Source organism: Nyctereutes procyonoides, unplaced genomic scaffold (genome assembly GCF_905146905.1).
Source record: "Nyctereutes procyonoides isolate TBG_1078 unplaced genomic scaffold, NYPRO_anot_genome, whole genome shotgun sequence".
In the NCBI taxonomy this organism is placed as follows: Eukaryota; Metazoa; Chordata; class Mammalia; order Carnivora; family Canidae; genus Nyctereutes; species Nyctereutes procyonoides.
In genome coordinates, this window is record NW_026575048.1 from 19,930,369 (window position 1) to 20,001,782 (window position 71,414).

The following is a 71,414-nucleotide window of genomic DNA, read 5'->3' on the forward strand; positions in this document are numbered from 1 at the left end:
TCTTCTTCTTCTTTTTTTTTTAAGATTTCAAGATTGATATAAAGCAGAAAGACTGAGGGGAGAGAAAGCCACTTTGTCAATCAGCAGTCTGTTCTGGGATGAATGCAGGAAGAGCTCTACAGAATTGAGAAAAAAAAGATCTTATCCTTCCCTTCTTACTGAATGCCATCTACAAATCTACAGACCTTCTGGTTATCTGAGAAGGACCTTGGAACACACTTGCAGTTTCCAAACTATAATTAATAACATTTTTGAATCAGTTTTCAAGTGTTTCTTTGATCTCAGAACCCCTTTTTGGGTTTTTCTAGCCTGTAAAATCAATATGCTATGCAGAGAAAAGCTCTAGTGGAAAGGGGGCCAGTAGATCCCTGGGGTGCTGCTCTATTGGGCTCTCTGCTAAGTCTCTCCCATGTGGCTCCCTGAGACAGAACTCAAGGTACCAGATCCATCATTCATTCCATCTGTCACCATTCAACAATTTATTTTATTGAGTGTGCTTTGTGTTTGGTGCTTGTAGCACAGTGCAGAACAAGAGAGATGGACTTCCATTTTCTTGGAGTCTACAAACTAGGCAGGGCACAAGGAAGGGGAGCAGCAATCGTTGTAAGCCAGTGGTTCTCAAACTTTACTTTTCATCAGAATCACCTGGGTGATTTCTTAAAATACAGATTTCTGGGCTTGACCTGCAAAAGGTTTGGAGTAGGGTCTGAGAACATGCAATTCTAATAAATTCCCATTTGATCCTAAAACTGCTCATCCCAGAGCCACACTTTGAGAACTGATGTCAATGATCATATGCTAAAATACCTTCAGGTAACAGTAAGTGGAATGCTTTTCAAAAATAAAAAAAGGGGAATAGAGTAGAACATTTTCAGAATCGGTGGCCACCATAGGGGGTGGCCTGGGCTCACCTTTCTGAGGTGATATTTGATTGAGAGCCAAATGATGAAAAGGAACTGACCATCTAAAAATCAGGAGTATGGGCATTTCCAAGGGGAAAAAAAAAGCAAGTGCAAAGGGCTGAGCAGGGAACGAGCATAGCATATTTGAGGGAAAAAAGAGGGCTTTAGGGCAGCCCGGGTGGCTCAGTGATTTAGCACTGCCTTTAGCTCAGGGCCTGATCCTGGAGACCCGCGTCGGGCTCCCTGCATGGAGCCTGCTTCTCCCTCTGCCTGTGTCTCTGCCTCTCCCTCTCTGTGTGTGTGTGTGTCTCTCATAAATAAATAAATAAAATCCTTAAAAATTAAAAAAAAAAAATAAGACTTTAAAAGTGCCAATGTTGCTTCAGAGTATTTCGAAGGAGGTAGAGAGATACAAGATTGTGATAAAAGCAGACAGGAGTTTTTGAAGTGCAACATAAAGCCATTGGGGACTTTTAAGCAGAGGACTGGTATGACCTCCCTTTGCATTTTAAATATAACTTGTTTGCTATGAAATACCTCTTTAGCTACTGTGTGGATAATGTACCGTGGGGCGGGGGCTGGAGGGGAGGTGACAGCAATGGCAGAGCAGACACAGGTTAGGAGGCCTAAGGTTGGGGGAGGGCAGTTGCCAGGGAAATGGTGAGAGATTGTGAGCTCTAGAGTGGTGAGGACTTGCTGATGGAGCAGCCCGTCACTCTGCTTTGTTCCTTGTAGGGATCAGCAGATTGTCACCGAATGAACGAGAGGAAGAATGAAGCTCTCTTCCTTTCTGAAATGACAGGATGATCATCCCTCACTGATGAAGAATTCTGCAACTCGTCTTCCCCAAGCTGGATTCTACTGCCTACTTGGTAACAGGGATTTTTGTAGAGGTGGGTGTGGGTGTGGGTATGTGAATTAGTTGAATCTTTTCAGCTATCCTATGCCCCCTTCACTCTCTAGTTCTCTTTTTAAATATTTCCTTGCTACCCTCCCCGCCTTTTTGCCTGATAGAATGCAAGTTTCCAACAGCTCGCTGAGAATCACTTTCCTTTGTAAAGCAAATTGAGTGGGGGCGGCCTGGGAGCTCTGCGATTCCCCTGGGAGGTGTGAGGCGTTGGTTGGGCTCTGGGGACTCTGGTTGCTGGGAGAGGCTGGGAGTGATGAGCGAATCTTCCCTGCTGCACTGAGGGCAAAATCAATTTATTCCTCTAAGTCATTTTCACTGAGCTGTTTTTATTACCACTTCCACTGCATCTCATTCTGCTAGAACAAAATGCAATCAAAATATGGGTTTAATTTGACAAGGGGAAAGGGCCATGAACAACTGTAAATTGTCAGTACTGTGGCAGACAACAGCCCTGATCTCTGCAAGAACAAAGATGAGTCAAGCAGCTTTTGCAGATTAAAGAGAGCTGTCAAAGTGCTCCACAGAGGAAGCTTAGGTGTGGGGGAAAGCATCTGAAACACAAGTCACTTCTTCAAATGCTAGCAAAACTTTTAGAATTCCCTATTTAAACAATCCCATCGTTTTAATTTTTTATCATTATTTTTTAATCCCATCGTTTTAGCATTAAGCTGTTGCTTTAGCATTAAGTTTCAAAAGTTAAATGATAATAATGAAAAGAGAAAGCCGATTTTTCATTGCAGAGGTGATACTGAAATTCTTGCACCAGTCAAAAGGACTCAAAGGTCAGCTTTAACTTCCTTTAGCTTACAAGACCCTGGAGGGCTCGAGTGGAGTGTGAGCACACAGCACTTCCTGCTGAGCTCCCTCGCCTCTCCCGCCCAGTCCTTGCCGGCCAGGTGTCTTTTCCAGATTCTGGGCCTTCTGCTTGAGGCTCCTGAATAGCTCTCACACACCTTTCTTATTTTCTCTTTCCCACAAACCTATGTTTCTCTTTCTAATAATGTCTCTTAACCAGGCAAATGCAAATGCAGCCAAATTGCAGAACTTCAGTAGGTTTTATTTTTTCAAAGATTTTATTTATTTATTCATGAGAGACACAGAAGCAGAGACAGAGGCAGAGGGAGAAGCAGGCTCCATGCAGGGAGCCCGATATGGGAACCGACCCTGGGATCATGCCCTGAGCCGAAGGCAGACACTCGACTGCTGAGCCACCCAGGCATCCCCTTTAGTAGGTTTTTTAAAAAATATGTAACTATTAGTTCTATGTTCTTAGTTGCTCATTAAAAATGTGCAAAAGTAAAATGTATTAGCATTCTTTCTCAAAATAAAGGAAAAAATCTGCTTTCTTTTTAAAATTTATTTAAAGATTTTATTTATTCATGAGAGACACAGAGAGAAAGGCCAGAGGGAGAAGCAGGCTCCATGCAAGGAGCCCAATGTGGGACTCGATCCCGGGACAGTGGGATTACGCCCTGACCTGAGCCAAAGGCAGATGCTCAACCGCTGAGCCACCCAGGCATCCCTTGTTTTGTTTTTAAATCATGATTTTATCCCCTGTGGGCCACTGACTCCCAGGAAGGGGCAGGGGGAGGAAAAAGAAAGACAGGTGGGGTGGGAAGAAGGAAGGAAGGAAAGAAGGGAAGGAGGGTGGGAGGAAGGGAGGAAGCTCTATGCACTTAGATTCCTTTCCTTGGGAGCCGCCTAATTGTGTCATCAGACTTTATGTCTATTTTTAAATAAAGACATTATTTAATCATCTACATTCCAGGGTTGGCACTAGCTCAGGAAAGGGAGGTCACACAGACTGGGAGTCAAAAATGAACGTTTGTATGAGGATGTGGCTCTAGAAATGTTCATCCTCTCCTTTGGAGAGAGACCAAACAGATGGCTGGATGAGGAAGCATGTGTTCAAAGGGCATCATGGAAAGAAGAGTGCTAGCCAAATAGAACACACACTCCACCCAGTGCCAGATGCATAGCCCAGGTGCCTATACCTGTGTGTGCACACAAGGATGAGCGCCTGGGCATGCACACCCCTCCCCACCGCCAGCCACCTGCTCAGCCTAAACACTCTGGATAAGGTCCGCCTTCCCTGAATGCTGCCTGTGAACTAGGCACAGTCCCGCAGTGGGTTGGGCAGCTCTTAGCTACCCATTCTCAATAGTCCTCCAAATTCATAGATCAAAATATTAAAATTATTTATCAATTGTTTAATTTTTTGTGTATATGTATGTGTGTGTGTGTGTATATATATATGTATTTCAAATTCTCTGACTTGGCATGTACTGGTCTTTTTTTAAAGATTTTATTTATTTATTTATTTATTTATTTATTTATTAGTTAGTTAGTTATTTATGAGAGACACAGAGCGAGGCAGACATAGGCAAAGAGAGAAGCAGGCTCCGCACAGGGTGCCTTATATGGGACTGGACCCCAGGACTCCGGAACCTGGGGATCATGACCTGAGCCAAAGGCAGATCCTCAACCACTGAGCTACCCAGGCATCCAGCATGTACTGACCTTATAATTTAAAAAGTCATTGTGCACCTGGCTGGCTTAGTTGGAAGAGCAGGTGACTCTTGGTCTTGAGGTCATAAGTTTGAGCCCCATATAAGGTATGGAGGTTACTAAAAAAAGAAAGAAACTTAAAAAAAAAAAAAGTTTCACATTAAGAAATTTTTCCATGGGATGGGGATCCCTGGGTAGCTCAGCGGTTTAGCGCCTGCCTTCAGCCCAGGGCGTGATCCTGGGGACCCGGGATCGAGTCCCACATTGGGCTCCCCACATGGAGCCTGCTTCTCCCTCTGCATGTGTCTCTGCCTTTCTCCTTCTTTCTATGCCTCTCATGAATAAATAAATAAAAATCTTAAAAAAAAAAAAAAAAAAAACCTTTAGGGGATCCCTGGGTGGCTCAGTAGTTTAGCGCCTGCCTTTGGCCCAGGGAGTGATCCTGGGGACCCGGGATCAGGTCAGACATCGGGCTCCCTGAGCCTCTCTCTCCCTCTGCCTGTCTCTGCCTCTCTCTCTCTCTCTCTCTCTATGTGTCTCATGAGACACATAGAGAGAGAGAGAGAGAGAGAGGCAGAGACAGGCAGAGGGAGGAGCAGGCTCCATGCAGGGAGCCTGATGTGGGACTTGATCCTGGGACCTCCCAGGATCATGCCATGGGCCAAAGGCAGGCACTAAACTACTGAGCCACCCAGGCATCCCAAATAAATAAAATCTTAAAAAAAAATTTTTTTTAAAAAATAGACATTTTTCTATAAGAATACTTGCCTATTTAAATTTTCTTTATCAGAAGGAGAGCAGGGTTTGGAATGGAGGTTGGGGGTGAAGTGCTATGGAGAGGAGGGCAGCAAAGCAAGGGCTAAGGTAATAAGGGGGAATGCAAGGTTGCTTTCTAACTTGTATCACTTTGCCCTTAAACACTCTGCCCTAGGGCAGCAGGGACCGAGATCAATTTACTCAGAAGCTACTGAAGCTTAAACCCTAGAACACCCCCTGCTTGCAGGGCCCAGTGAGGAGCCTTAACAATGTATTTATACGGTCATATGTTTCTTAAAAACTTCTAAAAGATATTTTAAGGGTGCCTGAATGGCTCAGTTGGTTTAAGTGCCCGAACTTCAGCTCGGATTATGATCTTGGAGTCCTGGGATGGAGCCCAGAGTCCGGTCCTTGCTCAGTGGGGAGTCTGCTTCTCCCTGTCCCACTGCCCCTCCCCTGCTTGTGCTCTCTCTCTCTCAGTAAATAAAATCTCTTTCTAAAAAAAGACATTTTAGGGGCAGCCCAGGTGGCTCAGTGATTTAGCGCTGCCTTCAGCCCAGGGCCTGATCCTGGAGATCTAGGATCGAGTCCTGCGTCGGGCTCCCTGCATGAGCCTGCTTCTCCCTCTGCCTGTTTCTCTGCCTCTCTCTCTCTCTCTCTCTCTCTCTCTCTGTCTCTCATGAATAAATAAATAAAATCTTTAAAAATTTTAATTTAATTTAATTAAAAAAATTTTTAGGGACACCTGGGTGGCTCAGGGTTTTGGTGCCTGCCTTTGGCCCAGGACATGATCCTGGAGACCTGGGATTGAGTCCCACGTTGGGCTCCCTGCGTGAAGCCTGCTTCTCCTTCTGCCTATGTCTCTGCCTCTCTCTCTGTCTGTGTCTGTCATGAATAAATAAATACAATCTTAAAAAAAAAAAAAGAAAAAGATATTTTAACTGCAGTCACTTAAAACCATTGTCTCTTTCCATTCCCACTTCCGTCAGACCCTCATGGCATGGCTGCAGGCATTTTTGAGCTCTAACTAAAGAGAAGTTGAGTTGGGAGACAAATTTAGAGTGGTTTAGTGGGATGTATTTATGTGGCTCACAGTCCTGCCTGTATAGACACATTACTGCTAGCTGACCGAGTGCAGGAATATGCCTGTCATCCACTCTGTCAACTCACCTGGTGGCAAAATGTGAAGGTGCAAGGCCAGACATTATAAATGGATAATGAAGAGTCCCGCAGTGCCTGGCACCAGACATCGGTGGGTAGTGAAGGAGAGACAAGGTCTGACATTTGCAGAGCCAAAAGCCAAGTCTGCAGAAATTTCTTCCAGCTATCAGATGTGCAAAACAGTATAAGTAGACTGGTTCTCCGCAATGCCTGATTAAACTGGAAGTTCCCTCCTGTCAGGAATGTACATGACACAGTGTATATAACCATAAGCATAAAATTCATTATTTTTCCTCTTTTTGATAATAATTGTGCACAATTATCAGAATTTACCAGGTTTCTTGTGTTTATGAGTACAATCTTGGAGCCATACTAAAAGAACTAGTACATCTGTGTATATGTTGTGTGTTTTCTGCATCCCCACATTTGAAAATAATACAAAAAACTCATATGAAGCCATCACAATTAGAACATTGTCAACAAGCTGGTTAATAAGCATTATTTCATTTTTTAAGCATTATTATTTCAAATAGTGTTTAAGATTAGTTATTGCACTCACAAAACCTCAAATGCTCTGAAATCTTACAGCTCATAGACAAAAAAGAACTTGACAGAGATTTCCCCAAATTTAACCAGAATTCTAAACATGGCATTACCAATAAAGTGTTGAAGCAGAAAGAAATTTTTAAACTCTTTTTTTTAATTTTTTTTATTAATTTTTATTTATTTATGATAGTCACAGAGAGAGAGAGAGAGAGGGGCAGAGACACAAGCAGGCTCCATGCACCCGGAGCCCGAAGTGGGATTCGATCCCGGGTCTCCAGGATCACGCCCTGGGCCAAAGGCAGGCGCCAAACCGCTGCGCCACCCAGGGATCCCAAATTTTTAAACTCTTAATAAGAGAAATACTAAATTCTTTTTCTATTTTCTGGCTGGAAAACATTACAAAGTTCCTATCAAACACAGAGGCCTCAAAAAAAAAAAAAAAAAAAAAAAAAAGGGCAGCCCTGGTGGTGCAGTGGTTTGGCGCTACATGCAGCCCAGGGTGTGATCCTGGGGACCCAGGATCAAGTCCCACGTCGGGCTCCTTGCATGGAGCCTGCTTCTCCCTCTCCCTGTGTCTCTGCCTCTCTCTCTGTGTCTCTCATGAATAAATAAATAAAATCTTAAAAAAAAAAAAAAAGACAGAGGCCTCCAAAAATGCACAGTAGAAAAATACAGGGCAAAAGTTTTAGAGAGGTTTGTCATACATACAAGGATATGACGTCATTGTACGACGAACAAAAACAAAACAAAACACAAAAACAATGTGTCAGCTTTTCAACTGTGTAATATGCTGTGGTTTATTTTCTCATTCTAAACAAATATTCACCTTGATATCTAATTTTGTTTCATAATATTTGTTTTTTTCTTTTAGATTTTATTTATTCATTCATGAGACACCCACACACACACACACACACAGGCAGAGACACAGGCAGAGGGAGAAGCAGGCTCCATGCAGGGAGCCCGATGTGGGACCCGATCCCAGGTCTCCAGGATCACACCCTGGGCTGAAGGCAAGCGCTAAACCACTGAGCCACCCAGGCTGCCCTGGTTCTTTGTCTTAATAAAGGCTCTCCTCCTTTCCCCAAAATTGTATAAAGTCCAAATCCTGCAAACCTAGTCCCTGCTGTTCTGGCAGAGACACATCTGGACCTTACAGAGGCCATTATGAAAAGGGCAGAGTACAGGGCAGGGGCTCCTGGCTGGCTCAGTCGGTGGGGGATGCAACTCTTGATCTCAGGATTATGAGTTTGAGCCCCATGTTGGGTGTAGAGATTATTTAAAAATAAAAATAAAAAATAAAAAAAGAATACAAGGCATACCCTGTGAACAGAAACAGGGCCAATACATATAATAGTACCATAATAAAATCCCTGATAATTAGTCACTCAGAGGGACACCTGCCCAGTCGGTTAAACAACTGCCTTTGGCTCAGGTCATGATCCGAGGATCCTGGGATTGAGCCCCGGGTCGGGCTCCCTGCTCAGCGGGGAATCTGCTTCTCCTTCTCACTCTGTCTCTCTCCCCTGCTCATGCTCTCTCTCTCTCTCTCATAAATAAATAAAATCGTTTAAAAAAATTAGTTACTCAGGGATGCCTGGGTGGCTCAATTGTTGAGCATCTGCCTTTGGCTCAGGGCATGATCCCAGGTTCTGGGATCAAGTTCCACATCGGGTTCCCTTCATGGAGCCCACTTCTCCCTCTGCCTGTGTCTCTGCCTCTCTCTCTGGGTCTCTCATGAATGAATAAATAAAATCTTAAAAAAAAAATTTAGTCACTCAGAATAAAGACACAAATTTCCACCTTGAAGGTAGGTGTGACAAAGCTGTAGCCAATAGAATTATGTAAATTATGGATTCCCATAAAGGAACAGGTCATGCCTTCTACTTCTTTTCTCCCTTTCCAGGGACTGGAATGCAGATGTGATGGTGAACATCTTGTTTCTGTGGACAAGGACAACACTCTAAAGATGTTGAGCCAACAATATGCAAGGAGTATAGGTCTCTAACCCCACAGAACAGCCCCATCAATCCCCAAACTAGCCTTGGTCCACTTATACCCATAATACTCTGTGAAAGAGTAATAGAAGTTTCTTTTTTTTTTTTTTAAGATTTTATTAATTCATGAGAGACACACAGAGAGAGAGAGAGAGAGAGAGAGAGAGAGAGACAGAGAGAGGCAGAGACATAAGCAGAGGAAGAAGCAGGCTCCATGCAGGGAGCCTGACATAGGACTTGATCCTGGGTTTCCAGGATCATGCCCTGGGTAGAAGGCAGTGCTAAACTGTGAGCTACCTGGGCTGCCCAGTTTCTATTTTTTTAAATTAAATTTAATTTATTTTTTTAAAGTTTTTATTTATTCATTCATGAGAGACACACAGAGAGGCAGAGACATATGCAGAGGGAGAAGCAAGCACCCAGGTGCCCCCAAAAGTTTTTATGTTAAGCCCCAGTTATTGTGGATTGCCATTAGGAAGCTGATCTTAGGGCAGCCCCGGTGGCACAGCGGTTTAACGCCGCCTGCAGCCCAGGGCGTGATCCTGGAGACCCTGGATTGAGTCCCACCTCAGGCTCTCTGTGTGGAGCCTGCTTCTCCCTCTGCCTGTATCTCTGCCTCTCTCTCTCTCTGTGGCTCTATGAATAAATAAATAAAATCTTTTTTTAAAAAAGGAAGCTGATCTTATATCCCGATACAACCATAATAATAATCCTTTGTATTTATAGAGTTCTTTTGTCTTTATAAAACACAGTAGTGTCTCTTAGGATCAGTAACTGCTGGTGAGGGGGTGGGGTGGGGAAAGGTCATCACTTTGACCTTTTCTGTGAGGATCCTGAGGTCCAGGATGTTGATGGACTTGCCTAGGAGCATACAGGGGAGGCTCCCTGATATAGGGATCTCTCCAATGAGGATGAGCGCCAGGTGGAAGCCTGGTGACAGCACATGAAGCAGCCCCATGGGTGATGAGCTGGTGAGCATGCTGGCTTTTTGCTCTTAACATTCACACCTATTTGTAACCCCCTAGAGTAGGGGCAGTGCACATTCTTTCTTTTCTTGTCTTCCTGTACTTTTTTCAATTTACTGCTGCACGTGGAAAGGAATGGAAAATAGGGAAGGGTTCCTGCTTTGCATATCACATATGTCTTGCCTCTTCCCTCTTCATTCCCTCCTTTCCTTAGGGATTCAGCCAAAAACCCATCAGGCATGGCTGTGCAGAGCAGGGGCCTGGCAAATGTCGGCACCCATGGGAGGAGGGCAACCTAGCACAGTGGCAGCCTTGCGGGGGTCAAGAAATTGGCCATGTACAAGGGAGGTGGGCAAATAAGTAAATACACTGAGGTTAAGGGGAGCCAGGTTAAAAAAAAGGTGGGGGGGGAAGCCAGGTGTCTCAACCATCAGGGAAAGGAGTTATAAATATGAAAAACAGGAATACCAAAAGGAGCTCTGAGATGTTGGGTCAAAATGGGAGGAATTGGTGTGGACTCAGGTAGGGTGCAAAGGTCAAGAATGGACTAAGTGGGGGCATCTGGTTGGCTCAGCCAGTGGAGCACACGCCTCTTGATCTCAGGATTATGAGTTTGAGCCCCACATTGGGTGTAGAGATCATGTAAATACATTTTAGAAACTTTAAAAAAAAAGAATGGACTAAGGAATTTTTCTAGATAGTATACCAAAAAGACATAACAACTAAGTGCAACACATGGTCCTGGATTAATCCTTTTGTTATAAAATAATTCTTGGGACAGTTGACAAAACTTGAATGGACTCACTGGGTGAAGAGTATATGGGTGTTCTTGGGGTGCCTGGCTGTCTCAGTCGATGGAGCATGTGACTCCTGATCTCAGGGTTGTGAATTCGAGCTCTACATTGGGTGTAGAGATTATTTAAAAATAAAATCTTGGAGCACCTGGGTGGCTCAGTCGGTTAAGTGTGAACCTTTGGCTCAGGTCACAATCCCAGGGATGGAGTCCCACATAGGTCTCCCTGCTTGGCGAGGAGCCTGCTCCTCCCTCTCCCTATGCCCTCCCCTCTGCTCCTGCTTTCTCTCTCTCCCAAATAAATAAATAACATCTTTATTTTTTTAAATTTTTTTAAAAATTTATTTATGATAGGCACACAGTGAGAGAGAGAGGCAGAGACACAGGCAGAGGGAGAAGCAGGCTCCATGCACCGGGAGCCCGACATGGGATTTGATCCCGGGTCTCCAGGATTGCGCCCTGGGCCAAAGGCAGGCGCCAAACCGCTGCGCCACCCAGGGATCCCTAAATAACATCTTTAAATAAAATAAAATCTTAGAGGAAAAAAAAAAATCTTAGAGGGGCACCTGGGTGGCTCAGTTGGTTGAGTGGCAGACTCTTGGTTTCTGCTCAGGTCTTGATCTCATAGTCATAAATTCAAGCTCTGCATTGGGCTCCCACGCTTGGCATGGAGCTAACTTAAAAAAAATCTTAAAAAAAAAAAAACAAAACAAGACTATATGAGTACTCTTTTTTTTTCTATATGGGTATTCTTAGTGCAATTGTTGCAACTGTTCTGAGTTTCAAATTTTTTTAAAACAATCAACACACAACAGAAAATATAAACAGCATCAGACTAGTAAATCCATATGCTTTCCAGGTCCAATTCACATGCTAATAGTTTGTGTGACTTTGGGGAAATCACTGTCCTTTTCTGGGTCTGCTTTTCTTTATTGCCAAGCGGGAGCTTTGGATGTGAGCAAATAATCACCTCGGTTAGTGATTATTTGACGTGGAGGTAGCTCCACCCTCTCCACCCAGTTGTGGAAGAAAAAATGATGCATGACTAAGTCCAGGGGCTCCAAGAAACTTTGTGCCCTCCTCCTCTGCCATCCTTGAGCGCAGGCCCAAGGCCCCCTGCGCGGGCAGGTGCCGAAAGCCAGGCCCACAGGGACTTGGAATTGCAAATAGTTGACCCAGAGATTCTCACACTTTAGTGAGTATTCACTGCAGTCACCTGGAGGTGCTCATTTCAAATGCAAATTCCTGGCAAATCCCCCTAATACTGGCTTAAACCTGTAGGGGTTTGTCTGCTACCATTATTATTCCTTTTTTAAAAAATATTTTATTTTTAAGTAATCTCTGTACCCAATGTGAGACCCAGCTTTACAACCCGAGATCCCGAGTTGCACTTTCCACCCACTGAGCCCGCCGAGCGCCCTTGTCCGTGTCATTCTAACCGGGAAGTGGGAGACCCAGGCTGGTGCAGCAGCTGCGCAGACTTCAGCAGGAATTTGCTCTCCAGTCTTCCACCCCATCAACCTTTAAGTGTTGTGCTTGTTGCCTCAGGGCTGCAATACGATTGCTGCTCTTTGAACAAGCCTGACAGCTCCCACCCACGAAGTTTGCATTTGTTTTTCCCCTCCTGGAGGCCACTTCCTACCTCCAGAAATCTGCTCAGATGTCACCTTCTTAGTTAAGGCTTTAAAAAGGGCAACTCCTCCCACCCTGCCCCAACCATCTGGGAGCTCCCCATCTCTCCCTTCTCTGCTTTTTCTCCTTCAGTGTCTCCTCCCCAACCTGGAGTGGAAGCACCGGGAGGGCAGGGGCTTCTGTTTATTCGAGTTTATTCTGTTGAAGGCTGTATTCCCAGCAGAAGAATGCCTGGACCAAACACACGGGTAACAGGTGCTCAGTAAATAGTTGTTCAATGAGAGAATGCACTCCCAGGAGGGACATCTGAGTTTCAGAAAGGAAGAAGAAAGGGGAAGAGGAAAAACGGGTGATGTCTCTATCAGGAAAGCAAAAACATTTCTAGAAATTCCCTTTTTTTTAATTTTTACTTATTTATTCATGAGAGACCCAGAGAGAGAGGGAGAGGGAGAGACACAGGCAAAGGGAGAAGCAAAGGGAGAAGCAGGCTCCTCAAGGGGAGCCCAATGTGGGATTCAATCCCAAGACCCCAGGATCACACCCTGAGCCAAAGGCAGATACACAACCACTGAGCCACCCAGGCGTGCCATTTCTAGAAATTCCTAACCGACTTCCATTTACGTTTGCTTGGCCAAAACCACATCACATGGCCACCTGTTGCTACAGGGGAGTCTAGGAAGATGAGTGTTTTCAGTTGGGTACACTGATCTCCTTGAACCCTTTCTGTAAATAAGGAAGAAAGGAAGAATGAATAACGGAAAGGCAACCTATAGTGTGTGTCCCGTGGATCTATCCTCAACCTAATGAAGTAGAATGTCTGAGGGTGTTAATTTTGGTGCCGGTGAGCCTTGGATCACGCTGTAAGAAAACTTTCTGAAGCCATCCTGGATGATGGGTGTCCTGGTCATGGACATCTGTTTTATCAGCTGTGCAGAGCACACTCCATTCCCCACTGCTACCCCCACCATCTTTCTGGAAAAAACTCTTTATTTCCACCCCCCCTCCATACACATGGTTACAGCAGTAGAACTTTTGGAGGTCTTGTTCATATATCATGTTTCCACCCACCTGACCCAAACCACTGAATTGGAATCACATTCCCATGAATTTGGCACTAGGACTGAGATTCTAAGTCTCTCCGGATGACTGCATCGTGTAAACAGAGAGCTGCTGGCAGACGTAATTTCTGCATCAAGAACTGCAGCAGCTGAGGCAAGAGCACGGACCCCACACAGAAAGAAATTTGGTGAAAGAGAGAGGGTCTTTGCAGTGTTTGAATCCCCAATGCTAGATGATTCCTGAGGACCAGTTCTATACTTGCCCTTGGGGCCCAAGGCCTGCTTTTCTTCTTTTTATTTCATTTTATTATTTTATTTTATTATTTATTCATGAGAGGCACAGAGAGGCAGAGACAGACAGGGAGAAGCAGGCTTCTTGTGGGAAGCCCAATGTGGGACTCGATCCCAGGACCTCAGGATCATGACCTGAACCAAAGGCAGATGCTCAACCACTGAGCCACCCAGGCATCCCCATGGCATGATTTTCTGGGTCCTTATTTCATTCAGGCCAGCTTAAATGAATCTCTAGTAGTGGCCAAGAGTTCTAATGAACACACAGCCCACCCTCTGGAGATCAGGTGCCCAGCCTTGGAGGAAGAAGTGGAACATGGCAGCTTATTTATCAACAAGAGACCTGGGCAAAGGGAGAGAGTTCCTACCATCTGGCTGTTTTGTGAAGCTCTAGAAAACCACCTATGTCAGCCATACAGGTGATCCTGCTGCTAAAAGGAGAAATGAGTGGTTTTAAATTTTTTTTTAATTTTTATTTATTTATGATAGTCACAGAGGGAGAGAGAGAAAGAGGCGCAGAGACATAGGCAGAGGGAGAAGCAGGCTCCATGCACCGGGAGCCCGATGTGGGATTCGATCCTGGGTCTCCAGGATCGCGCCCTGGGCCAAAGGCAGGCGCCAAACCGCTGCGCCACTCAGGGATCCCGAAATGAGTGGTTTTAAAAATAGGACCTCTATGTTCAGGTTTAGAAGATTTGGTTTTATTTCCAACCACTGTCCTCCTGTCCCTGGCTCCCACTACTTATAAAACCATACAGGGTGCTCATCAGTTTTCCTGAGGTACAGATGGGCTTCAGGTGTGGCACAGAAGGGAAAAAAATACAGGCTTTTGAATGTGGAAATCCAGCCACATTGCTAACCAACACGTCTTTAGCCACGTTAGCTAATTTTCCTAAATCTTGTCTGTAAACCAGTGACAATAACTTCCACACGGGAGGATTAGGGGAGTGTGCGCATGTAAAGTACCTAACCCGACACCTGGCAAATCTCAAACAGCAGAGCCATGCCAGCCCTGGCACTCTGGGCTGGCGCAGGGCACAAAGGCACGGAGCCCCACCAGGAGAATTGCCAGTGCCAAATCAACCAGCTCATTGCTGAGTTGTGAGCACCAGGCCAACCACAGTGCAGCCCTGGGAGTCAGGGGCTTTGTGTTTGTTTGTTAGCAGCAACTACTTTTCATTTCCCCTAAGAACTCCATCCTGCAGGGAACCAATAGCCAGGATCAGGAGGGGAGGGAAAGAAGCTCTGGGAAGAGAGATGGCACATTAGTCTTTAAACTATTTTAATTCAGTGCTCACCATATGCCAGGCACATCTAGGTGCTTTGGACACATTACTACCCGCTTTCATCTCTCCTGGCTGATCAATGGGGGAGCAGAGCTGTCAAATGATATTGACAGCTAATCTGGACATCTAGGCTGTTCTGACATCTGCTAATAGCTCAGAATTAACCAAGTGGGGACTCTTCACCCAGAACATGAACAGCTGTTGCCATGGCTCTGGCACAGACTTCAGGCTAGAGCCTGGGACCTGCCTCAACCCTGCTGGACAGATGAGTCCCTTTTAAGCAACCCGTTCTTCCCCAAGATGCTGGTAACTGCAGCTGAGCTCCAAATACTCTCAAACCCCTCTTGGAAAAACAAGGAAGAAAGAAGGGAGAAAATGCAAAAGCGAGTATAAGGAAGAACAAAGGGAAGAGAAGGCAGGCAATCAATTCTGCGACGATACTCATTCCTTTATTATCGACTGTTAATTTGAACAGGGCTGGGCTGCAGGCTGCCGGCAGCACCAAGCTGCAGGTGCATTTCAGCTCAACAAAGAGGCCTCATCTGAAGCCAAGGAGACAGAGGGTAATGTTTTTTATATATATTTATATATTACATATGTCCTGTATAGTCATATGTATAGAGTGACAAGAATGGGCCACTGCATTAACTGTTGTCCTAAATAAAGACCATAGCAACAGACATGGAAATTTGGTCCTCATCAAGGCCCTTAACTTTGTCAATCAAATGTTTGATACATCAAAAGGGAAAGAAGAGAGACTGAGAGATCCAACCACCCCAGTGGCCCTGTTCCCAGCATATGTTACACCGAGTGTAGAGTGTCCTCTGTGGAAGTAAACACACACACAAACACACACACACATACACACGTACACAAAACCGCAGGCAGGAGCTCCTCCTCCGACACACCTCGGGCCCAGCCCTCAGACTGGGGATGGTGAAATTGGGTATTTTGTGCTCTAAGACTGTGAGGGTCAAGCGACCAGATGATGCAGAGTTGATGTGTCCAAGTGATGAATGGGAGTGACGCGTGCTGTTCATCCACAAACAAGAAAGGTCAGTGGGAAAGGCTGCTCAATGTAGGCAGGGAGTCGCCCTGTGTCCCGGCCACCTGGGGGATTTCTACACATGATTCCTGTCCCGGACACAGCCAAACCTTTGATCTGAATTCTAAGTCTCAAATAATCTCTTGGGCTCTGATGAAAAATGCTACTTCCTTGAAGGACAGGAGCAAATGGCAATTGAGTTGTCCAACCATCCAATCCAGTAACTATGGCAGAATGACAGCAACACTGAATTAAACCAAACCATAGCTCGGTCCTCAGAGTGCAACTTGAACCGTGCAGGAAGCGTTCACTTCCAGATGGAAAGAGAAGAACCAGGTAATCAGCCCCTACCCCCACTCCCACCTCCCACTCATCCAATTCAAGCAGCTCAGTCAGTTTCATGCTTTTCTCCCAATGACTAGAATCCTTATATTCTGGGAACAAGAGACTCCCACTCTTAGGACATTTTGAAATCCTAAACCACTTGTTTCTTTCATGATTACTTCTTCACTCCTCTACCAAAATACACACTTAAAAAGGTAAATCAATAAAAATCTCTCTCTCTCTCGTCTTTTTCTTTTGGTAGAAATTGACTTATTACTTGAGATACCTGGAGAAATCTTCGGAAGTCACAGAGGGAGGTGCGGAGTACTTCCCTTGGGACCAGAGTTTGCACAATGCTGAAGAAAGGATCAATTTTCAACAAAATAGAGCTCAACAAATGCGATGTGGAACAGGAGTAATAGGCAAAGCTGGCAGATTGTGCCTAGGTCTCTGACTCCTGTGCTAAATGAAGGGGAAACAGCAGATTCCGATACCTTTGTGTAGCCACAGGGAGAATGACATTGATTACTCCCACCATGACCTGGGTGGGATCCAAGCAGCTGCCAAGGAAAATGACCAAAGCAGGAAGGAGCAGTGTCTCCGAAATGGGGAGTTGGCTTGATCGCTTGTTAACCCAAGTTACTTCTCCGAGGGGACAGAAACGAAGGGACTCAGAGAAGGGACTTCCTTAGATGACTAACCGTGTTGTCTCCATTGCTGTTTCGTTTTCTGCAGGTCCGAAGCAGGCAGCAACTGGTCGGTTCACAGTTCCCATCCAAAGGTTGGGAAGGTGGCCAGGAGCAGAGTTTGGGTAAGCCATGAGTTCTTGCCAAAGCTGAAGAGCATGGGCTGTGTCGGTGAGGTCATGTAAGTCCTTGAAAAGGAGCCCAAGAGGCCAAAAGAGGTTGTCTGAGGTCCAGAAAGCAGAGTGCGGGGCTCTTTTTGCTGGGAGCATAGGCCCAACACTGCCAGGACATCTCCTGTCCTTTGTGGACAGCTAGCATTTTATCTAGTCCCAGAAAGTGCTTTGGCACTGCTCACCGTCAGCATAGGAGATGGATTACAGAGTGAGACAGGTAGAAAAAGTACTCTGTTCTCAGGCACTGGCCACCTTCCCTTCTGGGAGCAGCTGACGGGGAGGAGCTGGAAGCCTGACATGGGGGTGTCTAAGTCAGAAGGAAAGGAAGGAGGCTATGCAGTGACCACGGCAGGCTCAGGCGAGGGCATCTCCCCCCCCCCCCCCACGGCTGAGCTCCACAAATAAATAACATTAATTAAATAAAGGAGGCTAAGAAAAGCAGGCAGATGCATGGTCTGCCAGATTCTCACCCCCTCACACATACGCACACGCACATGCACACACACGCACACACACTGAGCGTCAGGTGAGATGATCCAGGGTTGGCTCCCCATCCCAGGAGGCTCTTGGGTAGGCAGCCTGACTGAAGGTGGTCACTCATGGTCTAGCACTGTTGTAGGGCGCAGAGCAGCGGAGGCCAGTGAGGCATGTGTGGTAGAGGGTGGAGGCCGCTGAGGACTCTGACACCTGCAGAGGGTAGGGATGAGGTGGGTGAGTGGGGAGGTTGGTAGACAGCAGGAAACAGAAAAGCAAGGACTTGCCTTTCCCTCATCCTGTGGCTGTAGGAACCCCTCCCTGATGATCCCAGTTATTACCCTCCCTAAGGCCTCACAGGTACAACCAAAACCTCAACCAGCCCATAGGGTTTCCATGCCTCAAGCACCCCATAGAGTCTCTGTGCCTCAACTCCCTGCCTCCTAAGTCCCTTGCCCACTCTGACCACAGTGGCACTGACCAGGACCTGGACTTTCGAACTTTAGATGTAGAAGGTCTTTCCAGAAAGCTGTCCAACCGCATGAGCCTCTCCATGTGTAGTGCACGGGGGTTTTGTTCTTGGTCCTGAGAGAATTCCATCTCAAAGACAGCTGGAGGGGACACATCCAACTCCAGAAACATTATGTTTTCAGCCTGTGGTGGGAACATCAGATAGACATGAGCAGGGGCTCTGATGATTCTTATCTCTTAGGCACTCAGTAAATATTGGGCATAGCAAAGGTGATGAGATAGGTAGAGCAAGCAGAGATTATGAGCATCACCTCCCTTGGGCTCTCGCTCCTTCCCCTCCTTCTACTTCCCAGCTTCTTACCCTGTACCTGGGGTGGGACCCCATTGCCATAGCAACCCGAGCATACTGGCTGATAGGCCTCTTGTAGCCCACGGCAGATGTTGGCCGCTTCTTCATTTGGCTGTTATTGCTGTGGGGAAGAGACTATATTAGAGCGGATTTCTTTTGAAGATGGAGAAAATGATATGAAGAATTACGTATCATTCAAAGTAGGCAGGAGGTTCTGCAGACCCTGGTTCACAGGAATTTCCTTCTCATTGTTCTGATAGAGCTGGAGAACTAAAAACTATCATAACACAAGGGAACATGTATTCCTTTACTTTTGTTTTTCCACTGTTTCCCCCCACAGTAAAAAGGTTTGATTAAGGCTGAAATAAAGAAAGGAAATCCAATCTTCTTTTAGCTTTCAGATTCATATGCTGATTCCACACACTATGCAAAATCATTGATAATTAGTGGTTCTGCTTTTTGCATTCTTCTTATTTTGTTAGCACATGCACAAAAAATGATTAAAAATCAGGCTTGAAATGCAAGGGTCCCAAAATAGCCTAAACAATCCTGAAAAAGAACAAAGTTGGAGGGCTCGCATGTCCCAGTTTCAGAACTTAATACAAAGCCTACAGTAATCAAGACTGTGTGGTACTAGCATAAGGACAGAAATATAGATCAATGGAGTGGAATTGAGAGTCTAGAAATAAATCTTTATATTTACAATCAGTTGATCTTCTTCTTTTTTTTTTTAATTTTTATTTATTTATGATAGTCACAGAGAGAGAGAGAGGCAGAGACACAGGCAGAGGGAGAAGCAGGCTCCTTGCACCGAGAGCCTGACATGGGACTCGATCCCGGGTCTCCAGGATCGCGCCCTGGGCCAAAGGCAAGCGCCAAACCACTGCGCCACCCAGGGATCCCCAATCAGTTGATTTTCTATATGGACACCATGAACACTTAATGGGGAATGAACAGTCTCTTCAACAAATGGTACTGAGACAATTAATTGGATATCCACAGGCAAAAAAAATGAAGTTGGATCCTTACCTTGTATCATATATAAAAATTAACTCAAAATAGATCACAGGCTTACATGTAAGAGCTAAAACTATAAAACTCTTAGAATGACAGAAGTAAATCTTCATGACCCTAGATCAGGTCTCTTGGATATGATATCAAAAGCTAAAGCAACCAAAGAAAAAATAGATAAACAGGATTTCACTGAAACTAAAAACTTTTGGGGCCCCTGATTACTTAGTTGGTTAAGTATCCATCTCTTGATTTTGGCTGAAGTCATGATCTTCAGGTCTCAAGATTGAGCCCTTCATTGGGCTCCACACTCAGTGTGGAGTCTGCTTAAGATTCTCTTTCCCTCACCCTCTGCCCCTCCCCCTACTTGCACTCTCTCCCTTTTCTCTCTAAATAAATAAATATTTTTTAAAAGTTTGTGCTTCAAAGGACATCAGAAAGAAAGTGCAAAGATGGGATCCTTGGGTGGCTCAGTGGTTTAGTGCCTGCCTTTGGCCCAGGGTGTGATCCTGGAGTCCCGGGATTTGAGTCCCACATCGGGGTCCTTGCATGGAGCCTGCTTCTCCCTCTGCCTGTGTCTCTGCCTCTCTCTGTGTGTGTGTCTCTTGTGAATAAATATAAAATCTTAAAAAAAAAAGTGCAAAGATAATCTAGAAAGTGGAAGAGTTTATTTGCAAGTCACATATGTGATAAGGGACTTGTATCTCAAATATATAAAGAACTCTCACAGGGGATGCCTGGGTGGCTCAGCAGTTGAGCATCTGCCTTCAGCTCAGGGCATGATCTTGGAGACCTGGGATGGAGTCCCACATTGGGCTCCCTGCATGGAACCTGCTTCTCTGCCTCTCTCTCTCTGTCTCTCATGAATAAATAAATAAAAAATCTTAAAAAAAATAAATAACTTTCACAAATCAACAATCAAAAGACAAACAACCCAATTTAAAAATGGATGAAGGATCTGAATAGACATTTCCCCAAAGAATATATTATACAAATGGGCAATAAGCACTTGAAAGATGTTCAACATCTTTACCAAAATGTATCTCAAAACCACAATGAGATACCACTTCACATCTACTAGGATGACTATAATCAAAGAAGACAGATGTTGGTGAGGATATAGAGAAATTGGAACTTTCATACATTTCATACATTGTTGGAGGGAATGGTTTGGCCAAGTTGGAAAGAGTTTATCAGTTCTTCAAAAAGTTAATAAATAATAGAGTTTTCATATTATCCAGCATCTCCACTACTCAATATATAGTCAAGAGAATCAAAAACATATGCCAAGGTAAAAGTTGTACATGAACGTTCATAGTAGCATTATTCCTAATAGCCGAAAAGTAGAAACAATGCCCATCAACTAATAAATGAATAACTATGTCATATTCAAAAAATGGAATATTATTCAGCAATAAAAAGGTAAAAAGGAATTTAGTACTGATAAATGCTACAACATGGATGGGCCCTGAAAATATTTTGCTAAGTGAAAGAGAGACATAAAAGACTCATAAAAGACTTATTGTATGATTCCATTTATATGAAGCATCTAGAAGAGGCAAATCCACAGAGACAAAAGGTAGAGTGGTGATTGCCCTAAGCTAGAGGCATTGGGGAGAGTGAGGAGGGACTGCTAATGGGTTGGGGCTTTCTTTTTGGAGTGATAAAAATGTTCTGGAATTAGACAGTGGTGTCTATACAACTTTGTGAACATACTAACATCCACTGAACTATACACTTTTACTGTTGAATTTTATAATGTGAACATGTCAATTAATTAAAAAAAAAAACAACTCAGGTGTGGCTCTAAAAAAGTGCATATGCTTTTTTTTTTCTTTTCTTTTTTTTTTTTAAGTGCATATGCTTTGACCCAAACTCCCACTTCTAGAAATTTCCCTAAGGAAATAATCAGAGATGGGGACATTTACATGCAAGGATGTTTGCTGCAAAATCACTTACAATTGTAAAGCACTATAAGCAACCCAGATGTGCAAGGATAGGAACCAAAGTATTAGTCAGCTATGTGAATATGATGCAGTTGTTAAAATCATGTAGTTCCATGTCACATGAAAAGATTACCACGATGCAATAAAAAAAAAAGCAAACAAAAGGATGAAGATTCTCTTCGTTTTTAAAGAGAGGGAGAGAGGAGGGTGGGGAGGGGCAGAGAAAGAGGGAGAGAGATAAACTCAAGCGGGCTCTACACCCAGAGTGGAGCCCCAAGTGGGGCTTGATCTCATAATCCTGAGATCATGACCTGAGCAAAAATCAAGAGTTGGATGCTTAGCTACCCAGGCGCCCCACTTTTTTTTAAAAAAGGATTTTATTTATTTATTCATGAGACACACAGAGAGAGAGGCAGAGACACAGGCAGAGGGAGAAGCAGGCTCCATGCAGGGAGCCTGACGTCCCGTGTCTCCAGGATCACGCCATGGGCTGAAGGCAGTGCTAAACCACTGAGCCACCCAGGCTGCCCTGTTTTGTTTTTAAAGAAATGTGTATGGATGTGTGTATATGCTTAGAAAAAAGTCTGGGTATTCAACAAAATGTAAATAGTTATGGTCTTTGGATGGTGTGATTACAGGTGACTTTTGTCATCTTTATGCCCTTCTGCAAAATCTTAACTTTTTAATAAAAAAAATGTATTACTTTATATCTAATTATCTCGGACATTTAGTGAAGTACAGAAAATAATATAGATATGTACACCTACCATTTGGCCTTGTCAAATCATCTGTGTAACATTTTGTTATGCTTACTCTAAATCTTTTTTTAAGAAATAAACTGTAGGGGCACCTGGGTGGCTCAGATGGTTAAGCATCTGCCCCTGGCTCAGGTCATGATCCCAGGGTCCTGGGATGGAGCCGCACATTGGGCTACCTGCTCAGCAGGGAGCCTGCTTCTCCCTTTCCCTCTGTCTGCCCCCCCTGCTTGTGCTCTCTTGCACTCTCTCTCAAATAAATAAATAAAATCTTAAAAAAAAAAAAAGAGATCTAAAATGTAAAAAAGCTGACTAGCTTTTAAGACTCCTATCTCTTCCTCCCCAGAGTTACTCTCTTGAATCTGGTGCTAAGCAATGCAGTGCATGTTTTTATCATTATTTATGTATGTGGATATACATAAACAATATACATGGGTATCTGTATGCCTGTTTCTAAAATCTGAACAGTGGGTGTACATGCTGCATTTTTGTGTGTTCAACAAACCTTTTTTTTTTTTTACAAAAAAGATTTTATGTATTCATGAGAGACAGAGAGAGAGAGAGAGAGAGAGAGGCAAAGACACAGGCAGAGGGAGAAGTATGCTCCATGCAGGGAGCCCAATGTGGGACTCAATCCCAGGACCCCAGGATCCCAGGATCACACCCTGGGCTGAAGGCAGGCACTAAACCACTGAGCCACCCAGGGATCCCCAACGAACATTTTTTTAAATTTTAGATTTATCCATGCATGTCTAGATCAGATTTATTAAAGTTTACTTATACTATCTTAAAGGTTGCGATATAACATCATATATATGTGTATAAATATATATATAATATTCTCTTGTTGATGGACATCTAGGTTGATTCCTTTTTTGTTTGTTTTTTACAATATTTAATTTATTTATTTGAAACAGTGAGTGAGAGAGAGAGAGCGCACAAGCTTTAGGAGAGGGAGAAGGAGGAGCAGACTCCCCGAGGAGTAGGGAGCCTAATGCGGGGCTCGATCCCAGGACCTGGGGATCATGAGTTGAGCTGAAGGCAGATGCTTAACTGACTGAACCACCCAGGTGCCCCGACTGTGAACATTTCTGTACAGGTATTTTCAAGTACATATTCAACAGTTCCCCTGGAGTATATACCCAGGAATGGAATGGTTCCATGGCAGCGTATATGATTTTCCACTTTACTAGATATTGCCAAATTGCTTTTCAAAATGGTCACACCTATGAAAGCTTCCAATGAGGGACCCCTGGGTGGTTCAGCGGTTTGGTGCCTGCCTTCGGCCTAGGCTGTGATCCTGGAGTCCTGATATTGAGTCCCGCATCGGGCTCCCTGCATGGAGCCTGCTCTTCTCCCTCTGCCTGTGCCTCTGTTTCTCTCTCTGTGTCTCTCATGAATAAATAAATAAAATCTTAAAAAAAAAAAAAAGACAGAAAGCTTCCAATGCTCTCTATCCTAGCCACCTCACAATATGACAGACTTCTTATTTCTAGCAGTTTGGTGGGTGTGGGGTATTAACTTTTATTATTCAAAACAAAGACAAAAGAAATCAAGAAAGTATTTCCATTAAAACAAAATAATACAAGTTTTGGAGTAAGACATAGCTGAGTTTGAATGTGGGCTCTGCCCCTGAAAGCTTCGTTACCTTGGGAGGTGGCTTAATACCTGAGACTCAGCTATCTCCTCCCTGCTACCCACAACTGCTGAGATTAAGCAAGATAAGCCCTTAGCACAGCTCACAGCAGAGGCTCAACACATGGCAGCTGTGATGATTATTTAGTCTCAATCCATTTTGCTAATTTCAAGCAGGGATACAAAGGAGCAATGAAAAAAATAAAAAAGCCAAAAGGCAGACAGAAGACAGAAGAAACAGGCCGAGTAATTCATAGACAGGACATCCTGTCCTTGTCCAGTAGAACAAGCAGTGTAGGAGCTGACTGCAACAAGGCCTGCCTTCTGCGGCAGAGTAAGGAGAAGGGACATTCTTGTGGTTCATTTTATCAAGCGTATAAAAGAGGGCCAGAGCCTACCTAGGGGTCCCTTCTGACCTCACTTTATGGATAAAAGCAGAGAATGATGAAATCATAGGAGCCCCAGCTCCCTCTGTGGCTGTGTGGCCCCAGGCGGGGGGGCTGGGGGAGGGGGTTGGGGAACAGCGAGGCTGTGGATGTGTGCAGCAGCAGCTCCATGACGGCTCAAGGGCAGAGGACAAAAATTGGTAACATAACCCCTTATCGTGTATGAGGTGCGTCAACACATCCCATTTGAATTTTGCGACAACCTCCCGAGGTGTAGTCAAGGGCAGGCCAGGAGCCCCAGGCTCAGGCAAGCAAAATGCCTTTTGTGCCTATGGTTGAACAATGAAGGAAGACACTGGGAACTGGACCTTCCCAAATACTCTTTTTAGGATGCTGTACTGTCTCTCAGAGAACCTGGGAACAGGCTGGGGCTGGGAGCGTCTTGAAGGCTGTGAGCTCTGGGAATAGGACAGGGGGACAGGGTTGGGCAAGCAGAGCAGTGTGGATCACTGTGAATTGGCAGCCTGACCCAATAAAGACGCCAGGGCTATTCTGGGTGGCATGCGGGAAGAAGGGGTTGGGGGAGGGGAGTCTGTAACTGGGACACCAAACGTCCCATCTATTCCCTCTTCTGCCCCAGGCCTACTTTCCATGATTGATCCCTCTTAGTAAAGCAGGTTGTGGCTGACAGACTGGAGCAGGGGCCTGCCTCTGCATGTGGCCGCCCCTCCCAGCAGAGACCCACAATAACTACCTGCCCAGTAGATCCTAGGAATTGTCATATGACCCCTCCTCTATATGACTATTACTATCCCAGTATTTTTTTCCCCTTAATATTAAAAAGTTATCTCTCAGCTCTGTCTTAGGGGCTGACCCCAATCTCATGATCAGCTGTCGTATCCCCTTCTTTTCCTCTTCTTTGGTGCTGAAAATCAGAATCCAACATCATAGGGTGAGTTTTCTTTTAAGGTCTTTCCCAATCATCTGCCACAGCAAATCTGACTTGTCTCTGCGATCTGGTCCCTCTATCCCCGCAGGCCACCCTGAAGCGTTCTCCTGTATGTCTACTTACTTTTTTTTATTTTTTTAATTATTTATTTTAGAGAGAGAAAGCACGAGGGAGGAGCAGATGGAGAGGGAGAGAGAAAATCCTCGAGCAGATTCCCTGCTGAGGGTAGAGTGAGCTGGATCTCAGAACCTTGAGATCATGACCTGAGCCGAAATCCAGAGTCAGATGCTTAACCTACTGAGCCACCCAGGCGTCCCTCTGCTTACTCTACTCTTTCCCTCGATGCAGCCCTACCTGCCTGGGGGCAGCTGGAATTTCTCCCTGTTTTAGATCCAACTCAGTTGTCACAGATCTGTGAATAAAGCTAGGGACTCAACCCAGAGCTGAGAATGTTCTTACTGGGATCAACTTTGCCTGTATAATGAAACAAGTTTATCTATATATATTTTTTTAAAAGATTTTATTTATTTATTCATGATAGACACACAGACAGAGAGAGAGAGAGAGAGAGAGAGAGAGAGAAAGAGAGAGAGAGAGGCAGAGAGAGAAGCAGGCTCCATGCAGGGAGCCCGACGTGGGACTCGATCCCTGGTCTCCAGGATTGTGCCCTGGGCCAAAAGCAGGCGCTAAACCACTGCGTCACCCAGGGATCCCCAAGTTTATCTATCTTGATTCTATTTAGAGCAAGGAATGCTCCCTCTCTAAACTTGGAGATAGCTTGAATAAAAAAAATCAGAATTTGAGACAAAAACAGTAAACCAAACTGTCCTTTTCCGGCACTTCTATGGGATGAAGGCAAATTGGCTTCTCTTGCATCCCTGTAATTATAATATTGGCTCATTAGTATGATTGCAACCATTCATTGATCATCTCCTCTGTGGCCTGGAGCCTCCCACGCATTAGCCCATTTCAACCTCAATAATCCTGCAGGGTACATTTACTATCCCACCTTACAGGTGAAGAAATTTGTGGGGTGCCTGAGTGGTTCAGTTAGTTAAGTGTCTGCCTTTGGCTCAGGTCATGATCCCGGGGTCCTAAGACAGAGCCCCACATCGGGCTTCCTGCTCAGTGAGGAGTCTGTTCCTCCCTCTCTTTCTCTGCTTCTCCCCCACTCGTGCTCTCTTTCTTGCTCACTCTCTCTCAAATAAATAACATCTTAAAAAAAAAAATACAGGTGAAGAAATTTGGGTTCAGTGAGGTTAAAAAGCTTTCCAGGGCAGCCCAGGTGGCTCAACAGTTTAGCACCGCCTTCAACCCAGGGTGTGATCCTGGAGCACCGGGATAGAGTCCCACATCGGGTTCCCTGCATGGAGCCTGCTTCTCCCTCTACCTGTGTCTCTGCCTCTCTCTGTCTCTGTGTCTTTCATGAATAAATAAATAAAATCTTAAAAACAAAACAAACAACTTTTTCCAGAGGTGCCTGAGTGGCTCAGTTGGTTAAGTGGCCAATCTTGATTTTGGTCTCAGGTCATGATTCAGGGTCTTTAGGATTGAGCACAGTAGGGTCATGGCTTCAGTGGAGATCTGCTTGTCCCTCTGCCCCAACCCCATCCCAACTCATGCTTCTCTCCTAATAAAATAAAATCACTCTTAAAGAAAACAACCTTTCCAGGCCACACGTCATGGAGGATAGGGAACTCGGAATTCAGAATGTTCTTAAATCCAGGCAGGCACGGTTGGCGCAGCGGCTTAGCGCCGGCCTGTAAGCCAGGGCGTGATCCTGTGAGACCCCGGATGAGGTCCATGTCAGGTTTGTCTGGTGCCTGTTCTCCTTGCTGTGCCTTGCCTCTTCTTTCTGTCTTATGAATAAAAAAAAAAAAAAAAAAGAATGTTTACATCCAAAGTCAGTGTCTTTATACAGCACCACGATGCTTTTAAAAGAATCTAGGGGGATCTGGTGGCTCAGCAGTTTCGCGCTGCTTTGGCCCAGGGCGCGTCTGGAGTCCGGGATCAAGTCCTGCTTCGGGCTCTGGCATGAGCTGCTTCTCCTCTCTGTGTCTCTGCTCTCTTCTCTTATGTCGATCATAAAATAAAAAATAAATAATTATTTAAAAAAAAGAATCTAGGGTGCTTACCAAGGGCCAAGGCTAAAGTTACCAAAAGAATTTTGTGAACTAAGACCTAAATGGCTATAGACATTGTAAATATTACCTAGAAGGACAATTTTGTCTAAATACATGAAAAAATAAACTAAAATTTGCGAAACTAAACATAAAGTTTATATTTGTAGAGTAGTTTTTCTGGAGCTGGTTGAAAAGGTCTTTCTTTTAATAAGATTTTATTTATTTATTTCAGAGAGGCGAGAGAGGTGGGGGGTGAGGGAGGATAGCTAGGCTAAGTAGGGAGCCAGTGTGGGGCTCACCCAGGATATGACCTGGCAAAGACAGCATTAACCTACTGAGCAACCAGGTGCCCACATAATGGATTTTCAAAGTGACTTTAATACCAAATTGTTGTGATGGTTTAAGGCTGTGTTATCAACTAGTTGTGTTCACAGCGCTAGGCGAGGAAAAAAAAAGGGGGTTTTACCCTTCCAAAGATAATATATGGAGTATTTCAAGAGTTGACTGGCAGGGCGCCTGGGTGGCTCTTGGTTTCAGCTCAGGTCAGGATTATGGTTGTTTAAGACCAAGCCCTGTATAAAGGGCTTTTGCATGGGGCTGGAGTGCTTAAGCTTTTCTCTCTTTTTCTCTTGCTTGCATGTATCTCACTCTCTGAACCAAAACCAAAACGAACAACAATCCTGCAGGCTGCGGGGGCCAACTCTGTTAAGTTGCATATGTAGAATGATTCTTCCAGAAGTTCTGAGAAAAGACCATATTACTAGGTCAGCCAGTGAGAGTCTTTGAAAAATGATCAGTTTTCCGGCTTTCAGGTGGAAGGAAAACACTGAAACTTTCTTTGCATTACCTTCCTTTGGAAAGATGGTTAGGAGGGAGGGTAAGACTTAATGGAGAGACAGATGTGGGAAAGAAGATAAGGCAACTAAGCTTCATGCCCTGCAAACCCTTTGCAGGTATTAAAGGCACACGAAGCGCATGTCCAGGGTACAGATTCCCCTACTCCCGCAGAGAGAGAGATGAGGGGATAGGAAAAGTCAACAGTGAAGAGTAAGCAAAGAGTCAATTTCGATTTTGGTGGATTTCATTTTATTTATTTATTTTTTTTTTTATTTATTTTATGCTAGTACCCCCAGAGCGAGAGAGAGAGCAGGGACACGGCCGAGGGAGAGCAGGCTCATGCATCGGAGCCGAGTGGGCTTCGTTGGAGTTCCAGATGGCTGGGCAAAGGAGGGCCAAAACGCTGCGCACCAGGGATCCTTTTTTTTTCTTTTTTTAATTTTTATTAATTTTATGATAGTCACACACAAGAGAGAGAGTGAGAGGCAGAAGACACAGGCCGAGGGAGAGATTTCTTTTTTTTAATAGTATGATTGGTATCTATTTTAAAAATGATTTAAAAGTATACTTTTAAGATAGCTGTTTTAATTTTATTGAATTACATTTTTTTCTTTTTTAGGATTTTATTTATTTATTCATGAGGAACACACTGAAAGAGGCAGAGACAAAGGCAGAGGGGAGCAGGTATGCCGGGAGCTGTGGGACTCGATCCAGGTTTCAGGAAGCCCTGGGCGGCCGGCGGCGAAAGCGCACTGAGCACTGAGTGCCCCATTTATTTCTTTTTAAAATATTTTATTTATTTATTTGAGAGAGAGAGCAGCAGAGGGAGGAGAAGAGATTCCCTTTTGAGTGGAGAGCCCTACTTGGGGTTTGATCCCAGGACCCTGAGATCATGACCTGAGCTGAAGGTAGCCGCTTAACCAACCAACCACCTAGGTGCCCCACCTGTTTTAATTTTAAAAATCTGTGAATGATGGATCCCTGGGTGGCGCAGCGGTTTGGCGCCTGCCTTTGGCCCAGGGCGCGATCCTGGAGACCCGGGATCGAATCCCACATCAGGCTCCCGGTGCATGGAGCCTGCTTCTCCCTCTGCCTATGTCTCTGCCTCTCTCTCTCTCTGTATGACTATCATAAATTAAAAAAAAAAATTAAAAAAAAAATCTGTGAATGAGGGGATCCCTGGGTGGCTCAGCGGTTTAGTGCCTGCCTTCAGTCCAGGGTATGATCCTGGAGTTCCGGGATCAGGTCCCACATCGGGCTCCCTGCATGGAGCCTGCTTCTCCCTCTGCCTGTGTCTCTGCCTCTCTCTCCCTCTCTCTGTGTATCTCATGAATAAATAAATAAAATCTTAAAAAAAAAATCTGTGAATGAGGGCAGCCCCGGTGGCGCAGCGGTTTAGCGCCGCCTGCAGCCCGGGGTTTGATCCTGGGGACCCTGGATCGAGTCCCACGTCAGGCTCCCTGTATGGAGCCTGCTTCTCCCTCTGCCTGTGCCTCTGCCCCCCCCCTCTCTGTGTCTCTATGAATAAATAAATAAAATCTTAAAAAAATAAAATAAATAAAAATCTGTGAATGATTTTTTGGTGTATGCCAACTATTCAGAGAAATGGATAAACTGAAGCACGAAACTACAAATCTCCAATTAAGATCTCTTCTCAGTTCCAGATTAAAGGAGAACCATGAGGCATTGCCTCTAAATGCCATGCACCAGCTCAGGTCAAGAGGACGGAAGTTGCCTTCAGGGACACTATTCGGATAACTGGCTCAACCTGAATATTGCCTATATAATAGTACTGTGTCTATATAAGATTTTCTGAATTTGATCATTGAATTATAGTTATGGGAGAGAATGTCCTCATTCTTAGAAAATGCAGGTAAAGGATCAAAATGTCTGCAACTTAATCTCAAATGGTTAGGCGATGGGGAATTAATAAAGCAGAGTGTGGTGGGACAGCCCAGGTAGCTCAGTGGTTTGGCGCCGCCTTCAGCCCAGGGCCTGATCCTGGAGACCCAGGATTGAGTCTCACGTCGGGCTCCCTGAATGGAGCCTGCCTCTCTCTCTCTGTCTCTCATGAATTAAAAAAAAAAAGCAGGGTGTGGCAAAACATCAATATCCAGTGAGTTTTGATGAAGGGTATATGGGAAATCTTTGCACTGTTCTTGCAATGCTTATTTTTTAAAATAAAAAGTTAAAAAAACACATGCCTTCTTAGAGCCTCTCATCCCATCTCTATCTAGTGTAAAGAAATTCCTCCACCTGCAAACTTTTTTTTTTTTTTTTCAAAAATTTTATTTTTGGGACGCCTGAGTGGCTCAGCAGTTGAGTATCTGCCTTTGGCTCAGGGCGTGATCCCAGAGTTCTGGGATCAAGTCCCACATCAGGCTTCTTGCTTGGAGCCTGCTTCTCTCTCTCCCTGTGTCTCTGCCTCTCTCTCTGTGTCTCTGATGAATAAATAAATAAAATCTTTAAAAAAAATTATCTTGGGGGGCACCTGGTTGGCTCAGTGTGTTATGTGGCTGACTTCAGCTCAGGTCATGATTTCAGGGTCCTGGGATTGAGCTCTGCATTCAGCAGGGAATCTGCTTCCTCTCTTTCTCTCCCTCTGCCCCTCACCCCACCTGTGCTTTCTCAAATAAATAAATAAAATCTTAAAAAAAATTTTTTTAAAGATTTTATTATTCATTCATGAGAGACATACAGAGAGAGAGAGAGAGAGAGAGAGGCAGAGACACAGGCAGAGGGAGAAGCAGGCTCTATGCAGGAAGCCTGAAGTGGGACTCGATCCTTGGTCTCCAGGATCAGGCCCTGGGCTGAAGGTGGCGCTAAACCGCTCAGCCACCTGGGCTGCCCTAAAAATTTTTTTAAAGTAATCTCTATACCCAACATGGGGCTCAGACCCACCACCCCAAGATCAAGGTCAAGAGTGACACACTCTACCGGCTGAGCCAGCCAGGCACCCTCACAAAATTTCAATTGAAGAACTTTTCTGAGTACAAAATCAATAACCTTAACAGACCAGAAGCCTCACCAGCATCTCCCTCCAGCAAAGGGCACTAGAATAGTGGCTTTCAAGCCTGGCTTCCCTTGCAGAATCACTTGGAAGCTTTTACTAAGGTCCAAAGTGACATCATTGAAAAGTCCTCTACTCGTGAACTTGCCACTTATATAGTGTCAGCTTGGGCAGGGTCAGCCTTTTGACTAAGTAGGCATCTGATGCTCCAGGGAGAAGCCACAGACCCACCCAGCTTTGGGGAGAACCTTGTGCTATCTCGGCCTTAACGTTCCTAAGATAGAGAGAGCAAAGAAGCTCCAGGGAAGTGCTTTGGTATCCAGCCTCCTGGACACCTCTGTAGCCAGATTTTTCAATTCAGGGGCAGCGGTTCCGCTGAGGGAGGCAGTCCCTCTGCTGGGTTTGAGTATCGTCTCATTCTCCGTGGCCACCAGCAGAGGGAGCTACACGCCCAGCCAGTGGATGCAAACTATACCCACGCAGGAGGCTCTATGGAAACAGGTGGAAATGCTGAATCACCACCAATGCTCAATCACCAGCTCAATGTTGAGCTGTGCGAGGTTATAAAGACTGGGCCAACCTCCGTCATTTCCCCCAGGCCGATCGCTTCCCTGCGTTCCTGACTGCACCGAGCGCTGGCTGCGTCTGATACCCTCTGTCCGTAGGGTCCTGTATACAGAGCCCAACACAGTCAGGCAATATGAACTATTGTTGCTGGGTTTGGCACCCGACAAATGAATATTCACCAGACGGACCAAACGTTGATCATTTACTGGGATTGCCAAAATGCTGAGTGCTCTTCCCCTCCATAGGTCCCTCAAGGGGCACCTGAGACACTTCATTTTGGGGAGAACACCCTTCTTTCACGAAGACCTATGTCAGCTCCTGAAAAGCCCATCTCCATCCGCATCTTCCATACCTGTCTCCAAATCCACAGAAACCTCTGACTCCCCACAGGCCCCTGGCCACCCCCCAACCTGGGGTGGGCTGGCAGGTGCGCAGGGCCCAGACCAGGCAGCGAGACTCACACTCCAGCAGGCACGAGTGGCTGGAACTTCCACTGCTCCTCCTCACAGTCCAGGAAAAGGCGGTTCATGATCTTGTTCTTCTCCTCGGGGGGGATGAAGTTCTCGATGATCAGGTACCTGGGAGCAGGAATGAGGCAGAGATGGGAACTGGGGGGTGATGGACCACACAACCACATGCGTTGAAGGTTGAAGCAAGAAGCAAAGAGGCAGAGGGAGCAGAGGTGATGGGAAAACCAGAAAGTTGGAAGAGAGGGTCCCTACAGCAATCCCAGAACTTGAAATCACTGCTTCCAGTGCAAAGACGGTAGACTCAGGGCCTTAGGGGTTACTCTTGGCTGCACCCAGGCTCCAGCATGCACCTTGGAGGATTCATCATTATGGCAGAACAGAGGAAGGAGAAGGAAACAGACACATTCTATTTCTAAGGGACATGGACTCCTCAGGGAGTAGATGGGTGGAATGAGGCCTGGAGGAAGGAAATAAGCCCCCCAGGGATTGGCCAGGGAGTGAGGGATGGCAGTGAGGACCAGGAGTGGGGAGAGGGGGGGCCTTACTTGAGCTTGAGCTCCCGAGTCTGCTCATTCTGCGCCTCCTCCAGGTCCTGCCGCACGCGGATGTACTCGTCATGCTGGTCCTGGATCTCTGCCTTCACAGCCTGCAGCTTGGCGTAGAGCTGCACGGGGACAGGCGCTGCTCAGAGGCGACACAGCATGGCGGGGAGGCCCCTGTCCCTCAGCCTGGCTCCCCACTCTGCAGGCTTAGGCTCTAGCAGCTGAGTCCAGGGGGAGAGGCCCACCCAGTCTGAATCTCCCTCCTGCCCCCCTGTCCGTCCTATGCTGGGGGGCCAGTTACCTGCCCCCTCTCCGCTGCTGTCAGCACTGTGGCATGTTCACACTGAAAGGGACCTGAGAGATCTTTAGTCCCAACACCCTCTTTCTAGAGAAGAGGTAACTTGGGCACGTGGTTGCTCACAGTTACACAGCTAGCGACGGGAAGAGTCAGAATCAGGACCGAAATACAGAACTGCTGGTGCAAGGCTCAGAGAGGGATGGGGGCCTGAGCCACTTTGGAAGGTGACCTATCCTACTCCTGTCTCTCCAGGGGCTCTTAAAAATGGGGGTGTGGAGGGCGCAGAGCTTGCTGTCCTGCTCCTGACCCACCAAGAAATAATCTGTCCCTGGAAACTGCCACTGTGGCTGGGCCTCTGCCTGGCCTGCTCTGGGTTCAGCAACCCTCTGGGTTCTCCAGGATCGTCCCAGAATCCAGGCCCCATGAGGCTGCTGGGCCCTTCCCTGCCCCGCCGCGTCATCTCACCTTCTTGAGTTTCTTGGTTTTGACCTCCACCTCCTGCTGCAGGGACGTGTAGGTACCCCGGAGCTCCATGGTCTCCTCATCGCGGAGCATCATCTCCTGCTGCATTTCCCGTTCACGGCGTTTCTAGGCCGAGGCAAGGCATAGGGGCTCAGTGGGGCAGCGTGTACTGGGGAGGGCCAAGGGAGCTCAGGGGACAAGTTCACTCTGCCTATCATGGGATCTCACTCCACTGTGGCTACAGATGCTGGGAAGGAGAAGAGAGTGTCCTATGGCCCATGGCCCCTGGAGCCTCTCTGGACCTTCTTAGCTCATATGGCCATGTCTTTGCCAGGCACTGCCCCCTGTGGATGGAGACCCCAGCCCTAACAGCTGGCACATTGTGGGAGTGTCAAGCCGACATAGATTCCCATCATCCTGACTTCCCAGCAGCCTCACCCTCTCCCCATGTGGTATCACAGATGACTGGTAGGACGAACAAATTGTGATTCTTGAAGATTTAGGACATAATCATACCGTTGGCAAAAAACGGACACCCTTGTGGAATGCCCAGGGACTAATACCAGGCGCCCTGTAGGGGCTGATCACCATGGAGAGCCACCATTTCTCTCACCCATCAGCTGGCAGCGGCCCTGGCCCACTCCTGGGCTGGTGGACCCCTGGGATCCAGGGCTGCATGTCTTAGATTCTTAGCACTGGATTCCAGGGAGCTTGAATCCATGATGGCTCATTGCCCTGTGCCCTCCAGACAAGACATCAAGGCCATGCACTCCCACAAGACCGGAAGCTCCCAGCCCTACCTGCTCGGCAATCTCCTGCCTCTTCAGTTCCAACATCTTCTGCTGCTCATTGGTATGATCCATGATGTTCCTGCCTCCAATAAGCAGCTTGCTCTCCATGGCCTGGGGACACGGAAGGGTTAAGGGATGGGCTTTTCAAAGTATGGCCGCCAGCCTGAGATGTTTGGCTTCCCTGCTCTGTGGTCCTTCCAGGAGTGGACAAAAAATGTACCCCTGATGGGGCCACATGGCCCTCCCCGAGGACAAAGTTTCCCCTCCAGCCTCCTGGGCTCCAGCCCGAGGCTCTCATGTCGATAAGACCATTCATTAGGTGAGGCAAAGAGAGGGCATCCCATGGGGAATATAGGCAACTGATCTGTTTGCTTTGGATACAGATGGAAGGTTGGTTCACCATGCCTAGGAGGGGTGTGCAGGCTTTTGAATCCTAGCACTCAGCTCCCACCTAGTGTTCAAGAGTGGGGAGCAGAGATATGGTCACCGGGCAGACCAACTCTTTAGCTAACTGGCCCCCAACCCAAGAAGGCTCTCAACACAGGTGTCATCTCCAGCTGACATGCAAAGCAGAAGACAAGCCAAAGGGAGAAGACTGTAGCACTAAGGGGCAATATGAGGCCCCAGAAACAGTGTGAACCTTGGAGATAGCCAGAAAGATCTGGGTTGCACTAAATGCAAGGGCAAGGCCAACACTATCTCCATCCTCACCCTAAGAGAAAGCTACTATTACTCTTCCCTCTAAACAAGTGAAGAAATTGAGAGTAACTGGTGTAAGGTCCTGCAGCTGGTTAACAAAGAGGTGAGATCTGAACCCACCACCCCTGGTCCCGCCCTGTGAGCCCCTATGCTGCGTGAAAGCCCTCAGCCCAGTGCTTGGCACAGACATGCCATAGGGGCTAGTTGAATATGGGGCTTAACTGGTAATGGATTTGTATAAGCTGGGTAAATTGTGACTACATAAAATGCATTTTCACTCTTGCTAATCAGAGGGTGCTGCCCCAGGGAACTCCAGCTGTCCTCTGATTTCATTGCAGGCTTCCCGGAAGGTTGAAATCACCTTGAGCCACCAGAAGATACTGGCTGCCTCCCCACTAGAATTTTTCCCAGTGGAACCAGCTGACCTGCTTGAGGGCTGTCAAAGCAGGGGGTGCTGTACAATGTGGGGGCAGGGGGCCCCTGTGCTATCTGGGAGAGCCCCATCACTGGGGACAGAGCAGGACAGTCAAAGGTTGGGCTGTGTGAGGATGCCCTTGGACACTGAGCAAAACAGGCCAGTCAGAGCGGCCCTCACTGCCTCAGAGGCCAAGGGCAGAGCTGCTGCAGAGCCAGGGGCCCTTGACAGCTGCCTGTCCTCACTGCCACACCACTGCCACCTGCTGTGCTTGTACTTCCTCCAGTAGTACCATCCAGCTCACCCCCATATCACAAGCCTGAACTCATTCTAGACTCTTCCTTCTCACTCAAGGCCAGCACCTGAACTGTCCTTTGAGTGAATGATTCCTTACATATTGTGCCCTATGCACCTTACCTCCTGCATCCCAGGCCTGGCCCTGCATGCATCTCATGTCTCCCTTCCTTGGGCCAGACATCAATCCCATCAAGTTTGCCTTCTTGTTAGGGCTCATATCATTCCCACCTTTCCCCCACATGGCACCTGCTGACCTCACTGAGATCCTCATGATTCACCTGAATTCTTGTCATCAGCTCCCTCCTGCCTCAGCTTCCCCTTCCATTCATCTATCTCCACATGCCACCTGGGGGCATTTACCAGAAACACAAGTCAGAATGTGCCTCTCCCCTGCTTACAAAGTATTCAACAGACCTCCATTCCTTGCAGGATAGAACCCAAAGTCTGCAGCAGTGCCATACCCTGTGGCCTGGTCCAGCCTCCCAGCCTCCTCGTACTGCTTACTCCCCACATGTGCTCTGCACCCCAGCCCTGCATGTGCTGTGCCTTTTCACAACACTGGGCTTCTTTTCCCACTCCACATCTACCTAGAAAACCATTCCTTAGCCTGCAAGACCCAGCTTGAGCATCTTGGGATGGGTTCTCTGATTCCCTCAAATCTGTACCTTTCCTCCTTTGGGCCTCCTCAAGAACCAGGGCACATTCCTATTATTTTCCCATCATGGACCATTATTGCTTACATCTTGTCTCCCCTATGAGCTCCTTCAGGGCAGGAATCATGTCCTACTCAGATCTCAGGGTCCCATGGCTTAGCACAGTGCTTGGCGCACAGTAAGTGCTCAATAAATGTTTGATAAACTGAAATGAATCCCTGGAGTAGCCCCAGAGTGGGGTCCAAGTCCTTTTCCTGGGCTCTCTTATACAGAATAGAACTGATCCTTTATCCAAGTTTCTCTTCCTTCAACTGACCAACACACTCACTGTTGCAGGACAAAAGGGCAGAGCAGCAGGTCTGAGCACCTGGGAAACCTGGCAGGAGGGAGGGGAGGGTGTGAAGAGGGAGGCAGGAACCAAAGCAGCAGCTCTCTCATACTTGGAGGAAAGCCCCTCCTGCTGGGGCCTCGGTTGTCCGATCCCTCTACCTACCAGGTCACGAGACCTTGGGGGACCTGGTGTCTGGCCTGGTTTCCTATTCTGGGACACTTCAGCCCAGAGTCCTTGTACTTCCCCTTGGTGCTTTATGTCATTCCAGTGTTCTTCACTCTTTGTCACCGCATAAAGACCCTACTTCTCAAACTTGGTTGCTGTATTAGCATTACTGGGGAGCTTTTAAAACTCCCACTGCCGGGCCACATAGCATTATTAGCTTGGGCCCTTCCCCTCAGGACTGGCTGTGAGAATTCCCGCGCCAGGTGCTCCAGGGAAGAGTCTAGAAAGGACGGCACAGGGCAACTGCTCATGCCCTGGTTTTCCTGACTGATTGAAGGACTGGGACTGGGGTGGAGCGAGAACAGGCTGAGGACTCAGGAGGAAGAAAACCATTGTCTTCTTTGCAGGTTAGGTGTTTCACGTTTACTTTTTTTTTTTTTTTTTTAAGATTTTATTTATTTGACAGAGAGAGAGAGAGCACAAGTAGGCAGAGGGAGAAGCATCCCCAGGGGCTCCATCCTAAGACCCTGGGATCATGATCTGAGCTGAAGGCAGAACTCAACCGACTGAGCCACCCGGACACCTCTCACATTTACTTCTAATAACTCTTTAAGTGGGTCTCAAACTTGGATGTATATTAGAATCACCCTGGGAGCTTTTACTCAGCCCAGTGCCCAGGCTACACCCCACTGCCAATCAGACTGAAAAGGCCTGGGGAGCCCATGATAAGGTCCACATCAAAATTTTCAAAGGTTCTTATTACGGAATCACTGCTTTTTGAGGTCCCCCGAAATCAGTATTGGATACTCATTAGAAGTGCAGGATCTCAGGGACGCCTGAGTGACTCAGCCCATTAAGCTTCTGCCTTCAGGCTCAGGTCATGATCTCAGTTGGGGTCCTGGGATTGAGTTCCCCCTGCTCAGCAGGGAGTCGGCTTCCCCCTCTCCCTCTGCCCTTCCCTTCCCCCACTTCTGCTCTTTCACGCGTGCTCTCTCTCTCAAATAAATAAATAAAATCTTAAGAAAAAAAAAAAAGATCTCAGGCCCTACACAGACCTAGTGAATCTGAAACTGCTTTGTAATGAGATCCCCAGGTGGCCTGTGTGACGTGCTTTAAGGGGCATCCCACTAGCACCATCATTTTCCTCACGAAAGCTCAGACAGGGTAAGTAATCCATCCAAGGTCACATCATGGCCGCGAAATTTAAATGGAGAATCCAGGCCCAGGTGGGCCTCAAAGCCCGTCTACTCCAGACATTCTTTCTGTTCAATGTTTTAGGAAGCAGAACCTGCTAAAAGCAAAGCCACACGTTTCCAGCAGGAGGAAATCGTGTCAGCCTAATCCCCATGGTTATTCCAGTACTTGGGGAAGCCCATGGCCAGCACTTTGGAGGTAAAAATGCTCCTGGCTTGGTTCTACATCAGAGGTTAGTCGAGTTAGATGAGGGAGGGGAGTGGATTAGGGAAAGGAAACAGAGGCACCCAGGCATCTCTCTGGATGGAAAAATATTCAGATAGGAAAGAACAGGACTGATCTCCATTAGAAATCATGCAAGAAAGAGAGCACTGGCCAGATACCCAGCTCCACAGACACCGCCAGATCCTCATAATGGTAACGTTCGAGACAATTTCTAGGCTGCCTGAGCTGACAAAAAATGTCAGATGAGCTTCAGTTACAGTTTTACATTCTGGGAAAAAGTAATCCTAGCTCTACTTATTAAATGAGAGCTGTGAGCAGTCAGTTATAAGCTAAAAAAAAAGAGAGAGAGAGAGAGAGAGAGAGAGAGAGAGAGAAAGAAAAAGAAAAACAAGGGGTGGGGGAGTAATTCTCTATTGTTCCCAGAAGACATTGGCTTAATACGCTGTCAGAGCTAAAAAAGCCACCCGCATCTGGCCAGGCACCATCACGAAGGGTTTTTGGAAACAAAACAAAAATCATTCGACCCTAATATAAAATGGTGATGCAGCTGAATCTGGAGTACTGTGTGTAGTTGCCTCGCTGCGGTCTCTGGGGACGTGCAGGAGAGAGATCCAGAGAAGGACAGCTAAAACCATCCAAGAGCTATTAAAAAATAGGATTCTTCAGCGTACAAAGACAAAGAAAGGTTAAGAGGATAGACCTGGAAACTATACGATCAAAACAGGTGTGGGGGCGCCTGGCTGACTCAATCCACAGAGCATAGGACTCTTGATCTCAGGATTGTGAGTTCGAGCCAGGTTGGGCATAGAGCTCACTTAACCAAAAAAATAAAATAAAATAGGTGTGAAAAGGAATGACCCACACTTTTCCGATCAACCCTGGTACACAGAGAAGAGCTTATACTTTGGGCTTCTAGGACAAATAAAGAGAGGTTCTACTGTTTATAGAAGGTCATAAATTTATGGAATTTGTTATCTCAGGAGGACTGTATTAAATATCTAAGAGTGTATTAAGGGATTCTAGGGACACATTTTTTTTTTTTTTTTTTTTAAGTGAGATCTATGCCCAATGTGGGGCTCGAGCTCAGGACCAAGATCAAGAGCTGCATGCTTTACAGACTAAGCCAACCAGGAACCTCCCTGGGGACATTATTTTTAATTTTGTCTTTTCTTTTAGAAAAAAAATATGAATATCAAAAAACTACAGAAATAAGATAAAATTAGAAAAAATTTCACATATCCCTTACCTAATCAGCTTCTTTTATTTCTCCTGTTGTTCCAACTTTTTCCAAATACACATCATAGACATGGTATAAATATAAGCTCATGTCCTGCTATTTCCATTTTATCAAATCCCTCCAGAATTTGCTGTTACTTCCATAAGGTTTATGACTATAAACTTAATGATTGCATAATATTTATGGTGGATAATTTAAATATATTTAATTAACTCCTATTAGAAGATATTTTGGGGGGATCCCTGGGTGGCGCAGCTGTTTAGCGCCTGCCTTTGGCCCAGGGCGCGATCCTGGAGACCCGGGATCGAATCCCACGTCGGGCTCCCGGTGCATGGAGCCTGCTTCTCCCTCTGCCTATGTCTCTGCCTTTCTCTCTCTCTCTCTCTCTCTCTCTCTCTCTCTCTGTGTGTGTGACTATCATAAATAAATAAAAATTTTAAAAAATGCCTTTTATAAGATATTTTGGTTGTGTACATTGTTTACAATAAACACCCTTGTAAAAAAAAAAAACCACCCTTGTACATACAATTTTTTTGTTTTTTTAGATGACTTTCTTAGAAGGAAATTTTAGGATCTGATGAAGGATCATCAACATTTTGTCTATCTTAAGACATACTGCCAAGTTACCTTTCTAATAGATTATACCACTTAAATTACTGCCAGCAATAAATAATGGAACAACTTTTATTAGTGTCATAGGCATTATCATCATTTTTAAAATTTGCTATAATCATAGATATAAAACTGAGCCTCCCCATTTATTTTATGTTCTCTATAGAATAAGGTGGACTTTGGAGGTCTGATCTCTCTTTTCACAACATACCCCTTTCATGTGTTTTTTTAATTATTTTGTTTCTTGGTGACTTTTTTTTTTTTTTTAGAAAGATTTTATTTATTCAGGAGAGACACAGAGAGAGAGGCAGACACATAGGCAGAGGGAGAAGTAGGCTCCATACAGAGAGACTGATGTGGGACTCGATCCCAGAACTCCAGGATCACGCCCTGGGCTGAAGGCAGATACCCAACCACTGAGCCACCCAGGCGTCCTGTGAGTTTTATGGTGAGGTTTTTTTTTTTTGTTTTGTTTTGTTTTTTTTTTTAAGATTTGATGGTCAACTGACTGAGCCATCTAGGCCCCCAACTTGGTGATTTTTAAGTAAGGACACAGACCTTTGATTCAAAACAATTCTTTGCTCAACCTCCAGCTTCTCCAGCTACTCATACCTAGTCCCACACTCTTCTCATTCAAAATTCTGGATTCAAGAAACCCATTTGGACACTGTCAGGCAGAATTTGAGCTGCCAGTCAGGCCTGGAATCTGATGTATCAGCCAAGACTATTAGCACCCCCAAGTTCTAAGCCTCTTCCCAGCCCCCATGACATGATTCCCAGGACAGATTTCTCTCTGTTTGTCTTGCTCTTCCACCTTCAGGGGAAATCTCCTCCTTGGACGTGCAAGTCTGCTTCAGGATTTCTCCTTCTGGCTGGGTCCTGGGCTCCATGCAGAGAATTCTGGGTGATGTCTGATTGTCCATTATCACCCCATTCCATTTGTCCACTGCCCCTACGTTTCTCTGCTAGTCCTGCTGAGACCCAGCACAGACGTGGTCTGAATGACAACTGAATTTGCCTTTCTGGTGACTTGCCAAGTCTTGCCCACTTGCCTAGCCCAACACTATCAGCCAAGCCTGCCTGACAGAGCCTGTCTTGTGCTAGAAGAGGGGGCTGGTCCTGGCTCGAAATCTGTGGGTGGGCCCCAATCCAGGTGCAATGTCTCACCCCCCACTTTTTGCCTAGTCTCAACCCATGTTGTCCACTTTATCCCCTCACTCTGAAATTCGTCTTGCATGACTTCAATTCTTTGCTTAGAAACAGAGTTTTTTTTGTTTTTTTTTTGCTTTTGCTTTTAATTTTTCACCATTTTTCTGAGGATACCTCCTTTTCCTCAGATCTCTCTGTTCTATCACTTATGGAGGGCAGGGAGGACAGGAATGCCTCAAATCCCCAGGCCCCCTTCAGGCTGAGGGATACTAAGCAAGGGCTGGGAATACAGGGGTTCTGGTGCCCAAGAAAAGTTCTCTGGAGTTCTTAGATGCCCGGGTTAATGCTGCCTTTGTGATCCCTCAAGGCAAAAGATAGGTGGGTGGGGCCTGCGGACAGGACTGGGTTTGGTCCTACTGGTTCTAAATAAGTCCAGTGTGACGAAAAGGCAAGCAGCGGCCGTGGGGGTGGAAGAAACAGGGTGGGGAGCTCCAGGGCCATGGTTTGACTCTTGAGAGACTGATATAAATCACAGCATAACTAAGGCGACCTCAGCCAATCATCAGCTCCAATCCACTTTGCTTTACAGATTAGGAAACTGAGTCCCAGAAATGGATTAGTCTAAGCCTGGAGTCTCATAATTAAGGACATGTATCTGCTCCTACATTCACTATGTTCTTTCTGAATAATTTCCCAATTTTGGTTTTAAGATTTTATTTATTTATTCATGAGAGACACAGACAGAGAGAGGCAGAGACACAGGCAGAGGGAGAAGTAGGCTCTCCCCATCAGTGGGGAGCCTGATGCAGGAGCCTGGGCTGGGATCACACCCTGAGCCAAAGGCAATTGCTTAACCACTGAGCCACCCAGGCATCCCATAATTTCCCAATTTGATTAGGGTCTTGATTCCAGGTATTAGAGGCAGGTCAGCTGCCATGACAATTAATAGCCAAGCTCATTACAGGGACCATGTTAGTTTATAGACCCAGCTTAGATGTTCAGAGGCTCACTCTTTCCTGTTCCAGGAGCCACTGGGGTACAAGACAAGAAGTACCCCAGTACTTCATTAAGTGTTGATCTGAAAAGCCAGAGTGGAGACAGCCAGGCCCAGCCAGCCACTTGTCTGAGAAGATACCATCAGGTATGATTTCAGAGAGAAGCCAGACAGGCTCTGCTCTGCTACTGCCAGCTAATCTCTCACATGCCGCAGGAGACACGAGTCTCAGATGTGACTCGTCATGTGTCTGAGGCTGGGCTAGGTCCTTTTTAAATTAATCATCCTATTTAATCACCATAAGAGCCATAAGAGATAACAAGTATGATCCCCACTTGACATAAAAGAAAACTAATATTCAGATAGATGAACTGACTCACTCAAGATTATGGAGCCAGTAAATGGCAGAGGTGATATTTGAACACCAAACTCTTAATTCCACTGGCATCCCTGTGCTACAGCTTTCTCCTGGGTTCAGGCAGGAGGGTACCTTGGAGAGAAGCAGCACTTGGTATCTGCACCTTCACTGACTCAGGAACCATCGAGAAAGCTCAGAGTACCATTTCTTTCTCTGCGAGCTAAAACAGGCAGATCTCTGCTGATGATGCTTCTGCCTGAGGCATCTTACGGGGGCCTCTGAGATGAGTGGTTAGAATGTTAATTGTGTGCTCGGCAGAGGTTGTCAGGATCCCTAGCACCCCAGAGAGAGACTAACCGCTGGAATGCTCCTGGGAAAGGCCACCTCCCAAGTTCCATAGCGGGATGATGTAAAGAGCACTGGGCATGTCAGGGAGTCTGAATACTAGGACACACTGTGCCACCCTATTTGCTATGAAATCTAGGGCACCATCCCCTGGACTTCAGTTTTCTTATCTGTCAAATGGAAGACAATACCCACAAACCTCATAGGCTTTGGGTAAGAATGGTGAGTTGGGTAACAGATGTGAAAGTACTTGGTAAGTGATAAAGTACAATCAGAAGTCAGAGGTTACTCGTCAATCAGTATGTGGATTGACAGGTACTCATGACTTATCACAAAGAACAAAACAAAACAATTATTGGACAGGTCTTTGCTTCTATCTCTTATTATAGCCATGCTGACTGTCAAAGACCTATTTCTCTTTTTGGGGCTCCCTGGTTGTAGATCTTGAGGAGCCAGCAGTAAGGGAAAACGAAATAAAAGAGGCAATGGTAGAGGGAAGAACAGTGCTATTTTCAGGGATTCTTTGCCTTAGGGGAACAGAAATTAGGAGACCCAGTCTGTTTCCTGCCTTGAATCTCCTTGGATGTCTCGAAATGTGACAGAAATGATCAGTCTCTTGGATGCTAGGAATTCTCTCATCAAAAGAAAACAATTCAGGATCAGGAAACATATTGGCTGGGGAGTGAGGTGACCTGGACTTCACTTGCAGCCTCGTTCTGGGCAGGGTAAGGATGCCCAGTAGAGAAAAGCAGGAAGAAAAAAATTGGCCCATCCACTTCAGTGAGAAAACCACGAGCGCCTCAGATCTGATCCCTACTTCCTCCTTCTCCCCTATTTCCCTCCAGCCAGACAATAGGATGCCACAGTGTCAGAACTGGATGAGACATAAGGAGACATGAAGTGCAGACTCAGCATTTGACAGCCTAGGCACAGGGCCCAGGAGCTTGGGTGGGTCATCTGGGGTCATATGACCTGAAGCTCCCAGGCAACGCTTGGTCATTCCTCTCTAATTCCCACTGTCCATCATTCAGGCTGACCATCTAACCCTGGGGTCCTAACCTGTTGCTTCTCAGGTGAATCAGCAAATGGTGATTGCTTCTCAGGTGAATCAGCAAATGGTTGCAGAACCATTTCTGCAACAGAACCATTTCTGCAACAGAACCTGTTGCTTCTCAGGTGAATCAGCAAATGGTTAGAGGCTGACCTCTAACCCTGGGGTCCTAACCTGTTGCTTCTCAGGTGAATCAGCAAATGGTGCAGAAAGCAAGGAATCATCTACTGATCATTTCTTACAGTCCCCACGAGAGGAAGGGACTTGTCCAAGGTCACAGGATTGCCAATAACTGGGTATCACTGAGAATTATTATCAACCATGGATCTTCCTCAATTATTCATTTTTTAAAAGATTTTAGTTGTTTTATTATTTAAAGATTCTATTTATTTTTTCATGAGACACACAGAGAGAGGCAGAGACATAGACAGAGGGAGAAACAGGCTCCTCACAGGGAGCCTGATGTGGGAGTCAATACCAGATCCCGGGATCAGGCCCTGAGCTGAAGGCAGATGCTCAACCACTGAGCCACTCAGGCATCCCTCACATTTCTTTTATATTTTTTCTCTCTTAAAATTTTTAGATTAGTTTTTATTTAACAAAATAATATATGCTTACCGTAAAAGCAAAAAAAGTAAAAAAAGTACAAAGTGAAAATCGAAAGCTCCCTTCCCCATTAAAATTCCTAGAAATAACCACTAGCCGTGAATTCTCATTTCTTCCAGAAATTGAAATAATTTGAAGACTTTGTTAACTATATCTACAGATTTATGTTCTTGGTCATGGGTACACAAAAAGATTTGTTGATTATATGAATGGATGGAGCCAGGTGAGTCAGAGGCTGGGGGTTTGCATCATACGGAAGGACAGAGATAAGTTGAGTTAAGCATCTCAGCAGACAAGAGCTCCCACTGGGGCCTATTAGCCGGGGATCTGGCATGAATCCTTCATTTCCAAGGTTGGTATTATAGTGTGGAGGTGAAGATCATGGGCTCTGGAGTCAGGCAGACGGGGGCTCCTATTCTGGCCCTAACACTTCCTGGGCATGTGGATCCTCATTTGTCACAAGGAGATTAAAATAGTACTACTTGGGGCACCTGGGTGGCTTAGTTAGTTAAGTGTCTGCCTTCAGCTCAGATCATGGTCCCAGGGTCCTGGGATCAAGCCCTGCATCCGGCTCCCTGCTCAGTGGGGAGCCTGCTTCTCCCTCTCCCTCTGCTGCTTCTCCTGCTTGTACTCTCTCTCTGTCAAATAAATAAAATATTTTAAAAAATAGTAGTACTTCATGGTGATTAAGGAAGAACAATGCACATAGAGAAAACAGCAGCCTGCTTGGCTTAGACATGCACTAAAAAAATTTGTAGCTGTCATCATCACTACTATTGTTGCCATTACTATTCTGTGGGTTCATCTCGAAAAAGGAGAAAGCCTGCAGGTCCAGTACCTAGTGCTATAGAAACAGACCAGCCCAGGGCCTGGTCCTCCTCTGCTGAGTACATCTGGCAGGAAAGGGAGACAACCAAGAAGTACCTCTTTAGTCTGACCAGGAGTTAACACCCAGGAATTTCTCAGGATGTTAAAAATTCTAGATCCACCAAACCATAAAAGTAGATGCCCTATGAACTTCGAGCATACGGGGATGCCTTGCACAGTGTGCAGGGCTGAAGGGTTGGATTTGTGGGAAGAGGGACCATTTTCTTATTTTTTCAGGCCACCTGGTTCAGCAGCTCTCAGGCCCAGAAGGCTCCAGAAATGCGCTAGACTGGCCAAGTGCAATGGGCTGGCAGGGCATGGCGGGAGAAGGGTGCTCTTCTCCAGCTGAATTCCAGGCCTTTCCTCTAGTCCTCAGAACACAAAGAAAACATTATCACAGCCACTTCATCCAGTCTTGTGCTATCTGGGGGCTGGAAATGACGAAGGGCAATTTATAATACACTCCCCCAGCCAACGCATATTGGGAGAAACCCAACACTGGACCAAAAGGCCTGCAGAGCCTCGATGTAACTTGAAGCCCAAAATCTCTGATGGAAATGTATTACTCTTAAATGCTTCCTGCCTGTCAAATCTTTATATTACAAAATGCCCCCAGCTCATGATAGTTCTGTTAAATGATCACACTGCCAGCGATGAGTATTTAACTGTCCTCTACAGCACTTTCTCCTATTGGAGCTTCTTCTCCACAGGAACCCTGCTGTTCACTCCTCTACCCACCCTCTCCCTCCTTCTCCCTCCCTGCCTTTATATAACTCCACTTCTCTTTTCCCTCTTCCCTGTCCCCTTCTATTTCTTTCCTGTTTTTCTCTCTATTCTCTTCTCTCTTGTCTTATTGTCTTTCTCTAATTGGCCATGAGAGAAAGCTGAAAATTATTTTTTTATTATTGATTGAACATATACATTAAAATCTAAACCTGTTATCTTAATTTTCAAAAAGATAAACTGAGTATTTTATATTTTGCTCTAAAAAAACAGTATTTTGGGAGCACCTGGGAGGCTCAGTCAGTTAAGCATCTGCCTTTGGCTCAGGTCCTGGGATTGAGCCCCACTTAGGGCTCCATGGGGAGTGGGGAGCCTGTTTCTCCATCTCCTTCTGCCCTTCCCCACCCTTGTGTTTTTTCCCTCTCTCTCATATAAATAAATAAAATATATTTTTTAAAGATTTTATTGATTCATGAGAGACAGACAGAGAGAGAGAGAGAGGGAGAGAGAGAGGCAGAGACACAGGCAGAGGGAGAAGAAGCAGGCTCCATGCAGGGAGCCCGACGTGGAACTCGATCCCGGGTCTCCAAGATCAGGCCCTGGGCTGAAGGCAGCGCTAAACCCTTGAGCCACCGGGGTTGCCCAAATAAAATCTTTTTTTAAAAATAGTATTTTTAACAATTAAAGGCTTTTAGGAGGAAGAGACTTTAAAGACCATCTACTTCAATGGCTTTACAGATACATGAATCCCTTTAGAGCAACTCTGACACTCCATTTCTCCTTGAGGACTTCCAGGGATTGCAGCCTGCTACCTCTAGAAGCAGCCCATTTCTAGGTATCCATAAGTTCTTAATATAGGGACACCTGGGTGGCTCAGCGGTTGAGCATCTGCCTTTGCCTCAGGGTGTGATCCCGTGGTCCTGGGATCTGAGTCCCACATCGGGCTCCCTGGATGAAGCCTGCCTGCTTCTCCCTCTGCCTACATCTCTGCCTCTCTCTCTGTGTTTCTCATGAATAAATAAATAAAATCTTAAAAAAAAAAAAAGTTCTTAATATTGAGCTTAGTCTGTCCCCCTAATTCCCACCTCCTGGCTACCAGGACAATCTAGGATGTAAAAAGAGTGCCATCAGCAGAAAGGCAGTGAGGTGCATATTAGGTTCAAAAAATAGGGGTAGACCAGCTGGTTGTGAGGTGCTCCTATTGGAGTAGCTTGCTTGGGTGGGCAATATTGAGGAGATATATGGCAGCCAGTCTCTGGTAGGTCTTGAATGCCAGACTAAAACATGGTGTTTCTGACTTATCAGGAAGGCAAGTGAAACTGTCCATTAGATTGTAATAAACAGTTGCGCTTACATGCCGGGAACGGTGCAAAGTGCTTTAACATTGATTATCTCATTTAATTCCCTCAATAGAACCGATGTCGGTACTGTTATTATTTCATTTTATAGATGAGGTAACTGAGGTCTTAGAGCTAGTAAGTCACTAAACCCAGGCCTGTCCATGTCTGAGGCACATGATCTAAATATAGCACTCTAAAAAACACAGCCAGCAGAGAGACCAGGATGGGAGACCCTGGGAGAGTCATTTACTAGAGGGAGAGAGTGTCGAGAACAGAAGGCGTGGGTCTCATTTGAGCTCTCTTCTACAGATGGGCCCTCCAATCTCCATCGCTACTCTTGTGCTTGCTCTTAAACTCCACCAATCCATTTCCAGCTGCCCATTGGATTTTGTCACCTCAAATTCCATGACACAAGCATCTGCCCATTTTCACCACCTTCCTAGCAACCAGTTTCCAAAATGATATTCCTGAATCTTTAGGCATAAAAGAAGATCAATGTGTTAAACCAACCTGGCCTTAATTAGATTTGCCACATACAAATCACCAGACCTTGGGAAAGTTACTTAACCTCCATGGGCCTTGGTTTTCTCACCTATAAAATGGCAAGAGTAACACCACCACAAGGTGCTTGTGTGGGTGACATTAGATCATTTGTATGTAATGTGTAGCATAGTGGCTGGCATGTAGCAAGTGTTAAGTAAACAGCATTATTATTGTGATTACTGCTGTTTCTGGGGCTTGAAACTCCCTCTTGCATATCTTTTTATGGTCAATCCCAATGCTCAGAGGTGGGGAAAAGAAGAGGGAGCCACAGAGTAGACAGTGAAAATTCAATGCAGTTTGTATTCTCTGCGATGATCTCATCCTTTTGGCTGCGGGGGCTACTTCTACAGGGTCTCTTTTCTACACCCACCACAGACAGAGCTGGGCTCCAGCCAGGACCCGCCTGCTCTTCTCCCTCCAGACCTACTTACATGGGGATCAACAGGCAGTGTCTCTTCTACTTCTCTCTAAGGTTGGAGCCTTCGGTGTCATCTGCAGCCCTGACCTCCCTAGATACTCTTCTTTTTCTTCTAAGTATCTAGAATCTGAGTTGTACAAATCACCTGGTCCAATCCCTCAAAAAAATAAAGTTCAAAATCAAAGCAGTCATTTAGGAAAATGTCTTGCACAATTAAATATGAGTAAAGTGGGCTTTCTCCCAACCAATCCACACTCTTTCACCAGTCCCCACTGTGGCACGTGCACTGTGTACAAACATTTGAGTTTCACTGTGTCTGCTGAGCCCCAGCCCCAGCTTGGGGGTCTGTGACTCCTTCTGCACCCCCTATTGAGCCCCCTGGAGATACCACGTGAGTAAGGGTTGCTAATGATTAGTGAGAAACAGGGCACAATCACAAGCCCTCACACATTTGCACACCCTAACACCCCCCCCCACCCTCCCACCCCCCCCCCCCCCCCCCCCGCCCCAGGCCCACAGTGAATGTGGAAGGAGAGATGAAAGGAGACTCCAAGGAGACAGGCAGGGTGTTTGTACACAGTGAGGGGAGAACAAAGGAAACGGGGAGCCTGGGGGTGGCAGGCAGGAAAAGCAGGCGAGCCAGGCAAGCCAGGCTGTAAGATGAGTCAGAGAGTGAATGAGGGCACTAGGTCGTATCAGCTCCCGCTTAGTTGCCCCCAGAGGGTGGTGTGAGCTGGAAGAAGGGTTTGGGGGGAGGCGATTAGGGGAGCTGATGCTGTAACTCAGAAGTGGGAACTGGAGGGGTGTGTTGTGTTTGTGGAGCAAAAGCTCAGTTAATTTCCAGGAAGGACCCAAGCTCTCGTCTTCTGAGTTCTCCTAGATCTTTCTTGCCTGGCTTTGCTTCTGGAGCTGTTGGTGAAGCAGTTTGAGATTGGCCAGCGCGGAGAACAGAGTCAAGCTAACAACAAAGATGTCAGTTCCCGAGATCACTGGACCCCTGGATGACTGACGGAAGCCACCCTGTGGCTGCTAATGCCTCTCCATTTATTTGGTGCTTTCAACTTATTTCAAATGCCCCCTCCTACTAATGATCTCATTTAATCTTGGGCACAAACCTGTGAAATAGGCTAGCCTGGGATTATCTCTAATGTGCTCCTCCCCTCTCTACCCTGGTGATCCCTCAAGAGCCCTCAAATTGTTTCCTTTATCCTAGAAAGATCCAATGCTGAACCAGACAGTGTCTTGTGGGGTATGAAGAAGTTGGGGTCTTCTGTCCAGGCTCCCCTCTGAGCTGCTTGTTGCTGTTTGTCCTGGGCTGGGTGTGACAAGAAGTCACAGGATATGGACTCATTCCCCTCCTGGAATTTCCCAGCCCCCCCACCCTCCCTCTCTAACATCTGAATGCCTGGCACATAATGATCATTTCACTCAGTCCCCAGGGAGATATGTCAGACTTCTCATTAGGTGAATAGAAACCTGAGGCCTAGCGAGGCAAAGGCCTTTGCCCTGAGTCACACAGTGAGCAAACATGGAGGGACAGCGATGACTTGGGAAGAGCACAGGTCTGGGAACATTCGGAGACCTGGGTTCCAGTGGCTCTACCACTCCTCAGCTGGGGGCACAGAGATAGTCACTCAACCTCCCCAGTCTTGGTTTCCCTAACTGTCAAATGGGAACAGTAATATCCATCTCTTGGGGTTGCCCGAGATGAAGACATCAAAGTGTTACATAAAAATGAATTATTCTGATTATCAAGTAGCACAGGTGACATTGGGACTCTGGAGAAATGGAAAGAGGCTGGATTAAGCATAGAGAGTCTGGGATCTCCTTAACTCACCTGTGTGGACCTGGGCAAGTACAGGCCTCAGTTTCCCTGGGCCTCTGCCAGCTCTGAGGAGGGCTCTGTGGACAATGCCTCTACTATAAGAATTCTGGTGCTGGCTGCCCTGACCTCTTGGTTGTCCTATTAGCTGTGCCCCACATTGCCTTAGATCCAAGAATCTTACTGGGGGAGCCAGTCAGTCCCTGGCAGTGGGAGACCCCATTGTTCCCAATGGGAAGGATCCCCTGGATCCTTCTCATCAACTCCTCTACCCATTTCCTCAGGACTGAAGTGTGCTTCTTTACGGTCTTAGATTCCACTACCTCTCAGCTTTAAGGGGAATGAGGGTGGAGAAGGGAAGTAAGGGGTAAGGGGAGTACCCTTGGTAATGAAACCAATGACAGATAGGCCCTGTGAGATTTCCCAGTGGACACCACCAGATTGCCTGGATTCCTTTCCTCCCAGGGAGGGCTGAGTCTAACTGTTCAGCTAACATCTTGCTTCTTCCAGGATGGCCCCAAAGGTGCCAGACACCTGATCCATTGAGGAATCACCTCAGCAGAACCCTTGCTGAGCTCACGGAGGTGAATTAAATATTAAAGATGCAAGGCCAGAGCCCCTGGTGCAGCAGCACATTCCCATAACACAGACAATGGCATACGGCTCATCTGCCCAGTCTTCTGGCAGCTGAAGCTCTCCCTCCCCAGGCTGGGTTCCCTGCTCCCTAGCCCGCACACTTGTGAGGGCATAAAAAATAGCAATGTTTGGTTCTCCCCAGGAAGTCATCAGCTCCTGTTCCCTGTGTCCTTCCTCTCACCCCCAGTGTTGAGAAATCCATGGACCTGGAAATGCCTGGAACACTGAGTTGTGGCATCTGCAGCAATGAAATTTACCAGGTCTGTGGCTGGCCTGGCAGGGGCCCCTGTACCTCAGCCCCACACTGAGGCTTGAGGAAAGGAGGAAGCAACTTACACAAAAACCACTCAATGGGCGATACCATAGCTGGGCCTAGACTCCAGTTCTCCAGGGTAGAGCCCAGCACTCTCCCCTACCCTCTCTGTGATCTCTGAATCTCCTTCCTAAGGCTACCAAGCACTAGGTCCTGCACAGCATGGTTCCCACGGACTGCTTTCGTGGGGAGCAGGGTCCATCCCCAGTCCTGCCTTGCCATCCAAGTCCCAGAAGAGCACAAGGCCCATGTGTTCCAGCTCAGCTCTGCCACTCTGTAGGATGGAACCATGGTCAGGTCACCTCTGAGCCTTAGTTATTCACCTATAAAATGGGGATTTAAGAACCTGTACCCTGGATGGCTAAGGATCAAATAAGATCACGTCTGTGGGGCATTTGGTAAATTGGGAAGTGCTAACCAGATGTCAGGTATCATTAAAATGGTGTGAGGTGTGAAGGTGCTGCAGAGGGAGGAGTTCCCAGGGGAGAAGGCCATGCAAGAGACCCCACAGCCAAATGAGGCTGAGGACCTGACTGACACTTCAGAGGGCCACCAACAGAGATTGACAGGCAGTCGGGCAGATCGACCCAAGCTCATTGGTTTGAAAGACTGCCTGCTTTGCTTCGTGTGTGCATGTGTGTGTGTGGTTTGTGTGTTCTCCTCAGTGCTCCTGGAAGGCTCTGCCTGGCAGCCCCGGAGCGGCTGGGGAGTGGTTGGCAGGAGGGCAGTGTGTTGTGCTGAGGAGGACACCTTGCTTCAGGTCAGGTCATAGACCCTCAAAGAAAATCCTGCCAGCCTGGATGCCTATGGGCCTCTCCGGAGTACCCCTGCTCTCCCGGGCCCTTACCTTGTACTTGGCTGCGAGCAGCTCTGTGGCCTGCTGCTCCCGCCTTAGGTCTTCCAGCATCTTCTCCTTTTCCTCCAGCAGCTTCTGCTTCTCCTCACTCACCAGGCTACGGTCATCCTGGATGGCTGCCTTCTCCTCCTCCAGGCGCTCCTTCTGCTCCTGCAGGTAATTCTCCATGTTCTTATCCAAAGCTGACTCCAGGATGGGCTGGGGTGGGCGGTGGTTGTTGTTGTTGTCATCCTCCTCTTCAGCCACCCAGGCCTCTATCACTGACCCCTCCGGGTACCCAGCCGGGGCCGACACAGCCTTCTTCCTGCGGCTGCTCTTCCTCCGGAGCCGCTTTCCCAGCATCCCCTTCTTCTCCAGCTGGGCCTTGAGGCGGGCGATCTCCTCCTGGAATTCCCGCAGCAGCGTGTCCTTGGGATCCTCGTTCACCCGGGGCTTGTTCTTGATGTTCTTGGCCCTGTTGGCAAAGCGCAGGGTGGAGAGGCTCTCGTCGTAGCTGTGAGAAGCTGGCCCCAGAGTGGCCACCATGATGGTCTTGGCGTTCCCCCCCAGAGAGTCTTGGAGCAGCCGGGTCAGCTTGGAGTCCCGGTAGGGGATATGGGTGCTCCTGTTGCCCGCCAGAGCAGCGATCACGTTGCCCAGGGCAGACAGTGAGAGGTTGATTTTGGAGGCTTCCTTGGGCCTCTCTCCACCTCCACCACCACCACCACCACCACCACCACCACCACCTCCACCACCGCCACTCCCCGTGGACTGCGCGGCGGTCCCTGCAGCTGTGTTGGGGCCCGCCTTGTTCTGCCTCTCACTGCCAGCCAGGTCCACCAGGTTGAGCTTGCCCACACGGATGTGGTCCTGGCCATCTGAGCCACGCTCGCTGCACTCCACAGTGATGACGAATATGGCATGGGAGCGGGAGCTGACCTCGTTCATGTGCGTGCTGCCCACCGCCCGGGTCTGGTTTCCCAGGTTCATCACGTGCTCGATCTCCTTGACATTCTTGGTGACAAAGGAGGAGAGATCCTTGATGTAGACACCGGTCTCGGGGTTCTCCTTCAGTTCTAGCCTCTTGCCAGGCTCCTTGGAGAGCAGGTCTCGAATCTCCTCCTGGTAGATCTCCAGGTAGGAGGCCCGGACCAGGTACTGCTGGTTCTGGGAGCGAGAGATGTGGGTGAAGATATGCTCAAAGGCATTGGGGATGACCCCGCGCAGCTCGGGCTCCACCCAGGTCCCCTGCATGGTGTAGGTCTTGCCAGTGCCCGTCTGGCCATAGGCAAACACCGTGCCATTGAAACCCTGAAGCACCGAGTCTACCAGGGGCCTCACGGTTTCATCGTATAAGTCCGCCTGCTTGGAGCTGGCATCATAAACGGCATCGAAGGTGAAGGACTTGGGCAGCTCCCCGGGGGCAGCGCGGGGGTTCCGCAGGGTCACCTGGCCCAGTTTCACGTCCATGGTCAGGATCTGCTCGTGACCAGCAGCCTCCTCCTTCCGGCTGAGGGGGCGGCACCGAGCCACCACCTTCAGGGCCTCGCTGGCCTTGGTTTTACTGGCCATCTTGCTGCTCCTTCCTTCCTGCCCCCGGGGCCCCTCCGCAGCCTGGGCGGTCCTGCTGGCCTCGATAGGTCCGGATCAGCGGGGCCGGCCCAGCCCCCAGGCGCGGCTCGGCTCCTCAATCCGCATGCAGCCTCCGAGGGTGGGGATGCTGGGAGGTGGCCCCGCCGCCGCTGCAGTCCGGGCCGCCAGCGCCCTCCGGTCCTCGCCGCACCCGCAGGGCAGGAGAATCAGGCTGAGCCCCCCGGCAGCCGCGGGAGCCGCGCCGGCCGAACGGCAGTGCCCGGAGCCCGCCCCATGCTGGGGCAGAGGGAGCGCTGCCGTAAACAGCGACGGCAACAATGAGATAAAGGAAGAGGAAAATGGGATGGGGGTGGGCGGCGAGGCTGTCTTCTCCTCCTCCTCCTCCTCCTCCTCCTCCGCTTCTAGGGATCCATGGCGGGGGCTGCTGGTCCTGGGCGGCCGGGGGTCCCGGTCCTCCCGAGGGCAGAGGCTCACCTGGAGTCCTCGCCCCGCGCTGGGGGATCACTCATCGCAGCCTGCGCGGCTGCTGCTGCCCCTGCCTCCACCTTCCCCGCCGCTGCCACCGGAGAATGAGGGAGGAAAACAGAAGGGGATGGGGCGGAGCAGCGGCGGCGAGAGTGATGCTGCCGCCGCGCTGCGGCCCCGGCTCCGCCGCCCGGCTGGGGTGGGGCAAGGGGCGGGGCCGCGGGCGGGAGGCGCGAGCCCGGCGCGGCCGGCGCGCGCGGGGCCGGGGTGCATCGCCCGCTCGCTCCCCCGCAGACCCCTCCGGGGGACCGGCTCGGGGGCCCACCCAGGTCCCGCGCCCAGCAGGCGGGAGCGGCGCAGCCACCGCCCGCCGTCACCCCACCGGGCCCGAGCATGCTGGGAATTGTAGTCCTGCCTTTGTTAACGGGGTTCTGGCAGGTTGCTGCCGCCTTCCCCGGCCCGGGAGGCCCCTCCCCCTCGGGCACGCGACCGAAGACTGACTGCTGAGGGCGCAGCCCACCTGGCGGGGTCGGGGGTTACCATCCCCCACGCGCGTTCCCCCCGGGGCGCCGTCCGCCGTCTCTCGGCGGCTCCTGCCTTGCAGGGGTGCAGGCGCACAGGTCACCCCTCCCCTTCAGAGCGTTGCCTGGCACCTTGACTCCCAAACGTTTCTTGACTGTGTCCTTCCCTTTCGCCAGCCTGGTTTACTTCTGGCCTTCGTCTTATCTCCTGGAACCTCTTCCAGCTGCTTCTCTCCTGCGTCTTCCCTGCACTCGCACGCGGCCCCCTCCCTCCTCTTCCGCTGCTGGGTACGAGCCCCGCCGACTTCTGACCCCGGCCCCGGTTCCCGGCCTCATCTCCAGTACTCTCCGGGGGAGAATCTGCGTTCCGCTCCCTTCCCTCGCTCCCTCGCTCCCTCGCTCCTTCCAGCAGTTCCCCAGCCCCTGCTGAGCCCCAGGCCCCATTCTTGGAGCTGGACCTTCTTGGCCACAAGGGGCTCACATTCGAAGAACCCTGTGTTGTTTACTGCGCTGGCTCTGCCGTGCTGCGTCCTTGTGCCTTTGCCCAGAGGGCACTGTCACCCTTCTGTACTTGGTGGCCTGCCACTTGCTGGTGCGGTTCAGGCACTTCGTCTTCTGGGAAGTCTTTCCTGACCGATTTCTTTTCCACAGCAGCAAGAGAGACAGAATTTGCATAAAACAAAGCTTGGAGTTGAACTTGCACTTTTGATCTCCATCCAATGATGTGACTTTGGGCAATCTCTTACCTTGTTCTAGCTGCAATTTCCTCATCTGTTTAAAACGATTGGAGAGCGCCTGGGGGGGCTCAGTCAGTTAAACCCCGACTCTTGATTGTGGCTCAGGTTGTGGGATCAAGCCCCTCTCAGCTGTGGGATCAAGGCCCTCTCTGCTCCAGGCTCAGGGAGGAGCCTGCTTGTCCCTCTCCCTCTTCCCCTCCACCTCCCTTAAATAAATAAATAAATAAATAAATAAATAAATAAATAAATAAATAAATAAATAAATTTTAAAAATGTATCTTTAAAAAAATAAAACAATTGGAGAAGGGGAGAGGAACAATACTCTACGGAATGGTTGTGAGACTCAGATGAAACAAGGAATGAGCTATTGTGCCAATGAGAAGACTTTTTTATTTTTATTTATTTTTATTTTTTTAAGGATTTATTTATTTATTTATGATAAACATATATATAGAGAGAGAGGCAGAGACACAGGAGGGAGAAGCAGGCTCCATGCCAAGAGCCCGACATGGGACTCGATCCAGGACTCCAGGATCGTGCCCTGGGCCAAAGGCAGGCACTAAACCACTGAGCCACCCAGGGATCCCCGAGAAGACTTTTTTAAAAAGTTTTGTTTTTGAGTAATTTCTACTATACGATCACTATCTTAGATCAAGAGCTGCATGCTCCACCCATTGAGCCAACCAGTCACCTCTGAGAAGACTTTTTTTTTTAATTTTTATTTTATTTATTCATGACAGACACAGAGAGAGAGAGGCAGAGACACAGGCAGAGGGGGAAGGAGGCTCCACACAGGGGCCTGATGTGGGACTGGATCCTCGGTCTCCAAGATCATACCTCAGGCCAAACCGCTGGGCCATTGGGGCTGCCGGAGAAGACTTATTTTTAACCAAGCCCTTAATAGGGGCTTGTGGTCTGGCTTGGTTCACCTGATAGCTCTGGCTTTCTTGAGTATCCTCAGTAGACCAGGTTCGTGTTTGGTGTTTCTTTTTGGAGGTCTCTGTATTTTTCCTCTAGGATATAAGTCAGGTATAATTCCTCAAGTCCAGGGACTAACCCAGTATCCTACCCATGTTCTACTCTGTAGAGGGCATTGGCACCTGTGGATGAGCCCGAGTTGTCCTTCCTGTCTGAAATCCAGATTGAGGAGGTAGTGTTATCTGAAACCTCGACTGGAAGCTTGAGGCTTAGCTGGAGGCTCGCCTACTTGTGAAGTTTCTTGGCTTTCCCCAACCCTCTCTTTGATCAAGCTCTAAAGCTTCTGATTAACTTGGCTTTTGGACCAATTACTAGGTGAGGTTTTGGCTTTGTAGACTAACCTCTCTTGGCTCTGGTAACTTGGCTTTTGGATAGACTGACCATTTGGCTCTTAGAATATTTTCTTGTTGTACTTGGCTTTGGTTTTTGGACTACGTTTTCTCTGCTTTGGCTAACTCACCTGATGCTGTGGTGCTGCTGGAGGAAAGAACTTCTGGCCCTGTTCCCCCCCCCCACTTGATCCCCCCCCCCTCCCCGCAGGCACTTCCCCAGATCCTCCTGTTTGGGAGGGAGATTGGAATCCCATTGCTCACAAGATGTGTGATTTTGAGTAAAAGTAAAATGTCTCTGAATAGCTTATTTTCTCAGTGGGAAGAGTGAAAATAGGAATTCTACTGTTACAGGGTTTACATGAGTATTAAATGAGATAATATAAAAACTCCCAGGATGTAGAAGGCATTCAAGAAATCATAGTTTTTCTTCCTTTTGTCCCTCAAATTCAAGGCTGTTCACATCCTGTGTTTCCTTTTTCAGCATCTTCATCGGCCACTCTTCCTTCCCTCTCTCTGTTCCACACTCAAGTCTCTAGCTACTTAGGTTTGCTTTAAGTCCTCCAAGCACACCACAGTTTTGGGCACCTCCATATGCCTTTGCTGGTGCTACATCTCTGTTGGCAATGTTCTTCTAATTTTGTACCTGTCTACACAGCTTCATCTTCTATTCATTCTGCAACTCAATATGGCTTCTCCTACCACTGTTCAATACAGATGCTTCTTGCAAAGGGTATCAGGAACCTCATGGTGCCAATTCTAGAGGGCCCCTTTCAGTAGGAGTCTTTGACATAACCCACTTCTTCCTTCTTTAGCAAACTCTCACTTACTTTCTGTGGTTTTCATGACCCTACGACACTTTTCTGGTTTTCCTCCTCAAGCTCTTCTGAGTTCTGATTGCTCAGTTTCAATCTCCCTAACTGATTGGCCTCCTTCAACTCTAACATTAAATAGTGTCGGTTAAGATCCTAAGCCCTCTTTTTCTTTCAGTGTCACTCTATGATGACCCCTATAGCTCATGACTTCAACTAATGTCAAAATGATTTCTAAATTGGTATTCCAGCCCAGACTTCCCTGAGCTCCGAATCTTTAAATTCAATTCTCTAATGGACATCGCCACTTGGATGGCTCCCATGCCCCTGAAGTTCTACTTGTGCACACTGAACTCATCATCCTCCTTCCAAACTTTGCCCTCCAAGAATGTCCCTGTAAACAGCTCTTTCCCCACCCCCAGTATATTCCTCCGAACACCAAATCCTATCAATTCAACTTCCATAATATTTGTCAAAACTACCAACTTCTCTACTTCTACAGCCAATATCATGACACAAACCACCACCTTCTCTCGCCTGGCATCCTACACTAGCCTCCAGTCTGGTCTCCCTAGGTATGCCCTTGCCTCCCCTCACCCATTCTTTACTAAATAGTCTTTTAAAGATACATGTCTGGGATCCCTGGGTGGCGCAGCGGTTTAGCGCCTGCCTTTGGCCCAGGGCGCGATCCTGGAGACCCGGGATCGAATCCCACGTCAGGCTCCCGGTGCATGGAGCCTGCTTCTTCCTCTGCCTGTATCTCTGCCTCTCTCTATCTGTGTGACCGTCATAAATAAATAAAAATTAAAAAAAAAATAAAGATACATGTCTGATCATGTCACCCCATGCTTAAAACCTTGTAATGCTCTTCATTGAGCATAAGTTAAAGTCCAAATCCTAAATGTAACCCCCAACTACCTATATAATCTGGTACCTGCCATATCTCCTGTCACATCTCATGCCACTCTTCACCTTCTCCCTGGGCTCTAGTTTCAATGGTCTTTTCCAGCTCCCCTCCAATCTCCTACCACAAGGCACTTACACAGGGTCTGTCTCTGCTACATAGAACATTCATCCTCACCATTTTTCCCTAGATCCCTGCTCTTCATCTTTCAGCTCTCAATTTGAATGTCAATTCCTAAGGGTATATTTCTTGACTTTCCCACCTAATTTATATCTCTTTGTAATTTGTTCTCATTGTTCCCTTTACTTTCTTTCATAGAATTTAGCATACTTGTAATTCGATAATTATTTGCCCACTTTTGTTGCTCTGTGAAAATATAACAAGACTGTTCCATTCATTTTCTTTTCTTTTTAAAAAAATTTTGTTTAGGGCAGCCCAGGTGGCTCAGTGGCTTAGCGCTGCCTTCAGTCCAGGGCCTGATCCTGGAGACCCAGGATCGAGTCCCACATCAGGCTCCTTGCATGGAGCCTGCTTCTCCCTCTGCCTGTGTCTCTGCCTCTCTCTTTCTCTCTCTGTGTGTCTTTCATGAATAAATAAATAAAATCTTTAAAAAAATTTTGTTTAAAGATTTTACTTGTTTGATAGAGAGAAAGCATGTGAGAGAGAGTGAGAGAGCACAAGAAGGGAGAACAGCAGGCAGAGGGAGAAGCAGGCTCCCCCCTGAGCAGAGAGCTGGACCCTGGGATCATGACCTGAGTTGAAGGCACACGCTTAACTGACTGAGCCACCCAGGCACCCCCATTTTCTTTTTTTCTAGGTAAACTCTATGCCCAACGTGGAGCTCAAACTCATGACGCAGGATCAAGAGTTGCATGCTCTCTCAATTGAGCTGGTCAGGTGCCTCTGTTTTGTTCATTCTTGACAATGACTAGTCCCGTTCCTGGCACATAGCATGTGCTCAGTATATTTATAAATAAATGAAATAAATGAAAGCCTTGTATGAATATCACTTCTTCTGGGAAGCCATCTTTGCCTCCCCTAATTCTTTCTATTCTAAATAATCTTTTCTTTCCTCATAATTCTATAGGTTATTGTTTAATTAGCCTTATAGTACTCATGGCAGTCTACCTTGTTGTACTATGGTTCCCTGAGTCTGTCTCCCTCCCCATAAAATGTGCCTCATGAAGACAGGAGCTATGCTTTTTTTTTTTTTTTTTTTTTTTAGATTTTATTTATTTATTTGAGAGAAAGTGAGAGAAAGCAAAAGTGAGGGGGAGAGGAAGAAGGAGAGGCTCTCCATTGAGCAGGACCCTGGGATCATGACCAGATCCAAAGGCAGATGCCTAACCGATTGAACCAGCTAAGCGACCCAGGAGCTATGCTCTTTATCTCTGTGTCTCCTTTCCTCACACTTAGCCTGATACTATATTCACTTTAGTTCACCAAAATCAGTTGTAAAGCAAATGAATGAATGAATGTTCCAAGACCTTCAGGGCACAGAAATAAGGAGACAAGACAAAGAAGGGGTGGTAAAAAAATGAAAACAAAAACAGAAAAACACCCTTATATTTGTAGAATGATTTACAGTTAACAACGTGTTATCGCCTGTATTTCTCACTTAATCCCCATGTCAACCCCAAGAGAGAACAAATATTAATATCCCCACATTCAAAGGAGGACTCCAAGCTTCAGGCCAAGTGACCAGAGAAGGACACCCCGCCATCAAATGGCACAGTCTTCAGACTCCAAACCTTCAACCCGAGTGATCTGTCTCCTGTGCCACAAGGCAAGCTTCCTGTGGACATGGCAAAATGGTTGCTTCTCAGTCCTGATTTGAATACGAATCTCATAGGAGTTCAGACCCATTGTTGGCTTGGTGGGAGGAAGAAACTCCCTTCACTGTTTTCTGTGACAATGGCCATTCTTTCCCAGGGGATTCCCATCCCAGCATCTTCTTCCAGTGTGGTCCCAGTAACCAGTCAGCATGAGATGATATCAAGAAGGCAATTTTAACTCCTTAGTAATTCTGGGGCCTGCAAATTTTCAGACACTAGTTATTCAGGGTTTGGGGTTACCCTGCAAAACCAAGTGCTGCCAGCAGAGGGAGATATGACTATGTGACAGAGTCACTGGCGGAGTCTGGGATCCTCACTGTGAGATTATCTAACTCAAGAGATCCCCAGCTGTGTCCAAGTCTACATTAATAGCAGTTCCTCTTTCCCCAACAGTTTGTTTTCTCCTTTGTCTGCTGTATTTTCTGGTAAATGGGAGTTGAGTTAACTCCCCATCCCCACCAAAATATAGAAAAATCTGAAAATTAAAAAAATCTAAATATAAAAAAAACCACTGTCCTTAGTAGCCACCCTTTATTGGACACCTCATAGGTGGATTACAGAATGTTTATCTTACTTTCACATTAATTTAGATGGTACCTGGCAGTCCGGGGACTTGAGCTGAGTGTCTCCAACTCCAGAGTGGGTGCTCTTTCTATCACTTTGTACTGGACCCCAAGGCTCTGATTTCAAATGGCCCCCTACCTGGATCAGCTCCACCTTCTTTCAACGTCCCCCCCACACACACACAACGTATTAACTCCTGTCTCTCCAGTAAACACTTTCTTGCTTTCTCCAAGCCCAGGGCAGGGCAGAGGGACTGGGGCGAGGGGTGAGGTACTTTCTTTCTTTCCTTACCTTCTGTAGCCATTCCTACTCTGTAATTAGCAGCAGCTGGTTTAATGGTGTAATCCATCCATTGATGAAAATATTCTGTTTCCCCAACTGAATTTCTTCTACTTCTCCATACTTGAATTTCTTGTTACAAAAATACTTTAAGAACATGTTTTGTTTTGTTTTCCTAAGATTTTTATTTTTAATTTTTATTATTTTATTTTATTTATTTAGGGAGGAGAAAGTGTGAGGGTGCAAGTGGTGGGGGAGGGGGGCAGAGGGAGAGGGAGTGAGAGATTCTCAAGTAGATTTCAGTTGAGTGCAGAGCCCAACATGGGGCTCCATCTCACAAACCTGAGATCATGACTTGAGTCAAAATCAAGAGTTGGTCACTTAACTGACTGAGACATCCAGGCACCCCTAAAGATTTTATTTATTTATTATCTATTTATTTATTTTTAAAGATTTTATTTATTCATGAGAGACACAGAGAGAGAGAGAGAGAGAGGCAGAGACATAGGCAAAGGGAGAAGCAGGCTCTATGCAGGGAGCCCAATGTGGGACTCGATCCCAGGACTCCAGGATCACGCCCTGGGCTGAAGTGAGGCACTCAACCACTGAGCCACCCAGGCATCCCAAAAGATTTTATTTTTAAGTAATTTTTACACCCAGCATGGGGCCTGAACTTACAACCCCAAGATCAAGAGTTGCATGCTCCTCCACCTGAGCCAGCCAGGTGCCCCAAGAACATGTTTTAAAGAGTTTTGACTGTACCATATATAGAATTGTGTATCCTAATTTTTAAAAAATATACACATTATCAGGGTGCCTGGGTGGTGCAGTTGACTAAGCCTCCCACTCTTGGTCATGATCTTAGGGTCATGAGATCGAGCCCTAGGTGGGGCTCCACGCTAAGCAGAGAATCTGCTTGAGTTTCTCTCTCCCTCTTCCTCTGCTCCTCCCTCCTTCACGTGCACTCTCTCTCACTGAAATAAATAAATCTTAAAATGCACACCCACACACATACACACACTATCAACTGTTTTTCTGCTTACTCTCTGTGCAATCCATCCACAAATCCTGAGTTCTACCCATCAAATCTACCGATCTTGAGTGCAACATACTGTGTGCTACCACCACTGCCACCGTGGTCCATGCCACCTTCATCTCTCGCCTGGACACTGCAGCGGCATTTTAACAGGAATCCCTGCTTCCACTTCCCTACTTCCCCTTCTCTGTAGAACAGCCAAAAATCTTTCTTCTAAACTATAGATCAAATCATACCACTTCCTGCTCTCAACCTCCTGATGGCCTCTCATTGCTCTCAGAATAAACTCCAAAGTCCCTTGCCTGGGCACGTGACCTTCCATGGTGGGTCTCTAGTTACTTCTCTCATTTCATGTATTCATCCTCTCTCCTTGCTGCACTCTGACTCAATAACACTGGCCTCCCTGTTCTGCAGTACTCCCAAGCACATTCCAGTCATAGGGCCTGTGCACTTGCTCTTTCTTCTGCCCGCGGGCTTTCCCTCCCATGGCTGCACAGGGCCTCTCTCCTCCACTTCATTCACTTGTGTTTTCAAATCCATTAGAATGCAAGCAGCATGAAAGAATTTGATTCTCTATTCCAGTGCTTAGAAGTACGCCTGATTCATAAGCCCTCAGGAAACATTTGTTTAATAAATAAATGGTGGGCGCCTGGGTGGCTCAGTCAGTTGAGCGTCTGACTCTTGGTTCCAGCTCAGGTCTTGATCTCATGGGTCATGGGATGGAGCCCCTACTTCCGGCTCCGTGCTCAGCAGGGAGTCTGCTTGAGCCTCTGTCCCTCCCCCCACTGGATAGTGTGCATGCACGAGCTCTCTCTCAAATAAATAAATATATCTTTAAAAATTAAATAAGTGAGTGTAGTTATTAATAGCCTTTACAATAATCATATTTCAAAAGATTTTATTTATGTATTTATTCATGAGAGACCCAGAGAGAGGCAGAGACACCCTGTACGGGACTTGATCCCAGGACCGCAGGACCACAACCCGAGCCAAAGGCAGACGCTCAACCACCAAGCCACCCAGGCATCCCTACAATAGTCATTTTGAATGGCTGCTTATCTTTCTTTTTTCTATTTTTTCTTCTATTTTCTTTTGAATGGCTGCTTATCTTAATGTAAACTTGATTTTACTATGAAATATTAGCTTGAGCCATCTGAAATTGCCATTTTGGAGGTTAAAAATGGTTGATATTGGCAATTTCACATAGTTCAATCGAATAAAACACATTTCAGAAAGTTGTATTACATGAATATACCACTTAAAAATGCCCCTAAAATACCAAAAAAAAACCACCCAAACCCATCATCCCTTGTGCCAAAAAAATACCAACACCCCCCCCAAACCACCATCCCTTGTGCCAATCATCCAAGCTAAACAGCGGACATTGCCAGCATCCCAGTAGTCCCCTGCAGGACCCTCTGCAGTCACATTTCTCTCCTTTCTCCGTAAGGTAAGCACTCCTGATTTTATAATGTTCATTTGCTTGCTTTTCTTTTTCTTTTACCATCTAAAGAGTACGGTTTTCTTTTGCCTGTTTTTTAAAGTAAGCTCTACACTCACTGTGGATCTTGAACTCACGACCCTGAGATTGAGAATCACATGCTCTACCAACTGAGCCAGCCAGGTGCCCCAGTTTTGCCAGTTTTTGAGGTTTATATAATTCATATAGTGTGCATTCTTTTGTAAGGGGCTTTTTTTCTTGTTTCTTTTATTTGATAGACTCATCTATGTTGTTGTGTCTGTTGTATATAGTGTTATTACTGTATAATATTTCATTGTATGACTATACCACCTATCATATACTCATTTTTAAACAAATTTTTTTAAATACTTTTTTTTAAATTTTTTATTTATTTATGATAGTCACACAGAGAGGGAGAGAGAGGCAGAGACACAGGCAGAGGGAGAAGCAGGCTCCATGCACCGGGAGCCCGATGTGGGACTCGATCCCGGGTCTCCAGGATCGCGCCCTGGGCCAAAGGCAGGCGCCAAACCGCTGCGCCACCCAGGGATCCCCCATATACTCATTTTTAAACAAGATTTACTTATTTATTTTAGAGCCAGAGACCAAGAGAGCACTAGAGGAGGGAGGGGTAGGGAGAAAGAGAATCCTCAAGTAGACTTCCCACTGAGCATGGAGCCTGACATGGAGCTGATTCCAGGACCCTGAGATCATGACCTGAGCCAAAGTTGAGAGCCAGATACCTAACCAACTGAGCCACGAGGCTGCCCCCAAATTACCATTTGGGTTATTTCCAATTTGGGGTTATTATAGGTTATGACGCTATGAGCATTCTTATTTATGTCTCCTGTGTGCATTGAGCCCGTTTCCCTTGTGTATGTCCCTAGAAGTGGAATTGCTGGGTCATAGAGAATGCAAGTTTCAATTTCAGTAGATGATGTCAAAGTGTTTACCAAACTGGATGTAAAAGGTTACACTGATAACAGTGTATGAGAGTTCCAGTTGCTTCAGAAGAACCGAAACTTAATATTGACATTCTTTGTTTTAGATACTTGGTATCCCACTATGCCTTTAATTTGAATTTCTTGGAGATGACAAAGTTAAACATGTTTTCATATGTCTGCTGACATTTCATATCTTCTCCTGTGAATTACCTACCCCTTCATATCTCCTGCTCATTTTTTTTAAGATTTTACTTTTAAGTCATCTCTACGCCCAACATCGAGCTCGAACTCACAACCCCAAGATCAAAAGTTTCGTGCTCTTCCAACTGAGCCAGCCAGGCGCCCCTCTTTCTCATTTTTCTGCTGAATTATCTGTCTTGTTCTTATTGCTTTATAGGAGTTTATTTATTTATTTATTTATTTATTTATTTATTTAAAATATTTTATTTATTCATGAGAGACACAAAGAGAGAGGCAGAGACACAGGCAGAGGGAGAAGCAGGCTCCATCCAGGGAGCCCAATGTGGGGCTCGATCCTGGGACTCTGGGATCATGCCCTGGGCTGAAGGCAGACTAACCACTGAGCCACCAGGTGTCCTTATAGGAGTTCCTTTATATTCTGGCTTTGAAACTTCTATTGCTTATATGTGTTGCAAGTATCTTCTCTGTGGCTTGACATTTCATTCTTTTCATGGTGTTTTTTATATCTAGGATTCCTTAAATTGAATACAGACATACTTTTCCATCTTTCTCTTTGATTAGCACTTTTCCTGTTTTGCTTTAAAACTCTTTCTATACCCAAGGTCACAAAGAAATTCTTCTATATTCTTTTCTTTTCTTTTTAGAGTTTATTTATTCATGATAGACACAGAGAGAGAGAGAGAGAGAGAGAGAGAGAGAGAGAGAGAGAGACAGGCAGAGGGAGAAGAAGGCTTCTCACAGGGAGCCCCATGGGGAACTCAATTCCCGGACTTGGGATCACACCCTGAGCTGAAGGCAGATGCTCAACCGCTGAGCCACCCAGGCGTCCCTTGTATATTATTTTCTAAAAGTTTTATTGTTTTATTTTTTTGTACCCTAAAATATTTGACAATTTTATGCAGGATCCACCAAGTTTGGGTGTTTACTATTTAACAGCATAACTGGGACGCCTGGGTGGCTCAGCGGTTTAGCGCCGCCTTCAGCTTAGGGCGTGATCCTGGAGTCCTGGGATGGGGTCCCACATCCGGCTCCCTGTGTGGAGCCTGCTTCTCCCTCTGCCTGTGTCTCTGCCTCTCTCTCTCTCTCTCTGTGTGTGTCTCATGAATAAATAAATAAAATCATTAAAAGAAATAAAATTGCGGGGACCCCTCGGCGGCTCAGCGGTTTGGCGCTTGCCTTTGGCCCAGAGCGGGATCCTGGAGTCCCAGGATCGAGCCCCACATCAGGCTCCCTGCATGGAGCCTGCTTCTCCCTCTGCCTGTGTCTCTGCCTCTCTCTCTCTCTCTCTCTCTCTCTCTCTCTCTGTCTATCATAAATAAATAAGTAAATAAATAAATCTTTTTAAAAAATTGCTTGTTAAAAAAAATAACAGCACAACTGACCAAGGTCTAAAGATGTGAAATGTTCGAGAAATTGGGAGGAATCACCCTATAAACTCACTAGACAGTATGTGATAAGAAGAGTGTACACTTTATCATAGAAAACCTGTCTGTACATAGTAGTTGCTTCAAAAAGCCATTCGGCAGTGAGAGACTCCTAACTCCGGGAAACAAAGGGTTGTGGAAGGGGAGGTGGGTGGGGGGATGCAGTGACTGAGTGACAGGCACTGAGGAGGGGACTTGATGAGATGAGCACTGGATGTTATGCTATATGTTGTCAAATTGAATATAAATTTAAAAAGTAAGGAAAAAAGCCATTTGATCTTCTGTTGCTTATAAAAATGCTGTTCCAAAATAAAATAAAATTAAAATAAAATAAAATAAAATAAAAATAAAAATAAAAATAAAAATAAAAATGCTGTTCCAGGGGCAAAAGCGGTTTGCGCAGCCTTTGGCCCAGGGTCTGATTCTGGAGATCTGGGATCGAGTCCCACAACGGGCTCCCTGTATGGAGCCTGCTTCTCCCTCTGCCTGTGTCTCTGCCTCTCTCTCTCTGTCTCTCATGAATAAATAAATAAAATCTTAAAAAAAAATGCTGTTCCAAATTTCAGTGTAAAATAGCAAGCTTCTACTCTTTGGTGTGGCTGATATCTTGTCTTCATCTGCTGGTTCTTCTGCCCCAGCCTGTGTCATGAGGTCTGCAATGTTTTTCTCCAGGTTGTCAGTGGGACTCCTCATGCCATCAGTTCTTTCCCACGATCTAGTCAGACATAGTCCGACATTTATCTTGCATCTGTTGCAGGAGTGTCTACACCACCAGGGTGAGATCCTTCGGGTGCTGGGGTCAGTCTCCACCATCTGTCCCATTCCTAGCTTGGCAGTGAAGTCTCAACCATCACCGAGGCTCTAAAAACATTATTGTTTTAAATAGTGGCTTAACTTTATAATTTATTTTAGGTCATAATTTATTTCAGATCATTCTCCCTGTTGTTGCATGTAGGGTGATCTTTTTGTGTGTGCTTGTGGTTTTTTTTTTTTTTTAAGATTTTATTTATTTATTTGACAAAGAGAGCACAAGCAGGGGGAGCGGCAGAGGGAGAGGCAGGTTCCCGGCTGAGCCTGGAGCCTGATGCAGGGCTTGATCCCAGGACCCGGGGATCATGACCTAAGCCAAAGCCAGACGCCCAACCCACTGAGCCACCCAGGCGCCGCATTGTTTTCTTTTTTCAAACACTATTTTAAATGTTGTGGGAACAGCTTCATCCAAGCCCCCTGGGACTCAGGAAGAGGAAACGAGGGTGAGGTGGGCTGGGAGGTGTTGCCCACTAACATTCTAGCCTTGCTCTGCCTCCTGAATTCCAGATGGTTCTCCCGATGATGCCTGTCAGCCAAGCCCACTGTCATCACCGAAGTTGGGAGGTGCCTACAGGGGAAAGTCAGGAGACCGGGGTTGCGGTGAAACTCTGGCCACTCTGACATTTGACCTCGACAGGAAAAGCCCCGGACTCCCTTTGCCTCATCCACCCACCCCCACCCCCACCGTGTGAAGATCAAGGCACAGAATCCTGTATCTGCAGACGGCCCCACTGGCGTCCTTTCCCCTGGTCCCCTGCCACCAATCGGCAGTCAGACCAAGGTCCTGGCTTTTGCATCCTGGAATGTTGCAGGGGCGGTTTCCTGGTGTGATTCACAAACTACAGGAACGTTTCAGTCTGACCCAGACACTGGCTTGGGGGAGGGGGACGCGCCGGGAAGCGTCCTCAGCCACTTCCCCATCCCCAGGGGATCTCTGCCTTTCTGAGCTCCTCCTGGTGTCTCTCATCCTGGAGGGTCATCGGGTCCCCCCTTGAGAGGGCACTCACGCCATCCTCTTGCTGCTTCTCCTGCGATGCTGTGTCTCTCGCTGGGAGTGATGACACAGGGGGCATGCGTGGGTTTCTCTGCCTCTCCCCAGCCGGGGAGGCTGGACACCGAATACACCCTCTGGCAGTGACAGGGAGCCACCAAATGGTGTTTGGAGGAAGGATTCCAAAGTGGTCCCACACGCACACTTCTGGCCTGACTTGGCTCCCTGCTGTCACAGAGGAGTGACGAAGGAGCCAGGGCCAACTCCCACAGGCCAGGGCAAGTAGATGTTCAACACCCAAGCCTGTCTCTCTGGTAAAGGCTCACGTGTCCTCTGCAATAGTTCCATCCAAAGGCCATGCTAACTGCCGAAGTTAATCCCCTAAGAAGTTCCTGTCTGTACCTTCCGATGGTTTAGAATCTAAAGAGAATGACAGCTGTTTCGAGCTGGGAGCAGAGTGGCCCCAAGAGCTGGGAGCAGGCTCTGGGCCCAAGTCAGGAAACCTGAGCTCAGGCCTGGCTCGCCACGGTGTGCCCCGTGACACTGGGCCTCCTGGTGACTTCACCCCTCTGAGTCTGTGCCCTGATATGCCCAGCAAGGGGCGGCCCTGCCCAGCCACTCGGGGAACAGAGTCAGAAAAGTGACACAATTAATATAAAAGTACTTTGAAAAGCGTAAAGTGTTGTAATGACATGAGGGTTCTTAGAAAAGCGCTGAGAGATGAAAGGGGTAGGCCGCTGACCCTTCTCAAGGTATTTTATATGGTAGTTGGAACAATCCTTTATTTGTTCAGTACTTGAGAATTCACAAAGGGTTTCTAGGTTCTTTATCTCACCTGAGCCACACAATAACCAGCGAAGCAGGGCAGGGATCATTCTCTCTGAACACTGAGCAGGTGGAGAAAAGAAGGCTTAGAGACTGTGATTTTCTCATGGTCCTACAGTCACAGAGCCAGGACTAAAACCCCCTTTTTGTAGGTCTCTATGCTCCTTAGGATGGGCCCATTTTGGTGCTCCCTGTTTCAGTTGCTGCAACGCCATGGGGCAATTTCCCACAAGACGTGTGAACACATCCTAGCAGGCCCCAGAACCCCCATATGGCTGAAAGGGGTGGGGAGGTAGGGGAGAGAGTAAAGAAGGCTGTGGTTATCTTATGAGCAATGGGAAGTTACTAAAAGCAGGGAAATACTGTGATCAGAGCTGTGTTCTGTTAAAAAATGCTTTCCTTCTCCACCTCTTCCTTCCTTATGGGCTCCTTCTTTTCTCCTTCTCCCCTCTTGTTTCTCCCTCTCCTCTTTATTCTTCATTTACTTTGTATAATTCCCCAGTAAGAGAAGGAAAGGAAAATTCTGGGACCTTCCATCACCAAAACCTTTAGGTATTTAACCGTCTGGAGCCTTAACTGTCTGGCTCCTTGCATTTATAGGATACCAGGGTCCTGCCCAGAGACTCCCCTTTGCAGGGGGTGCTTCACACTCCAGGAGCAAGGCCAGGATTCAGTGAAGGAATTTGAGACAGCAGGCATGTCTGACAGGCTGGAACCAGGTCCCTGGGTTCTTCCCTGGCCTTCTGGAAAGAGCCTTGTCTCAAGAACTGCCTGAAGTGGCCCAGAACCTGAGATCCTGGCAGTGTGCTCTTTTCTATGGGGTGCCTGCCATTCAGAGTTCTGCACTCCCCAGGCCACTAGCAAATGGCCAGGTGGCTGATGTGTATGTGTACATCTGGGGTGCCCCCTCCAGGATGTCTGACCCCTCTTCCTCCCCAGCTGCCTTAAGTTACAGGTCTAACTTCCTCTCCATTTGTCTGTGTTCCACATAGATCACATGCCCCGCAGCTGGGTTCCCAGAGCCTTTGGGGAAGATCTAAGCAGAAAAAGCAAGCACATATGCCGGCGCATGTGTGCATGTACGTGCATGATGCATGTGTGGTGTCTTGGGAGGAAAAGGCTCACACTGTCTCTACAGAGAATCTCTGCCTCATTCATCTTGTTCAACATCTTATCCCTATCACTAGGAAGTAGTTGGCACATAACAAATATTCTCTGAATGAATGAATGAATGAATGAATGAATGGTGAATGAACTGGAGAGTATTTAGAGCCTGGCTATCACAACCAGAAAGTCGTTGGAGACCTTGCTAGCACGGTTCTAAGGAGCCCCAGCAAAGCAGCTTTTAAGGAGTCCGGGAAGGAGGAAGGGAGGCTGCAGGGCAGGGGAGAGGAGGGGCGGCATGCAGACCCAAAAGCAAGAATCCTTTTTTTTTTTTTTTTTTGCAAGAATCCTATAGAGAATGTCATAGGCCACAGATGCTCTCACGCCCTCACCCACATCAGCACGGCTGGGATGGGGCTTCACCTGCCTCTCCTTCGCAGACTAATACCAGTCTCTTTTCTCCTGCTTTCTTTGAATGCAGACCTTAGAACTTGCCCAAATCAGGAACTGTTTGTCATCCAGTTGGTCACCTCTTGACACTTTTAACAGTCCTTTCAGCTGGTGCTCCTGCTCAGCTGCTTTGATCCTAACCTTGCCTCCCTGGGGGGTTCCCAGGGTGCTCCAGCTTCTCCCAGGCATGCCCCCCCCCTCCCAGAAAGCAGAAGAAAGTGGTCTGCAGAGAAGAGCAGAGGGAAGATCACATGTGTCCCAGAGAGACAGAGGGAGGAGCCTGGTTTTTTGACTTTCCAGTTCCCCAGCTGAGCTGGCCCAGGGAGTCTTCTGTTCCTTTCAAGGATACCACAGACAGCCTGAGCATTCCCACCTGAGCGATTCCAAATGCAACCACCCTCCCCGCCCCCCTTGACATCCCCAGCCAAGTCTTTCACTCACAGCTGCGCTGTCTCCACCATCATTACCAGTATCTGGAGTTTATTTTTCTCATGCTCTCATTCACCCAGCAAGCACCCCTCATCTTCCCATACCCCTCCATCCCTATTCCTGGCTTCTACTCCATACCTTCCTGACCCCAAGCCTCCATCTCAGAGCCAGCTGCCTTCCTGCATCTCTGATGCCAAGGTCTTTCCCACTCCATTCTATAGACCAGTCCCATCACATTATTTATTTTCTTTTTCATTAAAAAAATTATTTAGGGGAACCTGGGTGGCCCAGTTGGTTAAGTGTCTGACTGCAGCTCAGTTCATGATCCTGGGGTCCTGGGATGGGCCCTGCATTAGGCTCCCTGCTCAGTGGGGAGCCTGCTTCTCCCTCTCCCTCTGCCCTCCCCTGACTTGTGGAAGCATTCCTGCTCTCTCTCTCTCTTTCTCTCAAATAAATGGGTAAATAAATCTTTATTTTTTTTTTCTTTTTAAAGGAATCCAACTTGGTTTCCTTTTTTATTTATTTATTTATGATAGTCACAGAGAGAGAGAGAAGCAGAGACACAGGCAGAGGCAGAAGCAGGCTCCATGCACCGGGAGCCCGACGTGGGACTCGATCCCGGGTCTCCAGGATCGCGCCCTGGGCCAAAGGCAGGTGCCAAACTGCTGCGCCACCCAGGGATCCCTAAATAAATCTTTAAAAAATTTATTCAGGGGGCGCCTGGGTGGATCAGTCAGTTAAGTGTCTGCCTTCTGCTCCAGGTCGTGATCCCAGGATCCTGGGA

The 71,414-nt window shown here is 47.0% G+C and overlaps 1 protein-coding gene across 1 annotated transcript; it reads right to left on the minus strand.

The window, feature by feature from the left end:
* Nucleotides 1-15,232: 15,232 nt before the first annotated feature.
* On the minus strand, nucleotides 15,233-54,085 carry KIF3C (kinesin family member 3C). Its single transcript, XM_055327490.1, has 8 exons — nucleotides 51,950-54,085; nucleotides 34,119-34,220; nucleotides 33,322-33,444; nucleotides 32,562-32,680; nucleotides 32,008-32,124; nucleotides 18,340-18,448; nucleotides 17,989-18,161; nucleotides 15,233-17,720 (listed from the first exon to the last, which is right to left on the minus strand). Exons 1-8 carry the CDS (start codon nucleotides 53,507-53,509, stop codon nucleotides 17,627-17,629), a joined length of 2,397 nt encoding a protein of 798 aa, XP_055183465.1. The 5' UTR covers nucleotides 53,510-54,085; the 3' UTR covers nucleotides 15,233-17,626.
* Between the last annotated feature and the right edge of the window lie 17,329 nt (nucleotides 54,086-71,414).

Excerpts from the sequence above, each read along its gene's own strand:
- KIF3C (XM_055327490.1), bottom strand. The coding sequence starts at position 53,509 with ATGGCCAGTAAAACCAAGGCCAGCGAGGCCCTGAAGGTGGTGGCTCGG. Across the intron at positions 32,681-33,321 it reads AAACCAAGAAACTCAAGAAG|CTCTACGCCAAGCTGCAGGC; the intron begins GTGAGATGACGC and ends GTCCCCGTGCAG. Across the intron at positions 32,125-32,561 it reads ACTCGGGAGCTCAAGCTCAA|GTACCTGATCATCGAGAACT; the intron begins GTAAGGCCCCCC and ends TCCTGCTCCCAG.